The following is a 72,089-nucleotide window of genomic DNA, read 5'->3' as shown; positions in this document are numbered from 1 at the left end:
TACATTGACAAATTTCTGTGTGTTGAACCAACCCTGCATCTCTGGTCATGGTAGATGATTTTTTTGATCTGTTCTTGGATTTGGTTTGCCAGTATTGCATTGAGTATTTTTGCATCATTGTTCATGAGGGAGATTGGTCTGTAGTTCTCTTTCTTTGTTGCATCTTCATGTGGTTTGGGTATCAGGGTAAATGTAGTTTCCTAAAAGGATTTTAGCAATGTTCCTTCTGTTTCTATTGTGTGGAACAACTTGAGGAGTATTAGAATTAGCTCACTTTGAAATTTAAGTAGAATTTTGTGCTGAAGTCATTCAATCCTGGTCTTTTTTGGTTAGGAGACTTTTAATGACTGCTTCTATTTCCTTGAGGATTATAGTTCTATTTAAATTGTTTATCTGGTCTTATCTAATTTTGTTATGCGGAACCTATCAGGAGAATTGTCCATTTCTTTTAAATTTTTTGATTTTGTGGAGTACAGGTTTTTGAAGTATGATCTGATGATTCTCCGCATTTTTTCAATGTCTGTTCTTGTGTCTCTTCTTCTGATCTTGTTAATTTGGATATTTTCTCTCTGCCTTTGCTTTAAGGGTTTGTCTATCTTGTTGATTTCCCAAAGAACCAACTCTTTGTTTTATTGATTCTTTGTATTGTTCTCTTTGTTTTTGCTTTAATGATTTTAGCCCTCAATTTGATTGTTTCCTGGCATCTACTTCTTGGTGAATTTGCTCCTTTTTGTTCTAGAGCTTTTAAGTGTTCTATTAATTCGCTAGTGTGGAATTTCTCCAACTTGTTTATGTAGGCATTTAGTGCTATGAATTTTCCTCTTAGTACTGCTTTCATAGTGTCCCATAAGTTTGAATATGTTGTTCCTCCATTTTCATTGAATTCTAGGAAGTCTTTGATTTCCTTCTTTATTTCTTCCTTGACTCAGGGGTGATTCAGTTTTCATGAGTTTGTAAGCTTTCTGGATTTTGTGTTGAAATCTAACTTTAAGCCATGGTGGTCTGATAAGACACAGGGTTTTTTGTTTGTTTGTTTGTTTGTTTGTTTGTTTTTTGTTTTGTTTTTGTTTTTGTATCTCTTGAGATTTGCTTTGTGACTTGAGTATGTGGTCAGTTTTAGAGAAGGTTCCATGAGGTGCTGAGAAAAAGGTATATGCTTATGTGTTTGGGTGGAATGTTCTATAGATGTCTGTTAAGCCTGCTTGAGTCATAACTTCTGTTAGTTCCGTTATTTCTTTGGTAATGGTTTGTCTGGCAAACCCGTCCATTGGTGAGTGGGGTGTTGAGGTCTTCCACTATGAGTGTGTGGGGTTTGATAATAATAAGTTTTAATTATGTTTCTTTTATAAATGTAGGTGCCCTTGTATTTGGGACATAGATGTTCAGGATTGATACTTTATCGTGATAATTTTTTTTTCTGTGATGAACTGTCCTTTTTTTTTTTTTTTTAAATCTCTTTTGATTACCTTTAGTTTGAAGTCTATTTTGTTAGATGTTAGGATAGCTTCAGCTTACCTCTAAGATCCATTTGATTGAAAAGTCTTTTCCCAACCTTTTAGCCTAAGGAAATGTCTGTCTTTGAAATTGAGGTATGTTTCTTATATGCAGCAGAAGGATGGATCCTGTTTTCATATCCATTCTGTTAGCTTGTGTCTTTTTATAGGTGAGTTGAGTCCATTGATATTAAGAGATATTAATGACCAAGGATTGTTAATTCCTGTGATTTTTTTTTGCTGGTAGTCTATGTGTATTCTTTTTTTATCCTTACAGGTTTTGCATATATTTTATGGTATGCTTTAGTATGCAAACAAGTATTTATCTGCTTTTGTATTTGTTTCTTGTGCCTTTTTGGGGGGAGGGGCCCCTTTTCTTATCTTTGTTCTGTATTTTTCCTATTTGTTTTATTTTAGTATATTTTATGTTATCATATTATTATCTGTTAAATGCCTGCTTGTTTTATAAAGAGAGACAGAAAAGGGGTGGATACAGATGGGAGGGGTGTGGTAAAGAACTGAGAGGAGTAGACGGAAGGGAAACCATAGTCAGAATATATTGTATGAAAAAATCTATTCTCAATAATAAAAAAAGATCTATAGGCAATAAATGACTGCCGAGAGAGAAAGACTAGCCTATTAAGGTCTCCCTTAGTATTAGAAACTCCTAATTGGTTATCTAAATACAAAGAGGTCAGCCCTGAAATCATATGCACCCAAGCCACACTAAACAGACACAGTCGATTGATTTTCTACATTTGTGTGTGTGCACACACATATATAACAGTAATAATCAAAGAAAAAGAGGCCATCAATTTGAGAGGGAGTGACGAACACAGAAGAGGTTAGAAGCAGGGGACATGGGAAGGTTTAGAGAAAGGAAAGGGAGCGGTTGGAATGATGTAATTATGTTTTATTAAAACATTTAGATAAATAATTAAAGATAAACGACTCTGGCAGTGAGAGGTAGTGATCCTAGCAGCTCTCATTGTTTTCCTTCTGCACAGAGGAGGGGTGGGTCTTTATTTCCTTCATGTAAATCTTAGTGTTTAAACAGAGTACATTTCTCTTCAGGAAATTAATTATCCATCACTGAAAGGCAAGCCTTCAATGCTGCTCTGTTAGGAGAGCTGTTCAGAAGCCAGTTTCCCTACTTTACAGTCCCCCACCCCCACCCTATCTTCATCTTCATCTTCATAGGAAATCCTTCCGTTTTGCTTCTCTATTCAAATACCAACCTCATCAGCAAGAACACTCTTGAATCTCTGAGCATGAGACGGGATTGGTGATGACCCTCTTTTCTAACGTAGATTTATTTTTCAGCATTTTCATGTCTCCAAATGAACTATTTTTGTCCCCTTGCCAACTTTCTGGTAATGATCACAAGATACGAGATTTTTTTCTGTTTTCTTGACCAGTTCTATGCTACAATTTCTGGCACATATTGGTATTCAATAAGTAATTTCTTCGCTAAATAATAAACACACCCGCAGACAGAGTTGAATATCTAAAAAAGTCTGGACTTGAAATTAAGGTACAATTTTGACTTCTGGCTCTGGTTGCCCAGAGCTGTGTCTATGGGTGAATCAAATAAATTTTTGAGCCTTTCTTTGCTCAGTTATAAATGAGAACAAAATAGATTGTTCAGGGTGTTAAAGCCTTGATGTTCGTGAGATGGGATATATGAGAATGTTTATATACTGTCTTTGTAGACTGTATTAACTTGAAGGTATTAATATGAAGGTATCAGTCAATGTTGTTAAGAGATTGATAATTATAAATGTTTCAGTGTTCTGTTATATATTGAGAAAACATGACACCGTGTTATACTTGGTAGTCAATTTTAGTATGCCTTGGTTTTTGACCTTTCAAAGGAAAACGCACATGTACTGTGCTGAGGATATAACTGATCTCTCGGTGAAGATTTTGATTGTTAACCCAAGTTAACAATCTTTAAGCTAGTTCTTCATGGAAGAAGCAGTGTTCTTGGAATACTGTGTTCTGTCTTTAATAGGGTGTTGGTGTTCTGTCTTTAATAGGGTGTTGGTGTTCTGTCAGCAATGGGGTGCTGGTGTTCTGTCTCTAATGGGGTGGTATGCTCTGTCTGTAGTTGGTGATGGGGTTCTGTCTGTAATGGGGTGCTGGTGTCCTGTCTGTAATGGGGTGCTGGTGTTCTGTCTCTAATGGGGTGGTGTGCTCTGTCTGTAGTGGGTGATGGGGTTCTATGTATAATTGAGTGCTGTGTTCTGTTTGTGATGGGGTGCTGGTGCTCCTTGTCTGTAAAGGGGTGCTGGTGTTTTATTTGTGTTTGTGGATTAACATTCTGGAGGATTTCTGAGCTTTTTTTCCTGGGACTGACAAAGAATTGAAGATTTGGGAAAGACAATGGAAAGCAACAACTTTTTCCCTCATAAATAGTATGGGGCCCTAAGGCTGAAGTCTTCTAAAGGGACACTGACTTGGATATTTTATTGGGCCCCTGAATCTTCACCTTTTACCAAGACTACCTTAAGATACAGGTACCTATCCTAGTACATTATTTTTTGACCTAACTGCTATTTTTACCTAACTTGTTTTCTTTTTAGTTTATGCATATATATTATATTTATATAAATATATATAAATTATACATATAATAATATATATATTATATATATTCCAGAGTAGCTGTATTGTTTTGCATATACTTGCAATTTTTTTCCTGCTTGCTTGTTTCATTTTGGTTATCAGTATTTTATCTTACCTTATATCTTACTTGATCTTGAAATATCTTGAAGCAGTCTTTTGTAGGCTGTCTTTGACCAACATAACCTAGAACTATATTTTTATTTTATCATTCATCTTTAAGCAACTTTGATTTATATGTGAATCTTAATTGGTGTATCATAGGATGAGAAATGGGAGACTAGGTCTAGGCAGCGTATGAAATATTTCTTGACAACCTTGGAATCAGAACAGGAACAGTCATGTTGAGGATTTAAATATGAATGACATCAGATGAATTAATTGTTAGGCTATCAAAAGGAATTTTTTGTTCCGGGAACCCAAAAGGGCAGTCTTCTGGACAGAGCTCCCTTCTAGGGTATAGTACTTACAGGGTTCTGCAGGCAACAGCTTCAGTTTCCATGTTGGCTCTATATGGTTCTGCAGCTGAGCAGTCCTGTAAATCATGAGAATCATCTAGAAGTTTGCTCCCCTGTGCCTGCTTTCCTGGGCCTAGGGATTTTGATATATCCTGCCCTTCCATCCACACCTACAGATTTTAAATGCATTATTGCTCTTTTAGAGAACCAGAGGTCAGCTCCGACACCCAGGTTGGGCATTTTACAACCACCTGCAACTCCAGCTCCAGCAGATCCAATGCCTTTGGCTTCTGTGGGCATCTGCACTCATACATACATACCCACATACAAAGATACACAGAATTAAAAGCAAAACTAAACTTTTCCAGAGGAGAAAACATTGAACAGGATGAGGGAAGCATGTAATATTTGCTAAAGTATGTGGCATCATCGTGGCAAGCTTTTGATATCTTTACTGGTAATTTTATAATATTTTATATAGATTGAAAGGGACCACCATACACATCAGGGGCTCCCTCCCAGGCTCTGATTTAGGCACAAACCACACGCAAATATCTGTTCTCACAGCGAGATCCTTAATTAAGAGGAGAAGAAAAGTTAAAGTGGCTGCTTTCTGACTCAGGCAGAAACACAGGAGCAAATGACCTAGCCAGTATGACTTCTTATTTTATTTTATTTTATTTTATTTTATTTTATTTTATTTTATTTTATTGTGCTATACATTTTTCTCTGTTCCCCTCCCTTCCTCTCCCCTCCCTTTCAACCCTCTCCAGGGGTCCTCATGATCCAGTTTACTCAGAAGATCTTGTCTTTTTCTACTCCCCATGTAGATTAGATTATGTATGTCTCTCTTAAGGTCCTCATTTTTGTCTGTGTTCTCTGGGATTGTGAATTGTAGGCTGGTTTTCTTTGCTTTATGTTTAGAAACCACCTATGAGTGAGTACATATGATGATTGTCTTTCTGGGTCTGGGTTGCCTCACTCAATATGATGTTTTCTAGATCCATCCATTTGCCTGCAAATTTCAAGATGTCATTATTTTTTTCTGCTGTGTATGATGGAGGAGTTATTTTCATTTAATAAAGAAACTGCCTTGGCCCATTTATAGGCCAGCCCTTAGGTGGGTGGAGTAAACAGACAGAATGCTGGGAGAAAGAAGCCGAGTCAGGAGTCACCATGATTCTCCCACTCCAGACAGATGCAGGTTAAGATCTCCCTGGTAAGCCAGCTCGTGGTACTACACAGAATATTAGAAATGGGTTAGATCAATATGTAAGAGCTAGCCAATAAGAGGCTGGAACTAATGGGCCAGGCAGTGATTAAAAGAATACAGTTTCCGTGTAATTATTTTGGTTCATAAGCTAGCCATGTGGGCGGCTGGGTGCCGGGGACGCAGCCCCGCCGCCATTATTACAACATGTGTAGTACTCCATTGTCTAAATGTACCACATTTTCTTTATCCATTCTTTGGTTGAGGAGCATTTAGGTTGTTTCCTGGTTCTGGCTATGACAAACAATGCTGCTATGAACATAGTTGAGCACATGTTCTTGTGGTATGATATATCCTTTAAATATATACATAGGGAGGCTGAGGTTTAAATATTATAGTATCAACTGAGATAAGAGTCAAATGTGGTTTATAAAGGTAAAGGGGAAAGCCTGTGTTAGAATGAAGTGTTTAATTTTAATTGGGCATGTTAATTAGGTGAGCCAAAGGTGGCTTCTGATTTCTGGATTTTGGTGGTCAGTCTCAGGAGGAAAAAGTGGCCAAATAAGGGAATAGACTTCAGTGGCTAGCTTTGGGAATGTACTTTAATGGTTTTTAGCAAGTCAGAGGGAGTGGGGGAGAAGGGCAAAGTCTGCCAGATCCACATGCTCTAGTGGAGTAGTGTCCCTTTCTAGATGTTTAAAAATGAAGTTTGGAATGAGAAGCTCATGTACATGGATGTGGAGGCTGATTTAGGCTTTAAAGACTCTTATCTCAACGGGTACCATAATATTTAAACCTCAGCCTCTCTAATGGCTTAAAGTTGTATCTCCTGTTAACTTTATTTTAGAGCCTATTGTCTTCTGTATATTCTTGATGTTAGCTTTTAATACTTTCATTGTAGTACAGTTTATCTTGGAATTTCAGGTTATATGTAATTTTATAATTATACTACAATCAGTAAGTTGCTTATAAGTAATTATAAATTTTTTTGAAAACACCCCTCTTTTATGCATATATACATAGCTATTGATATTAAATATCTATTCTTTTCTTACTGATTATAAGGATACTTCTAGGAGTGACATTAGAAAATTTATACTAAGAATGCCATTTACATTAATAGTGGTCTCTGCTTAAGACAAAAATAATGTTCACATAGTGCCAGGGAGTCACTGAATTTAAGTTACATTTTTACAAATTTTAGTCTTTTTTTTTTTCCTATTTCGGTGTTAAAATTGTGACTCTTACACTTTTTTTGCAAATGATTTGAATGAATCATTAAATACGCTGACAAGCCTTCTGACTTCAGAGTCCCAGTCAGGGGACTTTATTACAGCTAACACCATAGCCATCCTTTATCACTTTTACTTCGGCGGTTGGATTAGTGGAGGAGCGCATAACCGGCACTACATTTTAGGTGCTTCAAGGTTTTGAAAGTTGTTTTCTGATTCCCACAACTCCTTTTATCTGATTTGAACAACAATTTAGTTTTTGAGAATTGTGTTTAATAGAACTGGATTTTAAAACTCATATTTAATATAGGCTTGTTAAATAATATGTATATTTATATTTTTATATGTGTATATACATATTTATTCATTATGGCAGCATTTCTTTTTTACAGTTTAATGTCTTCAGGGTATATCTTAAATTAAAATACCATTTCTTTCATTCCCTCTACTAAAATTAGCATCTTATCATTACAAAGATTTAAATGTCTTTGAAATGTTCAGGTTTTCTCCAATTTATTCCTTTAGCTTTCAATTTAGACTTTTATTGAATTCTCATGCTGAAAAAATATGGTTTTAGTTACTTACACATGGGGACCAAGTATAAAGAGAAGTTTGTATAAAGCATCGTATCCTTCGGTTTACTCCACATAGTTTCTAGACGTGTGGTAGAATAGGTGCAGAACTCGGTAAGTGTCTGTTATTTAGGGATGTAGGGCCAGTCAGGGGTTAAGGAATTAAGAGCATATTCCAGAGCCATAGAGTCATAGATTTGAAAAGTGGCTTTGGAATTTTCTAGTTGCAATTTTCGGCAAATCATCTAATTCTAATATGCTTCAATTTCCTCACAGTAAAGTAGGGACAATAGCAATCACTGCCTCAGTTGATTTAGGAGAATTAAATGAGTTAACAAATTCATATGGTATATATGCTTATTACACATTATATACAAATGCACAATTCATGCAGTATGCCTATCTATAAAGAACACTAACAGAACTTCATTTAAAATTCTCCTGATTATTTTCACAACCATATATGTAGAAACAGTCCACTCTACTTTCCTTCCTGTTTGATACTGGAGGAAGGTCAATTTTCATGAACCAAGAAAGTTTTTATTTTTGTTTCATATTTTCCTTTTTTTAATTCCATAAATTGTTCTTCATATGAAACTGGTAGTAAGTCTTTACTATTTTTTTCTCTCAAATCATTGTTTGCCAAGATCTATTGGCAGTTATACATATTTCTAGTGGGAAAATCAATTCACAATTAGCCAAAATAAAGATGTATTTTTTCCTTTTATTTATTTATTTATTTAAGATTTCTGTCTCCTCCCCGCCACTGCCTCCCATTTCCCTTCCCCTCCCCCAATCAACTCCCCCTCCCTCAGCAGCCCTAAGAGTAGTCAGGGTCCAAGGACCTCTCACCTTCTTCCAGGTCTAGTAAGGTGAGCATCCAAACAGCCTAGGCTCCCACAAAGCCAGTACGTGCAGTAGGATCAAAACCCAGTGCCATTTTTTTTTTTTCACTAAGGCTACCAACCCAGAGCAGTGAGTCCCTGACCAGAGGGCAGGCCTCAAGGTCCCCGCCAGGGAAAGCGGGCCCTTGCTGCTGGGGCTGCAGTCTCTGCTGTGATCTGCTGGACCTGCTCTGCCTGCGCCCTACTTCCCTTAGTCCCTGGCTCATTGGGGCATCCAGGAGTTCCTGTGTAGGTGCCGAGAAGTTTCATCGGGATGGGTGAGTGTGTGCTATCCTGGGGCGGACTGTCCAGGTAGAGAGCACAAACACCCCTCCCCCAGCTCCTGCTGCAGGGCTTGCTCTCCTACACACCCGCCCCCACCCCCACCCCCAAACCTGCCTTGTTTGCAAGGTCCTTAGCTGTGGAACAGTTTCCTGCCATTTCACTAAGGCTACCAACCCAGAGCACTGAGTTCTTGACTAGAGGGCAGGCCTCAAGGTCCCCGCCAGGGAAAGCGGGCCCCTGCTGCTGGGGCTGCAGTCTCTGCTGTGATCTGCTGGACCTGCTCTGCCTGTGCCCTACTTCCATTAGTCCCTGGCTCATTGGGGCATCCAGGAGTTCCTGTGTAGGTGCCGAGAAGTTTCATCTGGAAGGGTGAGTGTGTGCTATCCTGGGGCGGACTGTCCAGGTAGAGAGCACAAACACCCCTCCCCCAGCTCCTGCTGCAGGGCTTGCTCTCCTACACACCCGCCCCCACCCCCACCCCCAAACCTGCCTTGTCTGCAAGGTCCTTAGCTGTGGAACAGTTTCCTGCCATTTCACTAAGGCTACCAACCCAGAGCAGTGAGTCCCTGACCAGAGGGCAGGCCTCAAGGTCCCCGCCAGGGAAAGCGGGCCCCTGCTGCTGGGGCTGCAGTCTCTGCTGTGATCTGCTGGACCTGCTCTGCCTGCGCCCTACTTCCCTTAATCCCTGGCTCATTGGGGCATCCAGGAGTTCCTGTGTAGGTGCCGAGAAGTTTCATCGGGACGGGTGAGTGTGTGCTATCCTGGGGCGGACTGTCCAGGTAGAGAGCACAAACACCCCTCCCCCAGCTCCTGCTGCAGGGCTTGCTCTCCTACACACCCGCCCCCACCCCCACCCCCAAACCTGCCTTGTTTGCAAGGTCCTTAGCTGTGGAACAGTTTCCTGCCATTTCACTAAGGCTACCAACCCAGAGCAGTGAGTCCCTGACCAGAGGGCAGGCCTCAAGGTCCCCGCCAGGGAAAGCGGGCCCTTGCTGCTGGGGCTGCAGTCTCTGCTGTGATCTGCTGGACCTGCTCTGCCTGCGCCCTACTTCCCTTAGTCCCTGGCTCATTGGGGCATCCAGGAGTTCCTGTGTAGGTGCCGAGAAGTTTCATCGGGACGGGTGAGTGTGTGCTATCCTGGGGCGGACTGTCCAGGTAGAGAGCACAAACACCCCTCCCCCAGCTCCTGCTGCAGGGCTTGCTCTCCTACACACCCGCCCCCACCCCCACCCCCAAACCTGCCTTGTCTGCAAGGTCCTTAGCTGTGGAACAGTTTCCTGCCATTTCACTAAGGCTACCAACCCAGAGCAGTGAGTCCCTGACTAGAGGGCAGGCCTCAAGGTCCCCGCCAGGGAAAGCGGGCCCCTGCTGCTGGGGCTGCAGTCTCTGCTGTGATCTGCTGGACCTGCTCTGCCTGCGCCCTACTTCCCTTAGTCCCTGGCTCATTGGGGCATCCAGGAGTCCCTGTGTAGGTGCCAAGAAGTTTCATCGGGACGGGTGAGTGTGTACTATCCTGGGGCGGACGGTCCCGGTAGAGAGCACAAACGCCCCTACACTAAGGCTACCCAACCAGAGCAGCGGGCAGGCCTCAGCAACCCCCGAAAGGGAGTGCAGGCACCTCCAGCTTGTACTGCAGTGTCGCCTGTGTTCTACTCGACCCCGCCCGACCCCTTGCATTCGGCCTTCTTTACGCGGGTCATTGGAATACCACGCATCCATGTTTTGGTGTTGAGGAGTTCACCTGGAAGGGAACGGTTCCTGCCCCTACACTGAGGAGATACACCTAGAGAGTTAGTCACAGCAAAGACTGGTCCACGACATCAGGCCACTCCTGGCTCCATTTGAAGGAAAAGATGGGCAGGCGCCAATGCAAGAATTCCCCCAACAACTTGAAAGGCAACGTGACATCACCAGGATCCAGGAATCCCGAAATGAGAAGTCTAAACCCTAATACAGAAGAATTAGAAGAATTCGACTCAAAAGTGAATTTTATGAAAATTATAGAGGACCTTAAACAGGAGGTGAAAAACTGCCACAACCAATTAGAGATTACAAACAAAAAGGTAGAGGAAATGAATAAATATCTCAAAGATACCCAAGAAAACCAAGAGAAACAAGAAAAAGTAATCAAACAGGTAAGGGAAACGGTTCAAGACTTGAAGAACGAAGTGGAAGTAATAAAGAAAACACAAACCGAGGGAAGGATGGAGATGGAAAATTTGAATAAACGAACAGGAACTACAGAGACAAGTACCACCAACAGATTACAAGAGATAGAAGAAAGAATCTCAGACACTGAAGATACCATAGAGAAAATAAACACTCTCATCAAAGAAAACAGCATAACCAACAAATTCTCATCACAAAACATTCAGGAAATCTGGGACACAATAAAAAGACCAAACCTAAGAATAATAGGGATAGAAGAAGGAGAAGAAGTACAGCTCAATGGTCCAGAAAATATATTTAATAAAATTATAGAAGAAAACTTTCCCAACCTTAAGAAAGATATTCCTTTGAAGGTCCAAGAAGCATACAGAACACCAAATCGACTGGATCAAAAAAAAACATCTCCTCGTCATATAATAATCAAAACACAAAACATACAGAATAAAGAAAGAATATTAAGAGCTGCAAAGGAAAAAGGTCAAGTTACCTATAAAGGTAAACCTATCAGACTTACACCTGATTTCTCTATGGAAACCATGAAAGCCAGAAGGTCCTGGATAGATATACTGCAGAAACTACGAGACCATGGATGCAAGCCCAGACTACTATACCCAGCCAAGCTTTCGTTCACTATAAATGGAGAAAACAAAGTTTTCCAGGATAAAAACAAATTTAAACAATACGTAGCCACAAATCCAGCCCTTCAGAAAGTAATTGAAGGAAAATCACAAGCCAAGGAGTCCAACAATGCCCACAATAACTCAGACATCTAAAGACCCTTCACCAGCACAACTTGAAGAAGGGAAACACACAAACTCTACTACCAAAGGAAAGAAAGAAAGAAAGGAAAAATGACCGGAGTTAACAACCACTGGTCATTAATATCACTTAATATCAATGGACTCAACTCACCTATAAAGAGGCACAGGCTAAGAGATTGGATACGAAAACAGGATCCAACATTCTGCTGCTTACAAGAAACACACCTCAACCACAAAGACAGACATCTACTCAGAGTAAAGGGCTGGGAAAAGGTTTATCAAGCAAACGGACCTAAGAAACAAGCAGGTGTGGCCATACTAATTTCTAAGAAAGTTGACTTCAAACTAAAATCAATCAAAAGAGATGGAGATGGACATTTTTTACTCATAACAGGAACAATTCACCAGGATGAAATCTCAATCCTGAATATATATGCCCCTAATATAAAAGCACCCACTTATGTAAAAGAAACGTTACTAAAACTCAAGGCAGTCATCAAACCACACACACTAATAGTAGGAGATTTCAACACTCCTCTCTCACCAATGGACAGGTCAATCAAACAGAAACCTAACAGAGAAATAAGAGGATTAAGGGAGGTAATGAATCAAATGGACTTAACAGACATCTATAGAACATTCCACCCAAATAGGAAAGAATATACCTTCTTCTCTGCAGCTCATGGAACCTTCTCGAAAATAGACCACATACTCGGTAACAAAGCAAACTTACACAGTTACAAAGAAATATCGGTAACCACCTGTGTCTTATCAGATCACCATGGATTAAAGTTAGAATTCAACAACAATGCTATCCCCAGAAAGCCTATGAACTCATGGAAACTGGACAGTCAACTACTGAACCTCACCTGGATCAAGGAAGAAATAAAGAAAGAAATTAAAGTCTTTCTTGAATTCAATGAAAACGAAGACTCAACATACTCAAACCTATGGGACACTATGAAAGCAGTGCTAAGAGGAAAATTCATAGCATTAAGTGCCCACTTAAAGAAAACGGAGAAAGCACACATTGGAGACTTAATAGCCCACCTGAAAGCTTTAGAAAAAAAAGAAGCAGACTCACCTAGGAGAAGTAGAAGACTGGAAATAATCAAATTGAGGGCTGAAATCAACAAAATAGAAACACAGAAAACAATCCAAAGAATCAATGAAACAAAAAGCTGGTTCATGGAGAAAATCAATAAGATTGATAAACCCCTATCCAAACTAATCAAACGGCGGAGAGAGAATACGCAAATTAACAAAATCAGAAACGAAAAGGGAGACATAACCACAGACTCAGAGGAAATTCAGAGAATCATTAGATCTTACTACAAAAATCTGTATGCCACAAAATTGGAAAATGTTATAGAAATGGACACATTTTTAGATAAGTACCATATACCAAAGTTAAACCAGGACCAGGTGAACAATCTAAATAGACCTGTTAGTCGCGAAGAATTAGAAGTTGTTATAAAAAACCTCCCCACCAAAAAAAGCCCAGGTCCAGATGGCTTCAATGCAGAATTCTACCAGAACTTCCAAGAAGACCTAATACCTATACTCCTTAATGTATTTCACAATATTGAAACAGAGAAGTCATTGCCAAATTCCTTTTATGAAGCTGAAGTTACTCTGATACCAAAACCACACAAAGACACAACCAAGAAAGAGAACTACAGGCCAATCTCACTCATGAACATCGACGCAAAAATACTCAATAAAATACTGGCAAACCGAATCCAAGAACACATCAGAAAAATTATCCATTATGATCAAGTAGGCTTCATCCCAGAGATGCAGGGCTGGTTCAACATACGAAAATCTATCAATGTAATCCATCATATAAATAAACTGAAAGAAAAAAACCATATGATCATTTCATTAGATGCTGAAAAAGCATTTGACAAAATTCAACATCCCTTTATGATAAAGGTCTTAGAGAGATTAGGAATACAAGGGTCGTTCCTAACTATAATAAAAGCTATTTATAGCAAGCCGTCAGCTAACATCAAATTAAATGGAGAGAAACTCAAAGCGATTCCACTAAAATCAGGAACACGACAAGGTTGTCCACTCTCTCCATACCTCTTTAATATAGTGCTTGAAATTCTAGCAATAGCAATAAGACAACATAAGGGGATCAAAGGGATTCAAATCGGAAAGGAAGAAGTTAAACTTTCATTATTTGCAGACGATATGATAGTGTACATAAGCGACCCCAAAAACTCCAGCAAAGAACTCCTTCAGCTGATAAACACCTTTAGTAGCGTTGCAGGATACAAGATCAATTCCAAAAAATCAGTTGCCCTCCTATACACAAAGGATAAGGAAGCAGAGATGGAAATCAGAGAAGCATCACCCTTCACGATAGCCACAAATAGCATAAAATATCTTGGGGTAACCCTAACCAAGGAAGTAAAGGATCTATTTGACAAGAACTTTAAGTCAATGAAGAAAGAAATTGAGGAGGATACCAGAAAATGGAAGGATCTCCCTTGCTCTTGGATAGGGAGGATCAACATAGTAAAAATGGCAATTCTACCAAGGGCAATTTATAGATTCAATGCAATCCCCATTAAAATCCCATCAAAATTCTTCACAGATCTTGAGAGGACAATAATCAACTTTATATGGAGAAACAAAAAACCCAGGATAGCCAAAACAATCTTATATAATAAAGGATCGTCTGGAGGCATTACCATCCCTGACCTCAAACTCTATTACAGAGCCTCAGTATTGAAAACAGTTTGGTATTGGCATAAAAACAGAGAAGTCGACCAATGGAACCGAGTAGAAGACCCTGATTTTAACCCACAAACTTATGAACACCTAATTTTTGATAAAGGAGCTAAAAGTATTCAATGGAAAAAAAGAGAGCATCTTCAACAAATGGTGCTGGCAGAACTGGTTGTCAACGTGTAGAAGAATGAAAATAGATCCATATCTATCACCATGCACAAAACTCAAGTCCAAATGGATTAAAGACCTCAATATTAGTCTGAACACACTGAACCTGATAGAAGAAAAAGTTGGAAGTACTCTACAACATATGTGTACAGGAGATCACTTCCTACGTTTATCCCCAGCAGCACAGACATTAAGGGCAACATTGAATAAATGGGACCTCCTGAAACTGAGTAGCTTCTGTAAAGCAAAGGACACTGTCACTAAGACAAAAAGGCAACCCACTGACTGGGAGAAGATCTTCACCAACCCTGCAACAGACAAAGGTCTGATCACCAAAATATATAAAGAACTCAAGAAACTAAACTTTAAAATGCTAATGAACCCAATAAAAAAATGGGGCACTGATCTGAACAGAGAATTCTCAACAGAAGAAATTCAAATGGCCAAAAGACACCTAAGGTCATGCTCAACCTCCTTAGCGATAAGGGAAATGCAAATTAAAACAACTTTGAGATACCATCTTACACCTGTCAGAATGGCTAAAATCAAGAACACCAATGATAGCCTTTGCTGGAGAGGTTGTGGAGAAAGAGGCACACTCATTCATTGCTGGTGGGAATGCAAACTTGTGCAACCACTTTGGAAATCAGTGTGGCGATTTCTCAGGAAATTTGGGATCAACCTACCCCAAGATCCAGTAATACCACTATTGGGAATATACCCAAGAGATGCCACATCAAATGACAAAAGTATCTGTTCAACTATGTTCATAGCAGCATTGTTTGTAATAGCCAAAACCTGGAAACAACCTAGATGCCCTTCAATGGAGGAATGGATGAAGAAAGTGTGGAATATATACATATTAGAGTACTACTCAGCAGTAAAAAACAATGACTTCTCGAATTTTGCGTGCAAATGGATGGAAATAGAAAACACTATCCTGAGTGAGGTATCCCAGACTCAAAAAGAGGAACATGGGATGTACTCACTCATAATCGGTTTCTAGCCATAAAATAAAAGACATTAAGCATATAATGTGTGATCCTATAGAAGCTAAATAAGAAAGTGAACCCAAAGAAAATCATATAGTCATCCGCATGGAGAGGGGGAAGTAGACAAGATTCCAGGGCAAAAACTGGGAACTTGCGGGTGAGGTGGCATGGGGCAAAGGGGAAATGGGATGAGAAATATGAGAAGGGGAGGATGGGAGGAGCTCGGAGGATTGGGATGGTTGGGATATAGGAAGGATGGATACGGGAGCAGCGAAGTATATATCCTATCTAAGGGAGCCATCTTAGGGTTGGCAAGAGACTTGACTCTTGAGGGGTTCGCAGGTGTCCAGGAATATGTCCCCAGCTGGTACCTTGGGCAACTAAGGAGAGGGAACCTGAAATGACCCTATCCTATACTGATGAATATCTTGCATATCACCTTAGAACCTTCATCTGGCGATGGATCGAGGTAGAGTCTCAATTTGGAGCAACGGTCTGAGCTCTTAAGGACCAAATGAGGAGCAGAAGGAGGGAGAACATGAGCAAAAAATCAGGACCACGAGGGATGCACCCACCCACTGTGACAGTGGAACTGATTTATTGGGAGCCCACCAAGGCCAGCTGGTCTGGGACTGAATAAGCATGGGTTGATTCCGGACTCTCTGAGCATGGCGGTCAATGAAGACTGATGAGAAGCCAAGGACAATGGCACTAGGTTTCGATCCTAATACATGAACTGGCTTTGTGGGAGCTTAGCCTGTTTGGACGCTCACCTTTCTGGACGTAGATAGAAGGACCTTGGTCTTCCCGCAGGGCAGGGAATTTGGACTGCTCTTCAGTATCGAGAGGGAGGGGGAATGGAGTGGGGGGAGGAGAAGAGGAGTGGGGATAGGGGGAGGGAAGTGGGGGGAGGGCAATATTTGGGAGGAGGGGAGGGAAATGGGAAATGGGGAGCAGGTGGAAATTTTAATTAAAAAAGAATAAAAATAAATAAGTAAAAAAAAAAAAAAAAAAAAAAACCCAGTGCCATTGTTCTTGACTTCTCAGCAGCCCTCATTGTCCCCTATGTTCAGCGAGTCCGGTTTTATCCCATGCATTTTCAGACCCAGGCCAGTTGGCCTTGGTGAGTTCCCAGTAGAACATCCCCATTGCATCAGTGTGTGGGTGCACCCCTCGCGGTCCTGAGTTCCTTGCTCGTGCTCTCTCTCCTTCTGCTCCTGATTTGGACCTTGGGATGTCAGTCCGGTGCTCCAATGTGGGTCTCTGCCTCTGTCTCCTTTCATCGCCTGATGAAGGTTAATATCCAGGAGGATAACTATATGTTTTTCTTTGGGTTCACCTTCTTATTTAGCTTCTCTAGGATCACGAATTATAGGCTCAATGTCCTTTATTTATGGCTAGAAACCAATTATGAGTGAGTACATCCCATGTTCCTCTTTTGGGGTCTGGCTTACCTCACTCAGGATAGTGTTTTCTATTTCCGTCCATTTGCATGCAAAATTCAAGAAGTCATTGTTTTTTACTGCTGAGTAGTACTCTAATATGTATATATTCCATACTTTCTTCACCCATTCTTCCATTGAAGGGCATCTAGGTTGTTTCCAGGTTCAATAACAATGCTGCTATGAACATAGTTGAGCATATTCTTTTGTTGTATGGTAGGGCATCTCTTGGGTATATTCCCAAGAGTGGTATTGCTGGGTCCAGGGGTAGGTTGATCCTGAATTTCCTGAGAAACCGCCACACTGTTTTCCAAAGTGGTTGCACAAGTTTGCATTCCCACCAGCAATGGATGATGAGTGTACTCCTTACTCCACAACCTCTCCAGCAAAGGCTATCATTGGTGTTTTTAATTTTAGCCATTCTGACAGGTGTAAGATGGTATCTTAAAGTTGTCTAAAAACTCTACCAAAGAACTCCTACAGCTGATAAACACCTTTAGTAATGGGGCAGGATACAAGATCAATTTCAAAAAATCAGTTGCCTTCCTATACACTAAGGATAAGGAAGCAGAGAGGGAAATCAGAGAAGCATCACCTTTTACAATAGCCACAAATAGCATAAAATATCTTGGGGTAACTCTGACCAAGGAAGTGAAAGATCTATTTGACAAGAACTTTATTCTTTGAAGAAAGAAATTGAAGAGGACACCAGAAAATGGAAGGATCTCCCTTGCTCTTGGATTGGGAGGATCAACATAGTAAAAATGGCAATTCTACCAAAAGCAATCTATAGATTCAATGCAATCCCCATCAAAATCCCATTAAAAATTTTCACAGACCTGGAGAAGACAATAATCAACTTTATATGGAAAAACAAAAAAGCCAGGATAGCCAAAAAAATCTTATACAATAAAGGATCGTCTGGAGGCATTACCATCCCTGACTTCAAACTCTATTACAGAGCTACAGTATTGAAAACAGCTTAGTATTAGCATAAAAACAGAGAAGTCGACCAATGGAATCGAATAGAAGACCCTGATTTTAACCCACAAACCTATGAACACCTGATTTTCGATAAAGGAGCTAAAAGTATACAATGGAAGAAAGAGAGCATCTTCAACAAATTGTGCTGGCATAACTGGATGTCAATCTGTAGAAGTATGAAAATAGATCCGTATCTATCACCATGCACAAAACTCAAGTCCAAAAGGATTAAACACCTCAATATCAGTCTGAACACACTGAACCTGATAGAAGAGAAAGTGGGAAGTACTCTACAACACATAAGCACAGGAGACCACTTCCTATGTATAACCCCAGCAGCACAGACATTAATGGCAACATTGAATAAATGGGACCTCCTGAAACTGAGAAGCTTCTGTAGAGCAAAGGACACTGTCACTAAGACAAAAAGGCAACCCACTGACTGGGAGAAGATCTTCACCAACCCTGCAACTGACAAAGGTCTGATCTCCAAAATATATAAAGAACTCAAGAAACTAGACTGTAAAATGCTAATCAACCCAATTATAAAATGGGGCACTGAGCTGAACAGAGAATTCTCAACAGAAGAAGTTCAAATGACCAAAAGACACTTAAGGTCATGCTCAACTTCCTTAGCGATCAGGGAAATGCAAATCAAGACAACTTTAAAGATGTATTTTTAAGGACATGGTTCTTACCTCACGCTGTCTCTCTGTCTCTGTCTCTCTCTCTTGACAGGGTCTCTTTACATAGTCCTGGCTGACCTAGAGCTTGAGCTCAGAGAGACCCACATGCCTCTGCCTTTTCAGTGCTGGGATTAAAGGCATGTGCTCTCAGGTCCAGCCTCTCATTTCTTAGTTTATATACAGCTCCAGTTTGTGGCCACATGCCTGTAACCTCAGCACTTAGAGGCTATGATGTGCCTCCTTGATGAATGTGGTTCACGTCACAACTACAAGAATGGCCTAGGAATGGCTCATGGACTAGACAATATAGTCGAGACCTTCTAGTGGTATGTGCGGCACAGAATTAGTTTTGGCTGTGGGTAGCTGACAGAATGAACATGAAAGAAAATACAAATTATATCTGGGGACTGGAGAGATGTCTCAGCAATTAAGAGCGCTGGCTGTTCTTTCAAAGGTCCTAAGTTGGATTGCCAGCAACCACATGGTGACTCATAAATTATATCTGTGCCAAGGTGCCATTTCTGTGGTTCAAAACTTGGATCCCATGTGAGGAACTGGAAAATAAAAATGGAGAGTCAGTCAGAAGTGACAGGGGGTACCCTTCATGTCTGACCTTTAATAGAGAGGAAGAAAAAAATCTATAATTAGCATGTATATAGAGGTCTTAAATTATGATAGCCAGGGGTACACTGTCTTTGAACTGCTTGAATAAGGGAAGGCTTGCCCTAGCGTATGAGTGTATGGACATGAGGATGGGCAGGACCAGTCTGAGTGCCATGGTAACAGGAGAACTGAGTAACATAGCACGTGCTCATCTCTGCTCGAGATGAAGGGTGCCCATGAAGCAGTGCAAGGAACATTAGTCTTCTGATGAACTAGGTAGTAAGAGTCACCCAAATCATGTGCTTAATGCACTCTGAGGTCTCAATGAATACCAGAGACTGAGGACAATAGAGGAAGGGCAGACATTACTGAGAATGTGTGTAGTCTAGTGCCTTGTGCTCCAACCTGTGTTAGACTGTTCACAGAAGAATAGAGAAAGATATCAGAGACCTAGGACCTACAGTGAGACTACATGAGCTGAAGCTCATGGTGGCATGTGGTGTTTGGGAGGTAGAAGAGGCTCTGGAAGAGTTGAAAGACTTGGATTAGATTATGAATCAGATTCATAAATGACTAAAGCAATCAAGAGGCAACTCAAAGGCAATGCAGACAATGGGGTCTGTCTAGGTCACTCAATGGCAGATATGTCCAGATTGGTTTTGAGCTGGAATTCCTAGGGAAAATTCATTAAGAAAGTTCAACACTGGACTAGTGAGCTTTTGGAAGGCTTTGGTACCAGAGCAACAGTTCTCATAAAAATAAAAATAATAAAATAGTGTGTGTAAAAACAATTGTGCTTATTGTAGGGGTGGGCAGTTATCCCCCTAGATAAGCAATGGTTCTCAACTTTCCTAATGCTGTGACCCTTTAATACAGTTTCTCATGGTGTGGTGACCACTACCATAAAATTATTTTGTTGCTACTTCATAATTGTGATTTTGCTACTGTTATGAATTGTAATATAAATATCTGACATGTGACCCTCCAAATGGGTCACGACCCACAGGTTGAGAACCACTGCTCTAGAATAAGCTGTACACTTCTTCCCTGCAAATATACCGGCAATGGAGATTACTTGCCCAGCCTGAGGTCCTTTTCGTAGCCAGTGTATCTGAAAGAAAGTGAAGAGGCACAGAGCTAAACAATAACCTGTCAGAGCTTGAATGCCGACTCCAGTGGCAGGCACAACAAACTAAACTATTGACGTTATTTCTGCTGGGCTTGAGATGAGCCAAGCATCACAAATAGCATCAAGAGTGAGGACATAAATATAAAACAACCCAAGTCAGTAGCCACAGCCCATGGTGAGCTGCTGGCTGTGTGACTCATGGAAAATGACCATGGATTATGGAGATCTCAATAGGGTGGTGTCTACCCTCACCATGACACTACAGCCAACATTGATACAGCTGATGAAATATACTCCTTCTGGGCTGGCACTTGCTAATGTTTTTGTTTTAATATCCCAAGATTATTGGCACTTGCCTGTAGCATGCAGAAATAGGCCCTCAGGGATCCTGCCTACCTTTTCTGTAACAAAGGTTAAGTTATATAATGCTTACCTTTGAATATCTTAAAGATTTTGAAAAAGCATCTCAAACATCAATAAAAAATAGCAGTTAAGGAGCCTTAATGAAGGTGCTCTCTGTGTAGGAAAAGGCACCCCCAGAAGCCACAGAGTATAAATGTTTTCATTTCTATTTATTTATGACTGCCCCAGTTCCAGAGGCAGGTTACCCCGAGGCCCCACAAGGCTTAAAAGCTACTATACAGCTATTGGTTGAATGTCAGAGCTTGATGATAATCCTATATTGGTAGAGACACCACATACTTTGGCTGTAGGACATGAGGGAACCAGGTTTGGATTGAGATGAGCACTCCTCAGCCAGCTGGCCCTTATAGCGCCAGCACTGTCAGAGCAATCCCTTCCATCCATGGACCGGCATGCTACATACAAACATGTCAGGTAAGATGTGCCCCATGGTGAAATGATGATGTGACAGTTATGTATGTCATCAACTGCTCTCTGATTGGATTTAAGACTCTCTCCATAGAAGGGAACTCATATTTTATTCGGTGGCTGAGGATTTTATAGGCACAAGAGGGAAAGCCTTTGCTATTGTTTCATTAAACATATGTGATGTGCCTATCAGTTTACCTTCTAAATATGTATATTTACTCTCTTAAAAATACAAGTTCACAGCACTAAATGCCTACATAAAGAAGTTATGAATACTAGTGAATTAACAGGAAATGAGAAAGCTCTAGAACAAAAAAAAAAAAGCAAACTCACTCAGAAGGAGTAGTCAACAGGAAATAGTCAAATTGAGGACTGAAATCAATAAAATAGAAACAGAGAACAGTATAAGGAATCAATGAAACAAAGAGTTGGTTCTTAGAGAAAATCAACAAGGTAGACAAAACCTTATTGAAACTAACCAAAAGGCAGAGAGACAATAACCAAATTAACAAAATAAGAAACAAAAACGGGGACATAGCAATAGACACTGAGGAAATACAAAGAATCGTCAGATCATACTTCAAAAACCTGTATTCCACAAAATTGGAAAATTTAAAAGAAATGGACAGTTTTCATGATAGGTTCCATGTACCAAAATTAAGTCAAGACCAGCTAAACAATATAAATAGACCTATAGCACCTAAGGAAATGGAAGCAGTCTTCCAACCACAAAAGTCTTCCAACCACAAAAAGCCCAGGGCCAGATGGTTTCAGTGCAGAATTCTACCAAAATTTCAAAGAGGTAATTCCAATACTCCTCAAACTGTTCTACCCAACAGAAACAGAAGAAACATGCCAAACTCCTTTTCCAAGGCTGCAGTTACCCTGATAACCAAACCATACAAAGATGCAACAAAGAAAGAGAACTACAGATCAATCTTCCTCATGAACACTCATGCAAAAATACTCAGTAAAATACTAGCAAGCCAATACAAGAACACATCAGAATGAACTTCTTGAATTTTTTATGATTGCCAGTGACTACATTGAAAGCTATTAAAGAAAATTCCTTCAGTTTGAGAGAGACTCCTCTAATTTCTAATATTTAATTTGCTCTTTTTTATGGATTTTGTTGTAAATCTATTATGTGACAATTTACAACTAAAATCTTTTTATAAAATTTTTAAAATTGCTATTTCTGCATATGGTCTGGATTCAAAAATAAAGCATTTGTCTTGAGTTTAGATTTATGCTGTATAATAAAAATCAAAATAACATGCAAAAAAAAAAAAACACATCAGAAAATCATCCACTATGACCAAGTAAACTTCATCCCAGAGGTGCAAAAATGGTTTAACATACAAAAAATCTGTCAATGTAATCGACCATAGAAACAAAGAGAGAACCACATGATTATCTCATTAGATGCTGAAAAAGCCTTCAACAAAATCCAATACCCCTTCATGATAAAGGTCTTGGAGAGATCAGGGATACAAGAAATATATCTGAACATAATAAAAGCAGTATACAGCAAGCCGACAGACAACATCAAATTAAATGGAGAGAAACTCAAAGTGATTCTACTAAAATCAGAAACAAGACAAGGCTGTCAACTCTCTCCATTTCTATTCAATATAGTACTTAAAGTTCTAGTTAGAACAATAAGAAACAAAAGGAGATCAAGGGGATAGAAATTGGAAAGGGAAAAGTCAAACTGTCGTTATTCGCAGGTTATATGATAGTTTGCAGAAATGACCCCAAAACCTCTACCCAGGCTCTCCTACAGCTGATAAACACCTCCAGTAAGACTGGATACAAGATTAACTAAATAGTTACTCAGTAGGCGGTACAGTGAGGGAAGTCAGCATGGCCTTTGCTTCACAGGCTGAGAGAAACAGGGGGAGGTGAACGCTACTCACACAGCAGTGTATCAGAAGCGAATAAGACCCCAGCTGTGACCTAGTTCCCCCTAGAACCAAGACCATGAATAATTGACAAGCAAATATTGGGATAAGTCCTATATCGGACACAGAGGACACTACAGTTATAAGTTATGCTTTAGGGAGAAGGGGAAGAGGACAACCAGTAAATGCTTGAAAGTTGCGTCTGCCTCATTAAAGCTGCTGGACAACTCTGGAAAGAATTTTATTTATTTATTTATTTATTTATTTATTTATTTATTTATTTATTTATTAAAGATTTCTGCCTTCTCCCAGCCACCGCCTCCCATTTCCCTCCCCCTCCCCCATCAAGTCCCCCTTCCTTGTCATCCCTAAGAGTAATCTGGGTTCCCTGCCCTGTGGGAAGTCCAAGGACCACCACCTCCATCCAGGTCTAGTAAGGTGAGCATCCAAACTGCCTAGGCTCCTACAAAGCCAGTACGTGCAGTAGGATCAAAAACCAAGTGCTGTTGTTCTTGAGTTCTCAGTAGTCCTCATTGTCCGTTATGTTCAGCGAGTCCGGTTTTATCCCTTGCTTTTTCAGTTTTTATACCACATGTTAAATTTTTACAAGGGACCCAAACTTTTAATTTTTAAAATAGAGAAAATAAATATTTTGGGAGACCGAGGGGCCAATTCCTCGTGTGTTCCTCCCTTGACAACAGTGGAAAACACTCCTGAGTCAATATTAACTATAAAAGAGGAAGGAAAAGCTGGAGTGTTAAGATATTTAAAAGCTGAAGAAGTAAACAGCTTTAGAAAAACACATAGCCCTCTCTTTAAAAGCAGCCAACCCCGGCAGTCAGCGACTCCACACCCCCGGTGGACACAGCTGGAGGTAAGACTGAATTGCAAGTACACTCAGAACTTTTTCATTTTTAGTGTGAATGCCTAGGCAGTGAAAGCTGTTATGTTAACCCATACAAACACACCGCAAACCTACAAAACCACTATCATTTCAAACTACCAGGAATAGGACAGTAAGATCATTTTCATACTAGTACTTTAAGTGCATTATACTGAAACAAAGAAATTAGATAACATTTTTCTTTTACATTCCCAGATATATAACACATTACATATCTAGGTTTTGGAATTACTGGGGTTAGACTAATGCAGGTGATGGGTAATCGTACTCAGTACACAAGTTTAAGGTTCTTCAGGACAGAAATTACCTTCTGTGTCTTCATTAGGCTAATATTATTAACATTTTGATTTTGCTTTTGGGATGGAGCTTCTATGACCCTAAAACCAAATATCTCCCTTCCCTACTAATGAGATTAAAAATATGGGTGAAAAAAGGTCTTTCATTTGCAACCCCACCCCTCGCGTTAAGAAGTAACAGGCATCTGGCCAACGCCATGGTTCTCAAACTTCCTAATGCTGCGACCCTTTAATACAGTTCCTCATGTTGTGGTGACCCCCAACCATAAAATTATTTTCATTGCTACTTCCTAAGTAATTTTGCTACTGTTATGAATCATAAGATAAATATCTGTGTTTCACAATGGTCTTAGGTGACCTCTGTGAAAGGGTCATTCAATCCCCAAACAGGTCATGACATACAGGTTGAGAACTACTATGCTAACACAAATGTTATGAAGTACTGCATAGTGGTACTGTAGGAGGAAATGAAATTACAACCAAGAGAAACACTTGATAATCATCCTGCATGTTTCCTCAGAAACAGGACAACCACCTCTGAGCAGTTATAGGAAAAGAAAAAGGAAAGGGGGGTCAGAAGGGCCCCTCTAGCACTGTGGACCCGGCCCCAAAGATGAAAGCACCCAGCAAAGCAGTCAGTCCGGTGCAGCTTCAGCCTCCCTGGTCTGTGGAGTTAAGGACCATCTGCAGCAGCTCCTGGCGGCCAGCCCCTGTGCTAGACTCTGGTGATGATGCTGGTTATGGCTGTCCTGGGGTTTGGCTTTTGTGTTGGAAAATCTGATGCACCAGTTTCTTTCATGCATACTTACAAGCTGGCAAGGGCCAAAGCTACTGAGCATGCCCCTGAACAAAACCCTCAAAGTAGAAAACAGCCTTGCCCTCTTGAGAGGATCAGAGGTGCCCCCACCTACCCTTTGTGGCCTTATGCCACTAAGCGCCAGGACACCCCAGAATGGGCAAGGTGTTTTCTTACTGGCCCCTCTCTCTTCTTCCACCTTAGCTAAAGCTTTCCTTGTCTGATTGCAACTCCAGAGTCAATTATTTGAAAATTTAACTTAATATCCATAAATGCTTTACCTCGTTGTAAGATGAAATAACAATAGTGTTTGGTTTTATTTGCTTAATTATTGATTCAACTGATAATTTTTTTACCTCTACAACATTAAAGTCTAATATTGTGATATCCTGTTACTTTTACATTTAAAAGAGAGAGTATGATTTGATTGGGTATGATCGCTTCACCACACTTATTTGAAAAACCTGGCTCCAAGGTCACAGTCCTTTAAAGAAAACTCCTGCATTATGGTTATGTTTATAGATATATAATTTCCATGAAGCCCACAGAGTTGTCTTTGTCCCTATTTCTTTATAACTTCACAGAGTCCTTGGCATGGGAAAGGACATTCATTTTAGTTGTGCTTGGTGCAAAAAAAAAAAAAAAGAAAAGAAAAAAGATCCAGGCCCATTATTTACAGGAATTCCAGGGAGGCCTCACCTTCTGATAAAGCATGGGCTAGTGTAGGGTCACTTAAGACCAACATTTGTTCTCTTCTTTTGAAGATGAGATATGTATTCATAAGGGGAAACGGGGTGAATTAATTTTTCTTCTCACAGAAAAAGAACAAAAAGGCCAGCGAAGATGAGGCGTGTGCTATTAAATACACATTATCTTGTCCAAGGGCATAACCCCTTTTCAGAATCCTCCTGTGGTCGTAGATTTAAAGCATGTCCCCTCTGCCCATTATGTGAAGATAATAAAACTGGAATACTTAGAAATATTGTGAGGTAGCGGCCTGGATTTTAGAGCTAACACACTGGGAGCTTGGAATAAATGACTTCCTGTATATTTGATCAAGGAGTGCGGGGGAAGGTTTTTTGGGGAGGATCATTTTCCACTTTGTTTTTTGCTGTCTGTCCAAGGCAGCATTCTTCTTCCATGGCCCATAACCATTGACTTGGATTTCTTCTTCAGGCTCACAGACGTCTGGTCAGTAGCCCTCCCCATTTTCAGTTCTATGGTGCCCTTATACACTCCAAGCACTGTGAGAACTGAGTACAGAGCTGGGCCAAGAACATGCTTTGGCATCTTAGGGCCTGATTTGTATCTTGCCAAACAAGTGAAAATGGCCAAGTCAATTTTTGTCTCGTTGCTGCAGATTCCTAATTTTATCCAAAGTGAGAATAAGCTGCCCCCAGTATCCGGAGAACACCAACAGACTTAACACTAAAGCAATTTACCGAGTTCAGGATTTAAACTAATGTCAGCTGTTATAGCTACCTTTTTGGAGTTGCTTTTTTATATTTGCCTAAAATGTTCTGGAGATAGAGGTTCTGTGTTTTCCCCAGGGTCTACTCTAACTCTTGGCATAATCGTTTCTTAGTATTTTGGCTAAGTTCATGTGTCATAATACTTGACCCAGAGTAGGTAATTAAAGAGTCACTTCCTAGACAGTAAGAGCTACAAAGAGAAACTCTATCTTAAAAAACAAAATAAAAAACAAAAATAAGTTTTAAGGGAATACTTGAAAAATACATAGGCAATGATCATAATTTGAAGGCTCATATATAATTCATTTGTCTGATACTTCAGAGAACTGTAAATTAAACTTGGGTCTCTTTTGTAATCATTTTGGAAAAATTTTTTATTAGCATATATGATTAATCTGGTAGTCAATTCTGTAATTCTAGTTTCTTGTACCAGTCTTTAGGACTGTGTACCATAGTTGCTTATAGATTATCTTATCTTGGTTTTTACCAATTTTGAAATGAAGATTTAAAGATCCAGTCAGCCATAATTTTCTACGAATTAGGAGGAGGTGCAGATATCTGGCTCATTGTTCACTTTTGTCTTGATGTTAATGTTAGGCAGGGTCCACACTTGCCTTAGAGTGTTATATTTCTTAGTGTTGTCCCTGGTATGCCAGCTTACAGAAATTCATCAGAAATGCAGGTTCTCAGGCTCTACTCTTAGAGTTGAGAACCACTCTATCAGAACCTTAGGTTGAGCAATTTAAGTTTTAATAAACAATCAAGGTGATTCTGAGCTACATTGGAATTTAAGAACTCAAGTTATAAGAGTTCTGTAGAGAGAATTGGGTCTGCCTTGTGTTCCTTCTAGTGCTTCTCTTAATTTGTCCATTAAGATGTGTTGAACTCAAACATCTCTCTCCTGTAAGCTCAGACACCCATCCCCTGTAAGCCCAGACAACCTCACCTCATGTCTGTAAATGTAATGGTTTCCTTTGTTCTGTGGTTTGTTGTTAAACCTCTTATCCCAGCTTCCCTTTCTGCAAGCAGTCAGCTTTACAAAAGGATATCTCTCATGAAATTCACCTTAGCACGTCTATCTAATTAACCTGAAGCAATCTGTATTATTTAGAATAAAAATATGTTGATTAAGAAGAGAAAACCATGACAACAATAATTACAGAAGAAGAGGTTATGAATTTGAGAGGAGCTGGGCGGGGAGAGGGAGGATCAAAATGATGCAAATGCGGTGGACTCAATGTATGAAATTCTCAAATAAATTTTTAAAAAGAGGAGAAAACCAGAACAGAGAAGAAAAATGGAAAGATTGATTTTGTTTATGGTTCTTCAAAGTAAATTTTAAAACATTTGAAATGCTTCCAAATCCGTTATTCAAAAGGAAGTCCTTTGTTGTGAAATACTTGCTTATACTGTGTAAATAAGTGTCACTTTAATTGGTTTAATAAAGAGCTGAGTGGCTAATAACTAAGCAGGAATTTTAGGCACAGATTTAAGCTATAAGAGCTAGGTAGAGGCAAGTCTAAGCTGTAAGCTGGGCTTTCGTAATTACTAAGAAGCTGTGGTTTGGGAGCTGGCAGGCAGGACAGATGAAGACTCACAACAGTCTTTCTGACTTTGCCCAAAGACTATCAGCCTGGGATATCTGTGCTGTATCAGTAAATAAGTGTACGTCGCCTGCCTCAGTCAGTGTGCTGGAGGCAAACACAGAGTAACTGAAAAGGGTCACTCCCACAGTGAAGCAGAGGTAGTGGGAATCCTTGAGGGGTAGGTTGATCAAGAGATCAGGCAGAGTAGGACAGGAAAAATTCAGGGAACATGGGGATCAGAAGGAACCCCTCACTCTGAAGTATGGTTGATTTCAGCATGATTACACATTCCTTTTCTGTAAAGATTGCCTGCATAGAAAAAAGATTCTTTTTATATATAGCTCTTTTGAACACAAATATTAAAACTAGCCACCCCAAGACCTTAATAGACATGGGCTTCCCTCCTTTCCCACCTGTAAAACTGCCAGTTTCTGGGAACCTCATAAAGACTGCTACAAACTTTGCTTACAATAAAAACGGAAGTCTTCAATCCCCTGTGGCCGAAGATTCCTTTGATTCTTGTAACCTATGGGTTACAAGATCACATTTACCAAAAAAGAAGAAACAAGTTTAACAAAAGAAAACAAATCGCTTTAAATCACCTTAGCAATCCCCTGACATGTGACCTCAGAAGCCACCAAACCGTATACAATGCTTTGTCAGCATGCTTATCATGACTGTCGAAAAGCCTGGGATCATATTCGGATATGTACAATCCTTTGCCCTGAGTGACTTTCTATTAATGCTCTTCTTTATTATGCATTAAAAGGATCTCCTAATAAACTCCATTTTTGCATTATCGTGGCTCACCCTGAAATTCTTTCCTGTAACACAGGCAAGCATCTTGGCCTCAGCTGGACAGAGGTCTCTGCAAGAACTTCTCAGGTTGTTGTAAGCCGCACCGCAGAGCTGTACCTCTGGCTCTGGCTGTGCTGATACTGGTCTGGGGACACAGGCATCTGTTTGTTCTGTACATAAGGACGTCCTGATCGTCTCCTCAGTGAGGATAGCCCATTGAACCAGTTATGAAATCTGCTTTGTATCTCTGCAAAGGGAAACCAGATGACCCTAAGGCCAAAAGACAGGAAGGCTCCACCAGATATCTGAGATAGTGTTAATTGGCCAAGGTTACTTACTGTAAGCAGAAGGCTGTGGTGAGAATATGCTTTATTCTCTGCCAGGACAGGGAAGATGAAAGGTAGAAGTGGTAGAAATGAGAGATTTGTGGCTATCTCTGCTACACATATCTCAAGAAGGACTGTGGGCGAGGAATCGTGCGTACCAGAGTGGAATGAAATGTCGCAGTATCATTGCAGTGTTGCAACTTTTTCCTGGTCTTTTCCTTTCCATGCCTGAGTTCACAGTTCCCCAGTTGACCACCAGAACATTTACAGTGCTGTCTGCCTGCCTTAAACAAATGCACTGCTCTATTTTCCCTGTAATTGTTTCATTGTCCGGCTTGCTTCTCCCTACTAGGAATATGCTGTTGTTTGTGTTAGGAAAGGAAAGCACAAGATAAAATCACTTAAAAATACTTGATTTTTTCTAGGCACCTTAGAGCATGATCCCGCCCATGGTCTAACTGCATTATTTCTTAGAGCTCGAGGCAGTACGTTTGGCCTTTATTACTTCTGTTGACTTCCCTCCAGTAGATTTTGTGTTTTAAATCTTTGTACGTTTGTCCTTACACATCCATCCTTTCACTGAAATGCGAACTTAATATTTGATTACTGCAAAAGCACTCCTTTTCCACCTTGGCAGAAGACACGGGTTTTCTTCCCATTATTTTTCTAATAGGAAACAACTAACTTTAAGTTCAATGTCATGTTTATAGCACTCCTAGGTCTTCCAACATATTGTATGGTGTCCGGCATTTAGAACAGATGTAATAGTCAAGTGATTTCCTACTGGTCTAACATAACATGTTCACTATCATCATATAGCAGAAATTGACATGGTGATTTACAGATGACCTTCATCCAGTAATCATGACAATAGAATAAGTGAAACCACACACTTGTACCTAGATGGATGGTAATGCTAACAGGTCTATTAATTTTCTCTCATAAGAGCAAACAGGGAAGAGTCACATGACCATAATCTGAGATTCTAGTCATCCAACTCCCTACTGCTCACAGCTGCATGTGGTATTGGGATATGTTAGAGATTATAGGAAATAGGTTGACAGATTTAAACTTTCATGAGGCCATTGCTAGGCTGCATGGGATTTTGCCTGCAGAAGACCCAAGGTTTCATATTGATCTGGAGATTTGTTGTTCTTTTGGTGATGTGCAGAGTGCTTGGGGATGGGTGGATTTGGGAAGCAGGTAATGTCTTAATTCATGACAATTCCCAAAGCACTTGAGACAGTGGGAAGCAGTAGGTGGATATGGAGATAAATTCTTTCAGTTAAAGAAAACTAGGCTTATGCTCTGGGTGAGCAATTATCCTCCCATAGAGGAGCCTCCTCTGCAGCCTGGTGTGGTGGGAGTAGAAAATTGCTGAGACAGATCCTGAATATGACATGGCTTAGTTTTGCCTGATGGCCAAGAGTATAAAGGTGTCTTGTGTAGTTGGAGGAAGTGGGAGCCTATAACAGTAGATATAATTTGCTTATCCCAAAGGACTTTCAGATACCAGTGGCTAATGGATAAATCATGGTTCATGGGGATGGTTGTATACAGGAGAAAGCTAGGTCTATATTGGACCTTGATAACATTTAAGAAAAATATCTCCTTAGAACTCTTACAACTGATAAACACCTTCAGTAATGTGAGTGGATACAAGATTAACACAAAAATCAGTAGTCCTCGTATATCCAAATGATAAATGGGCTGAGAAGGAAATGAGAACCATCACCTTTTACAATGGGCACAAATAATATAAAATATTTTGGGGTAATTCTAACTACAAAAGTGAAAGGCCTACATGACAAGAACTTTAAGAGTTTGAAGAAAGAAATTAAAGAAGATATCAGAAAAAGTAAAGATCTCCCATGGTCATGTATTGATAGAATTAACAGAGTAAAAATGGCAATCTTACCAAAATCAATATACAGATACAATGTCATCTCCATCAAAATTCCAATAAAATTCTTCACAGACCTTCAAAGGACAATATTCAATTTCATATAGAAAAACAAAAAACCCAAGGTAGTCAAATCAATCCTGTATAATAAAGGAACTGATGGAGATAACACAATCTTTGACTTCAAGCTCTACTATAGAACTATAGCAATATAAACAATATTGTACTGGCATAAAACAGACAGGTAAGAAGATCTTCACCAACCCCACAACTGACAAAGGTCTGATCTCCAAAATATATAAAGAACTCAAGAAACTAGACCGTAAAGGGCTAATCAACCCAATTAAAAATGGGGCACTGAGCTGAACAGAGAATTCTCAACAGAAGAAGTTCGAATGGCCAAAAGACATTTAAGGTCATGCTCAACTTCCTTAGCAATCAGGGAAATGCAAATCAAGACAACTTTAAGATACCATCTTACACCTGTCAGAATGGCTAAAATAAAAAACACCAATGATAGCCTTTACTGGAGAGGTTGTGGAGAAAGGGGTACACCCATCCATTGCTGGTGGGAATGCAAACTTGTGCAACCACTTTGGAAAACAGTGTGGCGGTTTCTCAGGAAATTCGGGATCAACCTACCCCAGGACCCAGCAATACCACTCTTGGGAATATACCCAAGAGATGCCCTATCATACAACAAAAGTATATGCTCAACAATGTTCATAGCAGCATTGTTTGTAATAGCCAGAACCTGGAAACAACCTAGATGCCCTTCAATGGAAGAATGGATGAAGAAAATATGGAATATATACATATTAGAGTACTACTCAGCAGTAAAAAACAATGACTTCCTGAATTTTGCATACAAATGATGGAAATAGAAAACACTATCCTGAGTGAGATAAGCCAGACCCAAAAAGAGGAACAGGGGATGTACTCACTCATATTTGATTTCTAGCCATAAATAAAGGACATTGAGCCTATAATTCGTGATCCTAGAGAAGCTAAATAAGAAGGTGGACCCAAAGAAAAACATATAGGCATCCTCCTGAATATTAACCTTCATCAGGTGATGAAAGGAGACAGAGACAAAGGCCCACATTGGAGCCCCGGACTGAAATCTCAAGGTCCAAATTAGGAGCAGAAGGAGAGAGAGCATGAGCAAGGAACTCAGGACCGCGAGGGGTGCACCCACACACTGAGACAATGGGGATGTTCTATCGGGAACTCACCAAGGCCAGCTGGCCTGGGTCTGAAAAAGCATGGGATAAAACCAGACTTGCTGAACATAGCGGACAATGAGGACTACTGAGAACTCAAGAACAATGGCACTGGGTTTTTGATCCTACTGCACGTACTGGCTTTGTGGGAGCCTAGGCAGTTTGGATGCTCACCTTACTAGACCTGGATGGAGGTGGGTGGTCCTTGGACTTCTCACAGGGCAGGGAACCCTGATTGCTCTTAGGGCTGAAGAGGGAGGGGGACTTGATCGGGGGAGGGGGAGGGAAATGGGAGGCAGTGGCGGGGAGGAGGCAGAAATCTTTAATAAATAAATAAATAAATAAATAAATAAATTAATTAAAAAAAAACCCAGACAGGTAGATGAGTAGAATTGAATCCAAGACCCTGACATAAACCCACATACTTATGAACACCTGATTTTTGACCAAGACGCCAAAATTAAACACTGGAAAAAAGAAAGCATCTTCAACAAATGGTGCTGGCGTAACTGCATAACTGTATGTTTACATGTAGAAGAATGCAACTAGATCCTTATCTATTTCCCTGAGCAACACTTTTTTTTTTGTAGCTGTGATATGCCTGTCAATACCTTCTACAAATTGTATTATTACCGCTGTTGTTTTCCTTTGTTCTAAGAAACTTTCATTTCTAGTGGATGGACATCTGTCACTGGTAAAAACCACTAAAAATAAGTGACTATTGTGGTCATATTTTATCTTAGCAACAAAACAACTAATGCAATGACCATCACCACCATGGAGCAGATTGCTGTCGTGACCACAGATGCCTTGATCTTGTAGTTATGGGAATAAAACAAGTAAACCGAGGATGTGGGCTTTTGGTGATGAAAGGGTTCAGATATAAAAAAGGACATGAAAAAGGGATTTCGGGTAAGAATGGCTAAATTTGCTATTTAAATTATGGAAGTGTCAAGCAATAATAAAAACATTTTACAAAAAAGTGAAAGTAAAATGTATGAATAACGAGAGTACAGCAACAGTTAAATCTATGGTAGTAACAGACTGTTAGCATCACCTATAACAAACCCTTTTCCATGGCTACAGGTGACCTTGAGGGGTACCATGGTACATTGGGATGGAAATGAACTGATACAGATTGTGAGAGTCATTCCCTGTGGTTACTGGACTGGTACTTTCCTTTTGTGATGCAAGTGACTTTGAATTACTCATGCTCCTATGTGTAACCCTTCACTCATGGTTCTGTAAGTAACTCCAATAAATTTATTGATTCATCAAGCTGGAATTGTGTCTTTGGTCTGACACTAGTGTCCCTCCTGGGGTGAACAGACATTCGTTCACATCTTCCTAAGAAAAGTCACGCCAGGCAAGCTCACACTGTGCCAAATGAACTACACTCTAGTCTCTTTTCAACAACTTGATAAGGAGATTAGAAAGATGTTAGCAATTATGAGACTGTGTTTCTTGTTGATGGTTAAGAGAGGAGCAATTGGTAGAGTGGGCCTAGAGAAGAGGAGGAGTGGGATTACTAGAAAAACAGAATAATGAACAAAAAGGTGAAACAGACATTCCAGGTGAAAGGCAGGGGTTCTGAATACCTGCGGTCCAGATGGATGTCATAGACAGCTCCTGCCATAAAGACAACATAAGTGAATAACTGTAGGTGACATTTAGTTCAACTAAATGGTCATGTGTGACAATACATTATATCTGTTAGTTCTTAGAGACTGGAGCTTTTGCTGGAACTCAAAGCTGACTTACAAACTCACCCTTGAGTCACTTAAGAGTCAAACTGCCATCCTTCTGTGTACTCAGCCTGTTTGTTAAATGCCTTCAAGAGAACAACAGAACAATCTTACTTGTCTTGGCTGTCCCAGATAATCAACTTTACAACCTAAACTCGTGCATAGCTGTAATCTTAAGTTATGTGCTGCACCATACACTTCACCCAGAGTAATCCATGTGTGTTCTGATAATCATTGCTGGAAACAACAAAAATCAATATTATAAGATGAATATTTGCCCTAAATGTCAAACACAACAGTTGGCTATGGCTTGATAAACAAACGGGTTTGAAGCACTGTTTGTTATTTGAGTCACTTGGGGTCAGTTTGAGTTGGCAACTTAAAATGCTATTCAAGATTTCCATAGAGTATTGCTCAATCCTTTCCCATGTGATGCTTTCTGTGCTGCTCAGTAACAGAGAGAGCATAGGTCTTTGCTAGGAACAGACATGCAGAGAAATGGACATAGACCCAGGGATAGGTTCATAACTTAGCCTACTTGGGCACAGACCAGACTCATATAGCTGACAGACAGAGGATAGAAGACACAGGGAGAGTGACGTAGCAAATTCAAATCTAGGTTTGTTCTTGGGTCAGTGACACTAAGGGGAAGTGATCTGATTTCTTTATTTAATGGAACACATATGAATTACTGATGACTTGAAGCTTACTGCTAATGTGTTACATCTCAACAAGGTTAGAATTAATTTTTGTTTGAGGTAAAGAGGAATGAGTTCAAAATAAGCATAATGAAAGCTATTCAAGAAATGGAAAAGCCCTGGGAAGTATGTATACCGGGAAGGTGGGGGAGGGGTTCTTACAAGTTATGTTAAATTGTTTGGTGTAGAATAGAATAGTGAATACGAAAGGTATTTTCCAGATAATGTGGGTAACTTGGATAGGTAGCCTGGACAGGTGTGTCATAAGAAACAAGCTTCCTAAGCTACTGATATGTGTGCCTTCTCTAAGTAAGAATAGATAGGAGACAAGGCTTGCCCATACTGCGCCAGGAGAACCACAGTATTCTAGGGTGGTAGATCCCAAAGAGAGGTACAGGGAAGACTGCACCAACAGTACCTTCTTTTTTTTTTAAAATATTTATTTATTATGTATACAATATTCTGTGTGTATGCCTGAAGGCCAGAAGAGGGCGCCAGACCTCTTTACAGATGGTTGTGAGCCACCATGTGGTTGCTGGGAATTGAACTCAGGACCTTTTGAAGAGCAGGCAATGCTCTTAACCACTGAGCCATCTCTCCAGCTCCAACAGTACCTTCTTAACTTCTTTTACCCGAGTCCTGTCCTCCAGAGGTGGCCTCTCTGGAGAAGGGCTGTGTGATGCTGGCTGTTGTAATATATATTTCAAGTTCATAGTCAGAGCCTCCCCTGGCTTCTCCCAAGGCTGGGTGAGCTGATCTTTAGGGACCTTGTCACTAGGTAGTGGTGGCTGGAGCCAGCTGTCTCTTAGCACATAAGAAGGGGGGCATAGGTACATCTAGAAAAATTGGAAATCTCACATTCTCATAAATGAAATAACTCTTTTACTAAAAGTGTGAAGAATGGAGCACTTCCTCTACAGAAGCCCAGAGCATAGTGGATGAGGGGCCCATTGTATTCTGGTGCAGATTTATCTTTGATTCAGACTGTAATTGCGTCGAAAGATTGCTTCTTTTCCAGGTCAGATGTTTATATAATACACTGCTCTATTCAGTTTTACTTATAGCTTTTGGGTCTTTTTTTTTCCTGGAATTTCTCCCAGTATACTTACTTTCTTTCTTTTAAAAAAATGTTTCTGAGAGTTTCATAATTTCAATTTTATTCTTGCTGATTACCCTCTAATGAAGTTGTTAAATAAGATTGCAGCGATAGCACGTTAAAAATCCAGCTTGTAACTCAGTGTGTTTTCATTTTAGAACCCTTTCCCTTAGTGCTTGAGGCAGTCTTTTCTATCTAAGATCCTGCTCACATCTGAACTAATTGCCATTCATCTGACCAGTTCTAATAAGCTTTGTGATATGGAAGCTTAATTCTTTCACCTCAGAAGTGAGACTGCTTTGAGGAGGTGTTGTCTAAGGGAACTGAAGCTGCCTTTGGAGTTGAGCAGCTGCAAATCTCGCCTCTTCAGCTGGGACAGCTGAGTCAGACGTCTAAAGAAAATAGAATCTATATATCAAAGAGACAGCTACAGTCCCGTGTTACAATGCAGCACTGTTTACAGTAGCCAAGAAATGAGAAGCATCCATTAAATGATGAATGGGATAAACAAAACATGGTAATTATACCATATTTTGGTAGTAAATGCAATGTTACTCAATCATACAAAAGAATTAAATGACAATTTGTGCCATTATGGATACTACACTAGAGATCTGTATGCTAAATAAATTAAACCAGACACAAGAAGGCAAAGTACTGCATTAATTCACTTTTGCATAGAATTTAGGAGTGTTAGTTCATGGAAGTTGAGAATAGAATGGTGGCCTTTTTAGAAGCTGGGGTAGTAGCTGGGAGAGAGTGATGGAGAAAAATGGGTCAGTTGTTCCTACATCAGGCAGAAGCAAGAGGTTCTGGTGTGCCATTGCCCTTAACTGAGATCAGGCAGGAGTAAGAGGTTCTGGTGTGTCGTTGCCCTGTGCTGAGACCAGGCAGGAGCAAGAGGTTCTGATGTGTCGTTGTCCTGCACTGAGATCAGGAGTAATGATAATGTACTGTGAGTTTCAAAAGACTGGAAGAAAGGGTTTTGAAATTTTTCATCATTTTTTACCATAAGATTTATTGGAGACAGATACGCATAACCTAACTTAAACATTATATAAAGTATTTATACACCAACATCATTTGGTATACGATTTTGTGTGTGTGTGTGATTTATATTGTTTTGTATACCAGCTAAATAGATATAATTGGTAATAATAACAAGTCCAAACAGGAAAGGATGGGCAGGTGAGAGGTCAGGTATTCTAGGTTGTTGATGACTATGGAGCAGACTGGATAGTATTGTGTCTTTCAGACACAATGTAATCTGAAAGACTGAATACAGTGCAGTCAGAGAAATTGATGAGGAGTGTGAGCCAGAGACCTCAGGCATCATTTCTTGGGAAAACTTGATTTTAATCAAAAATGACAAAACATGAAAAGCCTGAGGTACCAATTGCTTTGACTACCCAGAAGACTGGGTGATTTACATATGTAGATGAACCATATATAACTGCCTGTCTGCAACCAGGCTGGATGAATTTGCATTAAAACTTTGAGAGGTGGTCAAAATAACCCCTGGGAAAACTGAGTGTAGGTACTGAAACCTGCCGAGTTTTGTAATTGGGAAACAGGATGTGCTTTAGCACAAATGACAGAAACAGGTCTAACCACTTTTTCCCTCAAAAAGCAAGGCAGAGCAGTGGACTTATGCATCTAAATTCCGCTTATTAAATCTATCTCTGTACACCAAGAGAGCTCTCTAGCTCCTGCGGTTTCCTTCCAAACTTCAGCTCCTCTCACTTCTTAGTTTGATGTCTAATTGAAGGTGATACAGTATGTGAATGAGTTTGCTGTCTCTTCCTTCCTTCTTGCATACCTGTCTCAATATGGAGACTTTCTGAAGTCTCTAACTTACAGGTCCTTGATAATCTGAGTTCATGTATCCAACCAGGCAAAAAGGCTAGTTAACCTCCATTGTGAATTTAATGGGATTTAGAATTCCCTAGGGAAGAAGAACTCTGGGCATGTCTTATTAGGGCATTTCCAGAGAGCTTAAACTGAAGATGGAAGACCACCCTGAATATGGATGGCACTATTCCACCCGGCTAGGCTCGACCTGAAAAATGCGTGAAATGGGGGTGCATTAGTCTAGCTGCCCTACCCTCCTGACACTATACCTCCTCTGTCATAGTGGACTATACCCACAGACTGAGAAGCAGAATAAACTCATCTTCATTTAAGAAAGAAGCTTTCTGTCAAGTATTTCATCCCAGCAATAAGAAAAGGAACCAGGTACAGAAGCTTCTTCCTAGTTGCTATGCCAGCCTTTCTACCTTCTGCTGAGAACAGCAGGGTGGAGCTCCATCCTAAGAGTCAGAAATAAAGTAGGTACAGTGTTCAGTGTTGATATTGATGGGATATCTGAGCATGCTCATGACCATACAAAAACACTGAGAATAAGATGGGGTGGTAGATACTGGAGACGGCAGGAGAACCAAGTTTGTTCTGAAGACAAGAAGGCTAGCTGCTTGTAAGCACAGAATGCATGCATCCCTTCAAATAGAAAGATCAAAACTGGTTCCCATGCATGCTTTGAGATCCACTGACCTTTTTCTTCTTCCTGTGGATCCCTGTCTGTCCTTCTACCTAGACAAGTGGCTAGTACCATGAAGGGTTGCCTTGCCTTGCTACGTTATTCCCCACTGATTAATAAGTATTTTTTTCCTACTCCCAGACTCCTAAAACCTTGCTACACCACTGGACTCCTGACCTCATTCACCGACAGCTTCCATTGCCCTTCACCTGCCCAACTGATTGGTTATGAAATCAATACCCACCTGCTATGGAATGAAGACTAAATTTTAGTTTTGTCTTGAGACTCACTCTCCTGTCTGAGCTCTTTTGTCCAAGACCAAGTAGCCTATTTTGTATGGAGTGCAAATCACCCAGGGTATTTCATTTTAAGAAGAGTCACATGTCCGTAAGTTTTAGGGTCTTACCCCATCTGTTCTCAAACCTTGTGTGGTGGTCTGAATAGGAATAGCTCCCACTGACTCATGTGTTTGAATGTTTGACCCATAGGGAGAGGTACTGTTTGGATTTGTGGCCTTGTTGGAGGAAGTGTGTCACCATGGAGGTGGACTTTGAGATTTTATATGCTCAAGGCTAAGCCCAGTGTGGCACAGTCTCCTTCTACCGCCTGTGGATAACTATGTAGAACTCTCAGCTCCTTCTCCAGCACCATGTTAGCCTGCAGGCTACCATGTTTCGCACCATGACATTAATGGACTAAACTTTTGAAACAGTAAGCCAGTCCCAATTAAATGTTTCCCTTTATAAGAATTGCTGTGGTCATGGTGTCTCGTCACAGCAATAGAAACCCTAGCTAAGACACCCGACCACTTACCCTCTCCTGTGCCTTATTCCTGATTATATAATTCTAGTTGTCTTCTCTCAGTCTTGGTTGATGTTCCCTCATATCAAAGATGATACCAACTATTTAGCTTCCTAACCTACCTGCCTATATGCTCTTTGTAGCCAACCCTTTCTTGTTCCTTGCCATGTTCTTTACCTGCTGAATGGTTAGCACTATAGTGCTTTTGTGGATTTTGAACTTCTGGCCTGGGGCCAACCCTTATAAACTAATATTTCTTCTTATGGCAGATGTGTTTCTCCCTCACAGACTTAGTCATTTATATCCATGCTGAATTCTTCAACTCCAGTGTCTGCTTTACTTTTTACTCCTGCATTTAAACATCTCTTTCCTTATAGCAGTTGATGTGGTTGCCATCGCATCCAAATTTTTGAGACCAGCTTGATTCTACCACTACTCAGGCCTGTTAGCATGCTATCCTCAGTACAGAGGATGGCTGTTGAGGGAGCTGCGGGCTTCATTCTTGCCACCCAGCTCCCAGCTGCCTGGCTAGCTTATGCCCCAAAATAACAACACACAAACTGTATTCTTTTAAACACTGTCTGGCCCATTTCTATTAATGTGTGTAGCACCTTGAGGTGCGCTTACCAAGAAGATTCTAACCTATGTCCATCTTGGGTTGGAGCTTCATCGCTTCTGCCCCAGAGAGCAGAACTAAGGCGTATGAACTCACTTCCTCTTCCTCCCAGCATTTTGTTCTGTTTAATCCACCCACCTAAAGGCTGGCCAATCAAATGGGCCAAGGCAGTTTCTTTATTAGCCAATGACCTTCCTCCATCATTTCCCCTTTTTCTGTTTAATCAAAAAAAGGAATGCTTTAACTTTAACATAGCAAAATTACATATAACAAAACAATTTTCAAGCAAGAATTACAGTTACAATATTTACATCTATTTTAGATTTTATCATAACAAAGGAAAACAACTATAACTATCTATCTATTCTTCAACTCCATCAAAGACTCCAGAAGGATATAACATTACCTAAGTAAATGAGAAGTAAGCAACTTACAAAACTCTAGAAATCAGAGACATCTTGCTGCCTGGACAGTCACCCAAAGTTCCTCTGTACCGTTGGGGCATCCATCTTTGGCCTAAAGGTCAATAGTATCCAGAGACATTTCCATGAAGCAGGAAATTTCAAAGGCAGTTCAGTCACTATCTGCTGTGTCCTGCAGAATGTCTCACAGACTCTTTCATGAATCAGGAACCCCAAAGAATCATCTCACCTTTAGGCAAGTTCAGTAGTCCTCTGTCTGCGGGTTCTCTGTGTCCAGTTTATGCAATAGTCCAGGCAAGAGCAGTTTCTTGCCCAAATGGCTATCAAAGGTGTCTCTTCGATACCCATCTTCTTCTTGAAGTAGATTGGTGCTGCCAGGAGCAGATGTGTCTCATTGTTATGAAAAGTCCTAAGTTATTAAAACATTAAATGCCATATTCTCTAGTCTTTGAAAGATATGAATAATGCCTATCTAACGGAAATATATCTATGCACATCTAGAAAATCTAACTAACATGACTACAAGCTTGACTATTATTGATAATTATCCATTAATAACCTATATACATTACATTTTTAAATGAACTACACAATCACAATACCTTAATCAAGGTCAGAAATACATATACCTATAACAAAATTGACCTTAAAATCTATAGCAATGCAAATTATTCATACCTATATCATCTCCTCCTTTAAATGTAAAAGAACATTTATAAACAATATTTGGGAACATGGGTGCAGTTTTTTCTCTCCAAACTGCTTCCTGCTGAATGGGGGTGCTGTTATTCAGGTCTTTTATAGGATAACCTGTCTGCTAGGTTCATCTCAGTTGGCAGTTGAGCAAAGTAATTTTTTGAGGGTGTTCACAGCAACCTTTCGGGAGGGTGTGGTCTATCATACCATATTGGGATAGAAGCAATACACAGGGTCTCATCATCTGTGAAAGCAAAAGAAGAAACTCCTTTCCAAAGCATCATGTCCTTAGATCCAAATTTTAAAGTCAAGGTATTTTCAAAATATCTGTGTTGGATTAGTTCAGCAGCATTTATAAACAAATATCTTTTAGCATCTGTTGCTCTTTCCTCAGCATTCAAACAATTCAAAGAGAGCATAATAGCATACAGTATCAAAATTCTCTGTGTATTTTCCATCTTTGTGCGCTTTATTTTAACCTCTATTTCATTTTTTTTTTTTTACTTTTATTTTTGGGACAGGTTCTCTGTGTATCTCTTGTCCTGGAATAACTCTGTAGACCAGGCTGTCCTTGAACTCTCAGAGATCCTTCTGTCTCTGCCTCCCAGGCATTGGGATTAAAGGTGTATGCTACCACACCTTGAAGTCACAGAGTTCAACTCCGAGGTCAAACTACCTCTGCCTCCCAAATTTTAGGATTAAAGGTGTGTACTACCACACCCAACTACTTTCTTTCTTCCTTTTTTTTTTTACTTTTAAGAACTTTAACTTTTAGCCTGCATATATTTTTAACATACTGTAAATAATTTAAACGTTTTCTTCAACTTTGAATCTTTCTTTTACTGAATATCTCTCTTTTTGTGACCACATGAATCTTTAATTTACCAAGCAATATCGGGAGGATTAAAGCTGTGGCTCTGGCAGCTGGATCCAGCCCATTCCTTACCTTTCCAGCCTCTTGGCTGAGGTACCGACTGTAGCTACGTTTATCGCCACAACTCTAGGCATTTCAAGGTCCCTACCAGCAAGCAAACTGCAACAGTTATTAAGCAACACTCAAAAAGCTCCGTAGTCAGGACCGCCTGCTTGAAAGAGTCAGAGTTTGCCCTGGCAGGACGGCCCACAAAGCCGGCATTTCAAAACAACTCAGCTTTTTTCCTGTTACTGCTGAAAACAAACAAGCATTCAGTCGGCTCTTATCAACACCATCTTATCAACACCATTTAAGTGTTTCGTGGCAGGACCTCTTAAGAGCTGCAGGGTTTTGCAGCTAAAGCTGAGTCAGGAAGCCTCTCTTAGATGAGAGCACTTGCTTGCCTCTAGCAAGCAGAGCAGACCCAAGAAATTGCTGCTAGCACGTCGGGTGCCAGATGGCTGTTCTGCTGTCTGCAAGGACAGAGGAAACTCTTAAAACATCCAGCTGTTGAAAGTGGAGCCAAGCCTCTTGAAACCAGGAAAGTAGTGAGCCACCAACTTTCTACCATGGGAAGAAATACTGAAGTTCAAAATACACAAGAGCACCAAACAGTCACAAGATCTTGTGACTTTACTTCCGTCTTCACCATTCTTCACACTGTCTTCCTGTATGAGCCTGTTTTGGCCTTCGTTACTTGATCTGCCATGTATCAGCCCATGATTAATTCCTAGTGTATGAAGTGTCCACTTCTGTTCCCATGAGCAGACATGAGCAAGGAAAGGGTTCTTGTCGTGAAACAGTTGCCCCCACCCATTACACCAGCAGAGGCCACCAGTGAGGAGAACCTCCAAAGGAAATGCCAGGGAGTGAGCAGTCCCCAAATATGTCTAATCGACTAACTCCAGGAGTCTGACTAAAAATTGATCAGCTCAATGGCCATGCTTTGATAGGTCAATAAAACTACTAAAAGCCAACTGCCACAAAGTGACAGAGGTTGTGTTAAATATTTCAAGATAAGTGATTGAACCGAGACAGGTGCAGAAGTTTGGCTAAGAAATGTATGCTAAAAAGAGTTAATGTATTAATGAAATGTAAAAAGACCAGGAAATGTGGATACATTTGATTTGATGACTCAATTAATACTAAAAATCTCCTTCAGGGACAGATGAGGCCAATGAAGGCATTTTGAATTTATTTGGAAAAAAATATTTCTAACTATTGGAAAGTATGCCCAGGGTGTTATATAGTCCTATGAAAATATCATTAAACCAATTAGGAAATTATAATTAGCATCGATTAAGTCTCCTTTGTTGGAAGAGCAGAAAAGTGTATCAGATAGGATTATGTGGAGATGACGAATAGAAGCCGATGAGGGCAAGCAAACCTGGGAAAGGACAACCTTACCAAGACGTCAGTTCTCCCAGTGCTCTGTGTTCCCAAGGACAACATCTCAGCTGCTGGGGTGCTGAGCAGGATAACCTGAAGGGAAGAGCACCCAGGAAGGCAGGAGCAGGCAAAAATCTAAATATCCCTTCTGGAGGCTAAAAGTTCAATGCTTGAATCCCAGCCTAATGATGGCTAGGGTGGACTTAGGCACACTGTCTAATCTTGTATCCCTCAGTTTCCTCACTGTGAGATGGGAGACAGTAATTCCTACTACACTGGGAAGTCAGAGTTACCTTGAGGTACAGCCTATATAACTCAAGGTGAGTATGTAAGATAGTGAAGCCCCTTGCCAGACATGGTTTACAACAAGTGGTGTTATATTGGTAAAACATTCCACAAATGAAAGACGCAGGTAGAAAATACGATCTGGGGTGGAAAGCAACACACTTCTGTGTGTCTGGAGAGTAGTTACATCCCTCCTGGTATATGAGGATAAGACCTCAGGCAAAATGTTATATTTATGTATCAAAGAACAAGGGTTTGGGCCCAGAGTTCTTTGTAATAATAAAACCAGGGCAATTAATGAGATATCTCTGTCTGTCTTTCTGTCTCTCTGCAGCTGGCAAAAAAAAAAAAAAAAAGCGGTGGTGGCGCACGCCTTTAATCCCAGCACTTGGGAGGCAGAGGCAGGCGGATCTCTGTGAGTTCGAGACCAACCTGGTCTACAAGAGCTAGTTCCAGGACAGGCTCCAAAACCACAGAGAAACCCTGTCTCGAAAAACCCAAAAAAAAAAAAAAAAAAAAAAAAAAAAAAAAAAAAAAAAAGCTTTACTTTCCAAAAAATGCTGTATTTTCCAAACCTTCTCTCCAGACACACGTTCTTGTCACAGTCTACAGGTTCTCAAGGACTCTGTAAGGGCTCCTTATTTTGGCGTGGAAGTAAGGATCACTGAACTGTGCCCCTTCTTCCCCAGCTGTATCATTTAGATTGTCTGCAATCGAAGGTCACGGGCAGAGTTTAAGCATCTCACAGACTCTGCTACAACTCTCTCTCTCTCTTAATCTGCATTCCTCTCCCTTCCTTCTCTTGTCAGAAAGCCCAAAATATCAGTGCAGAGGTGCCACTCTTTATTGGCCCCAGATTCCAATTTCTCTTAAAGGATCAAGATGAGCTTTGAGGAATATTTTTTATTAATAAAATTTATTTATCCTATGTGTTTTGCACATCGTGCGTCTTAATCCCATTCATTCCCTGTCCCTATGCATCTGCTCTCCACCCCACATTCCCCTCCCTGAATAAAACAAAATTCAAGAGAAAAAAATTAAGAAAATATAAAATGAGAAAATTTTTTTTAAAAGGGGGTCAGGGGATTATTTAAAAATCTTGTCATGGAATCTGCAGTGTAACCCAACAAGTCACACTGTAATTCTTTGGTCCATAAATCTCTACTTGCAGGTAAGTGGTCATTGTAAGGAGTCATTGGTCTGGTTTGAGGTCCCTGTTCTCCACTACACGTTGTTCTATACTAGGCCCCCACTAAAACTCTTCCTGGACATCGCGCTGGCGCCGTGTGTTATGGAGATCCTGCAGCTTTGAGACTGTGGATCGGGTCACTTCCCTTGCTCCAGAAGATCATAGATGGGGTGGATGTTGAAGCAGGCTGAGTCATAACCTTGAAGTTGGGCCTGGGCAGCCATAGGGTTGGTTGGTCTGCCAGATGGGAAATGGTGACAGCTGCCCCATGCTCATGAATTGGAAGGTGGCTCACCCACACATCTGCTGATGGGGCTGAATCTGTTGTGCTGCCCTGGCAGGGTGTAGGGCCTGCTTAAGCTTTGAGGAATATTTACACTTTAAATATCATAAGCAAAATTGACTGACACTGTAAATGACATTACAGTTTAATGAACCCTCAATAACTGAAGGCATATTTTATGAGAATATTTCCCTATATTTCTATCATAACATTTTCATACTCTAGGAATTTATTATGTGTAGTTGTGTAGTCATTTCTAACACATAATCTATATACTTATTTTCTTAAACACCCATAAGATATTCTCTATAGTATGTTAAATATCCCATACTCAATCTAGGATCACTGATTGCATTTGGTTGCTTTGGCAAAGGTATATTTATTATGTTGTTAATACCTTTTTACTTTCGGTTTTTTATTTACCCCTTTTCCCCTCTTACTCCCTCTGCACCAGACTCTCTCCAGCCTTCCCAGTCAAATCTGCCTGCTCCTATCTTTCCCACACCTGTGACCTTCTCTCACCTCCTCTCTAGAGCTCCTGCCCCACCCTTCCTGCCTCATTCCCTTTTAAGTCTCCTGATTTCTGTGGTTGCTACAAGCTTTATGCTCACATTTAAAAACTAGTAACTAAAAACCACAAATAAGAGAAAAGATGTGGTATTTGTCTTTCTGGGTCTGGGTTTCTTCTCTCAATAAAGTAATTTCTGGTTCCAACCATTTACATCAAAATTTCATGATTTTGTTTTTCCTTACAGAAGAATAGAATTCCATCTTGTGTATGTGCCCCATTTTCATTATCCTTTCGTCAGCGGGGGACACTTAGATTCTTTCCATTTCCCAGCTATTGTGAGGACAGCAGCAGTAAACGTGCTTAGTCACTGTCTGTGGAGATGACTACTGAGCATGCGCCATGGAGTAGCTGAGCCACTGTCTGTGGAGGCGGCTACCGAGACCTTTGAGCATGCACTAAGGTGTGACATTGCTGGGTCTGACCCTTTTTTCTTATTTTAGATTTTTGTAAATTCTTTACATTGATTTACAGAGTAGCCAGTTTACAGTCTTACCAAGAGCAAGCGAGGGTTGCCCTCTCTCCACAGTCTCCAGGATTTGACCTTCAGATGTTTTCTTCAGTGTGGGAAGAGGAAATCTCAAAGTCATTTTAATTTGCATTTCCCTACCTTCTAAGGATGCTGAGCATTTCTTAGATAATTTTATTTCTTCTTTTGAGTACTCTGTCTCAGGTTCATAAACTCCTCTTTTTTAAAAATTGGGTCTCTTTTTATTCTTAACTCTTTGATTTTTGAGCTCTTTATATATTCTGAGTATGGTCCTTTGTCAGATGTACTGCTTGGCAAAGATTCTCCCACACTCTGTGAACATCATCTTCACTCAATTGATTGTTTCCTTTATGTCCAGAAGCTTTTTTATTTTTATGAGGTCTGCAAGGGTACCTTTAAAACCCCATGAACGATTGGATGGGCCTTTCTTTCTCATGAGACTCCACTGAAAACAGTGTGGTAGAAGCCTGCTCTCCTCATGTGCAAGTGTGATCCTTAGATCTGTAGTTATAAAGTCTGTAAGTATGTAGTAAGAAATAGCATACAATTTTATTTTTTATTTAATGATGTTCCAGAAGTTATCTGAGACTGTAAGACCAAAATTACTTTGGGGTGAAGGATTTTAAATTAGTAGATCCTTCAGAAACATTCCAACTAGGCCAGGAAATGACAAATGTAGCTCTGACTTCAAAAGGCTTGATCATCTCCTAAGAGTCCTTTATTTCTGTGGGTGACAGAGTCGTTTGTAATACATCCAGCCAAATGTTATATGACTGTCAAGTAATCTATACAAAGAACAAATATTTTCTGTCAAACATGATAGCTTGATCAATGAAAATAACCAATAGTATTCTCACAAAGTATAACACAATATATGCTAGTTCATACTGTGAAAAAAGTCAATTAACTCTGATTTATAATGTCCCAGTGGGTGTTGACTTTATTCTTCTCCTTGATCATTCAAAGAGTTCAATGATCATTTCTACTCTTTTAACACTGTAAGAATGTGATATTTGTTCTCCCAGTCTGGCTGAAGGTCTGTGAGGGAAATGCTGGCATCCCAGTATACTCAGTGCATCACAGAAGCGACCAACACTACACAGTCAAACTGCTACTTAAAATATTGTTCAATTATCGTAACAAATAGATTTTTGAGACTACTTCTAAAGTGCTACAGTTCTCAGAACAGTTCTGGGGATTATCAGTTTCTGTCAGTATCCTCTGATAGAAAACGTAGAAAGCAGAAGAGTTATTTTCTGTTTTCTCAACATGACCCTCCCAGGTCTTGTCTGAGTTGCTTTTCATCCCAGAGTCTCCTCAGAATGAATAGTAGAATGAGGTCACTTTGATTTGGATTGACACAGACAGTGAGCTTTTTGATTGTTAATGTAAGATTTCACCAAAATAAATAATACCTCGTTCTTTTTCTTCTGCCTGTGGCTAACAGAGACTGTGTCAAACAAAGCACAAGGTGACATTCTTTCTCTCTTGGACTCTGGGTTAATAGCTTACCCGCAGAACACAGCAGGCAATGGTAGCTCTGTGGCTAATCTTCTAAGACGGGGCTATAATACACTGTCTCCCTGGCTCACAATCCTCTCTTCGTTTTCACTTTCTCCCCACCTCTCACTCACCGATGGGTCCCTGACATTTCAAGTAACTTGTCTGGGTAGCACCTGTGGCCAGATGGAAAATAAAAAGCACAGGACAAATGGATGAGATTGCTTTCTCCTTACTTGACGATCTTGGACTGAAGTTAGAAAGTTTAAGTTAGTTATGTTAAAATAATCATGTAACTTTATAGAAAATAAGGATATATTTGTATAACAAAAGTTTACATGATTTTGAACGATAACAAGTTTTAATAAGCACATTTTCTTTAAAATTAATCTATTCTTTGCTATCTAGTAGTTCAATCATAGGAAAAGACAGCATAGATGTAGAATTATTGGTCCAAACCTAGATAAAATTCAACTTTTGAATGCCATGATTTGTTTTGTGTAGGTTTTTTTGTTAGCGTATGTATGTATGTATATCATCAGTTACAATCAGTTAAAATAAGACTTCCCACATCTGATACCACAGTCTAAATTCCTCAGTAAACAAACTGTGAAACGAAGTATATATATGTCCTTTTTATTTAATTCTCAACAGACTTTTGCATTTAAGAACTTCAGGGCCAGTGACCTATGCAAGATCACACAGCAAACCGGGCTACACTTTCCCAGGCTGAAGATGACACAGGTTTTCAGAGAAGGCTTGTGAATGGAGAAGAGATGATTGACAATCTAGCGAGGACTGGGGATTAGCGCAGCCTGTCTCAAAGTTACTGCTTTGGAGAAGATAAATCATTTAAATACAAAAATTCTTACATGAATTTTTTAAAATTCAACTTTACAAATTAAAGTTCTTCCCATGTCCCCAAACAGAAAGTGGAGTTAAGTACTCTAGTTTTTGAAAGGAAGAAGAAATCTCTTTCCAGTTTGAACTTCCAGGTAGCTTGCTACTGACTCTAGACTGGTAGGGGCATGCTTTCAGTGTGTTAGGATGGTTTTCTTGTTTGGCGTGTTTGAAAGGCATCGAGTTGTGCTTCATTATGCATTGTGGGTTTGAATTTTTTTTCCATCCTGAATAATCAAATAGCATCCAAAGAGACTTCCAAGTTAAGATAAACCATGCAGCCTAAATTTCAGTCTGTGATTATAGAGTAAAATGTTTCTTTCTCCTCACCATTACAGAACAATGGAACAGAAAAGTCTCAGATGCTCCTGGATGCATAAGTAGGCCATGTTTAGCTGAATTTGAGACTGTCTTGGCCTAGCCTCATCTCATCTGCCTATGGTGAGCCCTGAGCTAGCTGTGCAGCCCACTCTCGTGTTTTTAGAATGAGGAACAAGGCACCTTTGTGTCCTGTGGGGTTTTTTTCCTTCCTGCTCCCACACTCCTTTCACAGTTCTCTGGGCAGTCCTCCCGTATGTCCTTGGATTGATGCTGGTCCAGGCACACATCACATTGCTGGCTCCGGTTTTCTAGTTCACTGCTGAGCTCTCTCCAGCAGCTTGAGGCTTGCTTGCCAGGTCCATTGCATTTGTTTCATACCCTAAGCATCGGGCTAGTTCCTGTTCTCTTTTTACTACCAGATAAATTCCCTTGGACAGTTCCACCCTCACAGGATGCATCCTTTGTTCCCGTTGCCAAAGAAAGGTCACCATGAGTCATGCCTCCCATTTTGGACTGTTTCATTTCATTCTCTGTCTCCTTGGAAAGGGGACTTGATCTGGCACAACTTCCTTTTGAATTCCTCCCTATTTGGAAGCCACTACTGAGGTCAAGATTCTGCCCACTCCTCTCCTCCAACACACATGCTTAGGATTGCCTCCCTTTCACTCCTAAGATGCTAAAAGCACCGGCTGTGATGTTATGTTTACTTCACTGTGGCGCCAGCACTGCCATTAAGAGGAAAGTGAAGTTGTTCCCTAACTTCACTTAGCAGACATTGGGATCCGGAGTACGGTGTACTCATAAGGACAAACAGCACTGTGTTTCTTACTTCAGGTTATTCTCTACGTCGGGATCCTGAGTAAAAAGATCAAAGTTCCTTCTCACTGTCTTTCATTCTATCTACAATAAATATAGAATATGGGTTAGGAAGTTTCTAGTTTTAGATAGTTAAAATAAGAACCTGGAAACTAAAAGTAAGTTAACTTGATAACAATTTTAGAGAATTTATGAAAGACTGGCTCTCAGCTATTTTTTATTTTCTTTTTCTCCCTACTAAAGTAACGCCAGGAAAGAAATCAAATGGAAAACATCAGAACAGCTTTCTAGTCTATGAAGGAAGTAATGGGATTCTCATAATGAATTCAAAATGATTATCAGTATTAACACATTTATTAATAGTATGCTAAGTGTTGATATCTATTATCTATCTATCTATCTATCTATCTATCTATCTATCTATCTATCTATCATCTATCTGTGTGTGAATGTGGACACATGCACACATGTGTATGTGCGTACAATGTGTATGTAAGGCAGAGTTCAACCTGTAGTGTTTTTCCACAGAGAGATTGCCCACCATATTTCTCATCGGGACTTAGGGCTCCCTGACTCAACAAGGCTATCTGACCAGTGAGCTTCAGCTACCCTCTGGTCTCTGTATTCTCAGCACTTAGACTGCTATAGTGTGCCATCAGGTCTTGCTTTTTATAAGCGAGTACTAGAGACTGAACCTATGCTTGCTCAGCCAATGTTTTACACACAGAACCATTTACCTATCTGAAGACTAACCTTCTATTTAACTTTACATGCTTAGAATAGTATTATTGTTTCTCTTTACATAGGAAGGAAATTCTAATTTGCCTAAGATCACACAATTAAGTGACTCAGCCAAAATTAGAAGCTAAATATATTTGATTTGTCTTGAATCTGTTTTATCTACTCTATCAGGATGAATCTTCTTAGCTACAAATTTGTTGAGACTGCATCAGCCAGACTTTATACACTTGTATAAAATGATATCGAGAACATTTTCTGACAAATTGGTATATCATTTTGCATGTAAGTCCTGATGTCCTGATGTCTCTTATTATTAGGTTATTTATTTATTTATTTATTTATTTATTTATTTATTTATTTGCTACTTGTGTGTAGGTGTTGGGTGTTGGCCGTGTCTTTGCACATAGCTGGTCAAAGTGACCAGCAAATGACTGCAGTACATGGTAAGCATCACTTAGGCTTCTGTGATTGATGTGCTGGTTCTCTGTGGTCCAGTAACTCTGAGGGTTGTGAATAGTCTTGATGAATGGTCATTGCAAGCTGAGAGCTCTGCTCAGTTTTGCTGCTAGACTCGCTCCTTCTCTTGATGTAACTTTAAGTGTCAAGTTCTAAATATGAAGAACAGTCATACTTAATTCATGCTTTCCAAACAATAATTGCTGATTCACCATGCTCTAAAAGGAAGCAAGGATGCTAATAGCAACCCGGGCAGTGGGTTAGCACCACCTGTTTCTTTACATGAAGAATGATGTCATCTTTGTTTCCTTTTAATTTTCTTTCCTTTTCTTGCTTTCCTTCTATTTTTCTTTCTTTTTTAGATGAAATTGAGATTTATTAAGAAAAATGTGGCTTTGAAGATTCTTTAGTTTTATTTGTATGAGTATTTTATCTAGATGTTTGTAAATGCACATTTGAGCTTGGTGCTCATGGAGGCAAAAAGAGGGTATCAGATCACCGGAACTGGACTTATAGATGTTTATGAACTTTTGAGCTATCTCTCTGGCCCCAAGAAAAAGGCACTGATGTAGGTTTAAGACAAAAGGCTGAGAGAAACAAAGGGAAGTTTAGGGATAATAGTATCCATTCAAGAGGAAGTATGGGCTCCTAGAAGAGCTTTTGACATTCATTTATTCTTATCTATAGTTCCTAAATTCTGGGGTTTATTTCTCCCTCCCTCCCTCCTTCCCTCCCTTCCTTCCTATCCCCATCATTTTCTCTTCCTCCTACTGTGTCAGACTGGGAAAATCCAACAATATTGAAGGACATGGAGTACAGGAATATTGGCAGTTGTGAAGACAAAAGGAGCAGATCTGAACTAACCAAGATATAGTAAGTTCCAAGGTTCCCAAGAGACTGAAATCACCAGGCCAGTCATGTCCTGGAGATGTATTCTCATGCACAATACAACTAAAAGTAGGAATTTTAGTCCATGTTTACCCTACCTTGAAATTCTGTGTGATTAAGACCCTCTAGTGATCTGCACTATATCCTCAGCCCTCTCCAAATACAAAGGCAATAGAACTGTTTGATTTATTTTCATGTGACTTTTTAGTTTCTAATCCATGACTATAGATGATGAAGGTTCAATTACTAGGAAATCGTGAGTGGAACAAATGTGATGATGTTTAATTCCAGATGTTAACTTTTTTCGTCGGATTTCCTTCATGATGTTGGCTCTTCTGACTCGTGTAGTTAACTGCTAAACATTACACTGTATCCCCTTTTCTACTCCTTTTTACTTCTCCTCTTCCTCTAAATCTGAGGTGCTTATTTGCTAAATTAAAAAATAATTGATTTTCTTTATTTTAGCTTGCTTTGATGTATTTGCCTTAATTCTATGTAAGATTCTTTCTTGGATAAATGACATAACCAAGAGAAATTTGTTTCAAAATTGAGTTTCTCAGTTTGTATCAGAAAGAAGTTTGATATATATATATATATATATATATATATATATATATATATATATCCCTACTGTGTGACACCTTATATGTAATGTGGGATGTTTCAGCATGTGCACTTAGATTGATCCATGCATCTATTTCTTGTAATCAAAGAATAGCAAGATGTTTCTGGGTGGAAAGAGTACCTAACATCTCTGCTTAATAATAAGGAGAGCTCTTTCAGTAAAAAGCCAGGTATGTATGGATGAATCTGAACTAATTCTGAATACACAAATAGGGTTAGAGAAGAAACTTCCAAGAAAACTCTATGAAGAAAATATATGCTGTGTTGTAGATCCAATAGACTTACTTTGCAGCCATAGAATCAAGCAGACTTACAGTGGTGAGCTGCTTGGAGAGCAGCTATTTCAACTTCTCATTTTACTGATTGGGGAAACTGAACTCAGAGAGAAGAAATGGCTTTTTAAAGACTAAGCATTACACATCAGTGTTCAGATGGGTATTCTTGAGTATCTTATTCGTGATCTTCATGTCTCACCAGGGCCTAGAGATTTACCTCAGTTCCATTAACCAGGATCATTTAAACACTATCCTTATGGCTTTAAAGTTTTTGTCAGTTAAGTCTTTAGAGCTAAATTACCTGACATATAGTCTAGATTGAGCTCCTTTTTATAAAACCTTATAGTCCAGAAGGTAAAATGAAGATTGTAGAGTAAAACCTTTTATGGATTCATGGAAGTGAGTTTTAGGATTGGGTTCCCTGAAAGCAGATTCTGAGACAAAATTTTGAGGGGGAATAATTTCTTTTAGAGGTAATCCAAGAAAGCACTGGCTAAAGAATTGGCCTATGAGCTGATGAAAATTATTGTATTACCACAGGTACCCAGAGCACACCACAGGATACGGACCTCTCTCAGAAGTGGTGTGGGTTAGCTTCAGGGTTCTGCTCAAAAGTTACCAATGTCTCTTTGCAATCAAGTGTCTTCTAGGTATAAGCCTTTTGGGTCTGCCCTGAGAAAAGCATCTCTCTGATTCCTATGACCAGGAAAACACTCATTCAGAAATAGGAGGATGATTCAGGAAGAAACCATTGGCTCTAATTGATATGGTAAATGTTGAGGAAATGTGTGATGTATTAACATGTTTTTCTGTGTGTGTGTTGCTTTAAGTCAGTGACTTAGAAGAGTAAAGCCAGGAGGAAATCTTAACAGAGATATATAGAGAGAGTAGGAGGAGGAAAAAAGATGCTATGTAGTGACCAAAGGAAAAAAATTCTGTAACATTATCAGTAAGCCACAGCCTTATGACGATGCATGGTCTAATAGAAATAGGTTAATTTAAGATGTAAGAGCTAGCTAGGAATATGCCTGAGCCATTGGCCAAACAGTTTATAATTAATATAAGCCTCAGTGTGTTTTGTTGGTATTGAACAGCTGAGGGAATGGGCAGGACAGAAACTTCTGTCTACAAGGTATGTGATACTGTCTTTTACAGAGGGAACTAGACAGTGATAGGAACAGGAATAAAGCATACAAAGACAGGTGGAGTTGATGCAATTTAGTGAATGGTAGTGGTTCTCAATCTTCCTAATGCTGAGACCCTTTAATACAGTTCCTCATGTTGTGGCAACTGAAACCATAAAATTATTTTTGCTGCTACTTCGTAATTGTAATTTTGCTACTGTAATGAATCATAGTATAATTATCTGTATTTTTAATGATCTTAGGTGACTCCTATGGAAGGGTCATTTGATACCCAAAGGGGTTGTGACCCACAGATTGAGAACCATTGGTCTATGGAACTGGCTTATCTTAAAGGTAGAGATTGTGTAGATTTCCTTTGATATATTGCCTAACATGGAAGCATCTGTTACCTTCCCCAGAACTTTTTTGGGGCCTACCCAAATATCCATAGCAAAGTTCAGGCAAGAATTTTGTGAAAAGCTTCTTGATTTAGAACCCCATTAGGTCTGAGAAGTGAAAGGATCAGGAGAGACACGATTGAGAACTGTGTTATTTAGATTTTCACCACTGTGACAAAATGGCTCAACAAAACAGTTGAAGGAGGAAATACATGTTTTGGCTCATTATTGGGATGGATGTTTTAGTCCATCATGGTAAGGAGTGTATGAAAGAGCAGAGTAGCTTACTTCCTGTGTCCAGGAAATGGGTGGTTGTGGTGGTGATGATGGTGAGAAGCAGAAAAAAAACCTGTCTTTGCAGCCTTTTTCTTTTCTTCTCTTGTTTCATCTTGAGCCTCTTCTGGGGGATAGTGCTGCCCAATTCACATTCAGAGATGGTTTCCCTCTCAGTTATTTTTCTTCTACCATCCCCCACAGGCATCCCTAGAAGTATTCTTTATTGATATTATGAGGACTCTGTAGTTCATCAAGTTGTCAGTCAAGATCAGTTACCACAGAAGCACACTGGGAATGTCTACAGAGAGTGAGGACCAATCATTGTGTATCTCAATGATACCCTCATAGTTGTTCTACTCAAAAGATGCTGGGGTATTTATTACTGACTTGGGCTTTGTGGACCTGAGTTAGAGTTAACAATAATTTAAAATTCTACAAGATATTATAGAAATAAATATGTAAAGAAGCATTTTGTCAAGATTGTATTTTTAATATTGTATTTATGTTCTGCTGGAGATTTAAAGATTTAAAAAGGTGACTGATGAATAGGACCCATTTAAGGCTTAAAGCCCTAATGTATCCTCTAACTGCCACATAACTCAACAAAAACTCTAATTCAAGCCATACAAATCCTATACTTTGCATGACTGTAGGCTAGAATACAGCACATAACTCAATTTTCTTGTAAGCAGAAAAATTAATGTAAATTTTCAGTGGAATTATTTTTGAACTTCTCATCCCAAGATTTCTGGAGGAACAAAGTACAAAAAAGATGGAAAACAAAGAAAAGAGAAGAGAGAAAATTTAAGGAATACATTTATGGAGAGACAAGAGTAAAATGAAGGCAAATTTTTGAATATTGTAAGGTATAAAAAATAACAGCAATAAAGATAAGACAAGAACCTTTTTCTATTTGTCCCAACATTAAAAAGCCACTCCTCTTTGACAGAAAAGGAATAATTATCTAGGACACTATGTCATTTCTGGCTACTAAATGCCAATGTGGAAACAGACATCAATTGTACTAAGAAGAAAACAGAATTTTATAGAAACATACCTGATGAAAATTATTTCCAACCAACTGAAAACTAGAACACTGTTATATAAGCTCACACAGTAAATTAGAGATACTCAAATAAATATTTGACAAGATGGAAAAGATAATATGAGTAACTTTGGTAGGAGTAGAACATATCAATAAAGGGGAAAACATGGTGTTCTAATCTCTTTGGTACAGAAAGGTACCTTTCAGCCTACAAAAACAGAAAAGTAAACATGAACCCAGCCACAAAAACTTTGGCCTTCAATCTATCCTGCTTGAAAAATATACTAGGGCAATGGAAGCACAGAACTTTGGGTGCAACCAACCAATGTCTGATTTAACTTAAGGCTCATTCCAGGAGCGGGAACCCATACCTGGCATGCTTGGGTAACCAAGAACCAGAGACTAGATATCCAGGAGACCTAGGGCAAAACCAAACATGACTGGTCTAAACAAAACAAAACAATAAAATGATTCCTAGTCATATTCTGCTGATCTAATAGATCAGATCAATAGATCAATGCTTCATCCAGTCATCAGAGAAGCTTCCTCTGGCAGCAGATGGGAATGAATGCAGAGACCTACAGCTAAACATTATGCAGAGAGTCTAAATCACTGATCTCTGTCAAGCCCTCCCTTCAGAGCTCAGGGAACCCTACAGAATATATGGTGAAAAGATGTAAGAGCCAGAGGGATTAAAGGACACCAGGAGAACAAGGTCCTCTGAGTCAACTAAGCAAGGTACCTATGACTTCCAGATAATGAAGTGCCCGTAGGCTACACCAGGTCCTCTGCATATCATACTTATTAGCTTAGTATTTTTATCGGACTCATGACTGCGAGACTGATACGGTCTCTGACTATTGCCCACTTTGGGACTCTTTTCCTTCTGTTGGGTTGTCCAATTTTGGTTTGAAAGTTGTTGTTTCATCTTGCTTTATTTTATTTGTCCTGTGTTGTTATATCTTAGATAAGATACAGAAAGGGAGAGAAAGTAGGGGAGTGGATCCTGAAGGGAGGGGAGGGGAGAGGAAGAGGAACTGGGAGTAATGGAGGGAAGGGAAACTATAATCAAGAAATGGCTTTGTGGGAGCCCAGGTAGTTTGGATGCTCACCTTAATAGACCTGGATGGAGGTGGGTGGTCCTTGGACCTCCCACAGGGCAGAGAAACCTGCTTGCTCTTTGGGCTGAGGAGGAAGACTTGATTGGGGGAGGGGGAGGGAATGGGAGGTGGTGGTGGGAAGAGGCAGAAATCTTTAATAATTAAATAAATTAATTAATAAAAAAAAGATATACTGTATGAGGAAGGAACGTACTTTAAATTTTTAAAAGTAAGACATGAAATGGGTATTTGTTTATTTCATTCAGGAAAGAAATATAAGAGATTAAATTATTATTGACTCAATGAAGATTAAAACTAAAAGCTTAAATGGGTCAAAGAAGAGCAGAGAAACAGCCAAAAGAATAGAAATATGATAGAGAAAGAAATTTTAAAAAGCACCAGAGAAATTGTTTGTAATGGAAAAGAGGCAAGCAGCAAGCATTTGAATAGCTGGTCTCCAAAGGAGAAGCACAAAACAAAGGAAGAGAGCAAATATTTGAATTAAGTTGTGGCAGTCTTACAGAACCGAAAGACAACTTGCCTCTGTATATTGGAGGCCCATGGGAGAAGTGGTAATGTTGACACAGAACGAGTAAGTCTGAGGTTTATCTCAGTGAAACATTTTCAGTTTAAAGTCTGAAAACTTCCAAGCATCCTCCAACAGAATGGTAACTTCCAGAAGCCACAGCGAGGCAGCAGTTTCAGAACTCAAGGGAAGAATGTAAAATCCATGAATTTTATATGTAACCAAGACATCCTTGAAGTACCAAAACTAAAAGAAAACAAAAAAAGAAAACAATGGGTACAAAAATGAGGAAGACTGAGCAAGTTCTGAGAAAGCATCCTCATAATAACAGAAAATGCCAGCTGATATTCCACACAGAAGCCAAATCAGTATGTGTGACTGTTTAGTAATTTATTTTAAAAAAATACATTCAATTGTGCAGAAAGAGCAAGATCTAAGTATATATTTTATAAAATAGACATATTCAAAGCAAAGTGTCCTTAATTCTGGGAAAGAGGAACACACACACACACACACACACACACACACACACACACCTACACCAGAAGAAAGAATCAATTAGAATATGGGGAGAAGATAGTGACATTCCTACCAGAGATCCAGAGATACACAATATCAGTGTATCACAAGGAAATGGACGATACTCTCAACATTTTACCAAATAATTCAGCTGTATTCTGCTCAAAGTTTACAATGCTATTAAGGAAATAAACAAATTTAGAAATATTCTAGGTTAGAGACTAATGTAATCTGACAAATAAATAAAACATAAGATCCATGATTTGACTGTGTGTCAGATATTAAAGTAGCATCATTAGCAAGATAAATTAGTAATGTTCCTAGGTTTTATAATAATATTTTAATAGTGCTGATTTTCTGATAGTAATAACATGTTTGCTTACCATGACTACATAAATTAATGTCCTTGTTCTTAAGAAATGCACATTGAAATATGTAGTATCAAAAAGCCATTGTATCTACTCTCTACTGCCTAATGGTGATGAAAAGTTTTAGGTGCATGTTCATGTAGCTAAAATGTTTAGGAGTTCTTTGCACTGTTCTTTCAATTTCATATATTTTCAAATCATTTTAGAATCAGCTACAAAGATAATATTCTCGGTGAAATGTAGAATAATTTGTCATTTGTAGTCATTGAAAAGATCTGAGGATATTTTCTCAGGCTCTTTTTAGATGATAAACTTCCTTGTCCCTGAGGTGTCCTACTTCAATGGCTTGTTCTGCCTTTGCTTTTAGACTATAATAAGCTTTTGCTTTTATTAAAAAAGAGATTTACACAACGTTGTTTGTTTTTTAATATATGTATGCATGCATGTGTGTGTACATGCAATTGCCATGACCAGTGTGTAGAGATCGGAGAAGAATTTGTGGAAGTGGTTTTTTTCTCCTTTCACTACATGAGGAGGCCCAGGGGTCTGATGCAGGCTGTTGGGCTTGGCCGCGGGCACCTTTACTTAGTGAGTCATCTTGCTGGACCCACATGAGAAAATGTATCTTCAAATTTCATTAGACTCACTTTGACTTTTCTAGAAAGAATCTTGTATAGAGTGAAATCCAGAAGAAAATAATAAGCGAGTAAGGCCCCCACCAGAGATAGTTGCTGTCACAGGTTTTCAGAGAGGCTAAAATTTTCATGCTCGTGAGCTAAATGCGAGCTTTAAAAATATGAAATGCCCCAGGACTTCTAAAATTAGCAAGTACATTTGCACTGCACTGTAAGAGTCTTAGTGATAAAGTAGAGTTAGCAATGGGCCTTGGAGGTAATTGTTTTTGAGGGAGCAGTTCACAGGTGGCTTGCTCACATTGCAAGCTGTGCATCTGCCTTTGCCATCCAGTCGGGAAAGAATGAGGAGGTCATAAAGTACATACAAATATGTTTGTAGGCCCTCAGATGCAGCATGGTAACGGCTTCAGGCTGTACTAACAGAATTATTGTACTTAGTCATGGAGGAAAGAAACATAAAACGTACAGACATTTAATTGTGTAGCCTTTTAGCTTTTGTATATAATTAACCATTATTCAGAACAGCGGAATATTTCAGAATTTGTCAAAAGCTTTAAAGATGTCAAAAAAGTTCAGAACCTAGTTTAATAAGTCATTATACCACCCAAACTAGTAAATATCAACTTTTCCTTTTTTTTGTCTCAAATATATTCTTTTATTGCTACATTAAATTTAATTAAATTTATTTTTGGGACAGTATTTTACTACTTGCTCCAGCATGACCTTGAACTGCTGACCCTCATGCCTCAATATCCTGAGTACTAAGAATACTAATAAAAAATGTCTACTGCATTTTTTCCTCTATGGTCCCAATTTTCCCCTTCTTTTTGAGTATGTTAAGTATTCTGCAAGTCTGTGTTTATTACATATGTTTTCCCATAAGTAATTTATGCATACACAACTAGATATGTATTTCCCTCTAATTACTGTACTGAATTTGGTAATATTCTAGTCTATGATCATTACCTATTTACTTATTTCATACATGTACATATGTATAATATATATAAGGGTGTGCAAATTTTATTAATTATCACACTAGCTTTTGTTCACCAAATATTGTTTTGAGCATTCATTGATACTTTATTTTATTATAGTTGTTCCATTTTAATTGCTACATAGTACTATAGTTTTTAAACTATAGCCCATTACTATACTTATAGAGGTTAATCATCCTGTTTAAACATTTCCTATTATAATCAATATTATAATTAACAATTTTTTACATGTTTTTAAGACTAGATATATAACTTTTTTTCTTTTCCAGTCTGTCCAATAGTATAATTAATGACTTACTAGATTTCATAGTTCTATATGGTGCTGTGCACACTACTGGGGTTGGAAAGTAATCAATAATCTTAACAAGCTGTGACCTCTGTGAGCTAGAAGACTAGCAATATATCTCTACTGCTGCTGCTATAGTAGACAGTATGTTATAGGAGTAACCAGCTATTTCTTTATTGGACTTAAGGACTACTGTACAATTTAGAAATCATGCCTAGTATTGTGAGATGGGCCAATAACCCTATGTTGGATAGGTCATAAGTGCCAGGAAAGAACTTAACACCTATTATTTTGCAAACTGTTGTAATATTAGACCTTTCCCTAAGTACTTACCTTTATACTCATAGATTAATGCATCTCTCAGTCCTAATCATAACAGCTTATTTTTACAATAGATGACAAATAACAGGGAGACCAACAATTTATCAACATAAAGAAACTGTGGAATGCTCTGTCCTAAATGGATATCTGTATTACACTTGCTCATCCAATGGCTCAAGGGATCATTGCAGAAGAAAGGGCAGAAAGATTCTAAGAGCCAGAGTACATGGAGATCTAAAAGAAAACAGTGTTTGTTGGACACATATGAAGTCACAGAAGTTATGACAACATGTACGTACACAACTTGCTCAAGGTAGTCACAAAAAGAAGAGGAGGAGGAGGACAAGGAGGAAGACAAGGAGGAGGAGGAAGTGAGGGAGGAAGAGGAGGAAGTGGGGGGGAGGTAGAGGAAGAGGAGGAGGAAGAGGAAGGAGGAGGAGGAGGAGGAGATCATCATCATTATTATCATCATCATCATCATTCCAACATGGAGAAGGGAGGTAGTCCCGAAGTCTCAAACCTGAGGATCTCTTGGAAATTGACAGCTGCTGGTAGGGAAACGTCAATTTTCTTTAAGTGTGCATGGGCCTGCTTTAGTGAATGGCGCTATACTTATGCCCGTACTGGCAGCACTGAGTGTATCCAACAGCTTTGAAAGATAGAAAACACATGAAGTTGACAGGAAAAAGTGAAAAGAGGAGTTGAAGGGGAGGAAATGGGAGTTGGATTTAATTAAAACATATTATATGGAAGTATGAAATTCTCCAACAATAGAAAGTGCAAAGGAAGTTTTGAAGATACCCTTGCTTTTTAAGGTTGTCATTGATTTTTGGTAGTGCTAAATATTAAACCCTGGTCTTGTTATTGCTAGGCAAGTAAACCTCCTGCCACATAGCTACACATAGAGTCTTCTAAATGCAGTATGTATTTGCTATTATTAGGATATTTTTCATTAATTTTTTTTTAGTTATTGTTGATGTGTATGGATGCCCTTACCATTGATTATCAGGACACATTCATAACACTAAAAATCTTTACTAGCTCTGTTGATTGACAGTTAATTTTAATTTTCTATGTTGATGTTTTCTGCTAATAAAGTCTCCTTCACGTTTAGTTTTTACTTTTATTCCTCCATTTCCTTTTTTCTTATTACTCTCCTTAATTTTTTAAATATTTTATTTATTTTATTATGTATACAATATTCTGTCTGTGTGTCTGCCTGCAGGCCAGAAGAGGGCATCAGATCTCATTTCAGATGGTTGTGAGCCACCATGTGGTTGCTGGGAATTGAACTCAGGACCTTTGGAAGAGCAGGCAATGCTCTTAACCACTGAGCCATCTCTCCAGCCCCTTTGCTTAATTTTTTTAGTACAGTATTGACCCGTTATGAGTCCTCCCAAAGTTTTCATGAAAGGAATTGATCTATTTATAAATGGACTATTGCTATTGATTTCAGTCACAGTTATTTTATTAGCCAAAGAGCATGCTTTCTGTATCCACAATATGAAGATTTTGTTTGATCACTAATAAATGTTGGGTTTGATTGTGAGCTTGTTTGAAGATATGGACTGAGGAGATTGTATAGGTGTCCTTCCAAAGGTACATATGTCACATAGGTTGGCTTACTATTCCACAGAAAAGACTTAAGTCTGTATTTAAGAAAGTGTTGTTTAATTTCTATTTTTGTTTCAACTGATTATTCTTATTTCCAGTGAAAAAGTATTTCCCTGGTATCTGCAAGAAGTAGTTCTGAAAAATAAATGAGTGCAAGGGAACTCAAAACTAACTAAAAATGGGAAGAATGATTCTTCATCCTGAGTCTGAAGCCAGCCCACATGCTATCCTTTCATGAGAATCGATGAATGTTCTTCAGTTTCAGTTGTTGGTTAAATTGCGACTGCAAAACTTAAAAGGACTATGGCTGGTATGCCTTACCACCACTGCTTGGAACATTCAGAGAGTAGATGTACCAACATTCAGCAGGAATATCAATAAAATAAGAGGACATGGTTCCAATGATGGAGGCTCACGTACCTGTAAATACCAAGCAAAACAAAACAAAAAACTACTTGCCTTTATTTCTCAATAAACAATGATTTTTTTTCCATCTGAGACTCCATACCATTGAAGTCATTTAATTATTAGATAGTGAAAGGTGATTCTTTTCTCTTGTCCTGACTGGCGAATGTAACACTCCAGAATAGCTACTTGTGATGGAGAACAAGGATCTTGACGTCCTTACGCCTCAGTCTTCTCTCTTAGCCAACAAAATAATGCACAAAAATGCTTTGGCAGTGCCTGCCATGTGACATTGGTTCAATAGGCTTTAGTCGCTGTGGTTATTATCAAAAAAGAAGCAAATATCTTTGTTAGCTCTTCAGATGGAGAAGTTTTAAATATAATGTACTCCTGTCATAGTTACTGACCAATTTTCATTTAAAAGGAGTTCAATTCTATTAGGTACTGAGACTTTTCTAAAGCTTGAAAAATCCTTAATATCTCCTTTATGTAAGTACAATACAAAAATGTCAACTTGAGGTAAAGAAGTCAAGGGTGTAGAAAGTCTCTACTTAAAAATAACGGAACAAATTTGAGAGCAATCTGACACTGCCCCTATCTGTGACAAGCAAGCTGCAACAACCAAATGATGGTAAAAAGCAATGCAGTGATGCCTAACACCAGATTATTTCAGTTCAGGGTAAGGAACATGACCTGGTAGTTGTCTGCTGACCGACACATCAGTGAACTCTTCTCTTGGAGAGTGCACCTTGGAAAGCTGAAAGCACCAAGCACCGCTGAGAAGAGGAGGCACATGGTGAGGCTACTAAGAACAAGGTGTACTCACAGGGTAGGTGCAAAGGGGTTGCTATAGGAACTGCTAAAACTCCAGTTGTGATTTGTTTCTGGAAAATAAGTATAATTTCCAGGCAGGTGGATCTTTTTTTTTCATGAAAAAAATATCAAAGGATAGAGACAGCAATCCAGATCATAGCCTCTGACTTGTTGGGCCACAAGTCCTTGACAGTTTGCTCATTAGGAAATGTGATCTTGGCAAGAACTGTGAATTAGTGTCCCGGTTTCCTCCTCTTTACAGCAGGAACTAAAATATTCCCTATAAAGTTGCTGAAAGTAGAAAAAGAATTAACGTATGCATGTTAATTAGGGCTTCTCTCTCTGTGACCAAATCCAACTTGAGGATAAAAGCATTTATTCCACTTTACAGCTCTCGGGTCACTGTCTGTCACTGGGACTGGAGGATGGCAGGAAGCTGAAGGCCAGGACCTGGAGGCAGGAACTGAAAACAGAGGCCTTGGGAGGAATGCAGTCTTGATCCTCACAGCTTGCTTTGCCTGCTTTCTTATCTCATCCAGGATTCTCTACCTAGGGTTGGCACCAACCATAATAAGCTGGGCCCTCCCATATCAATCACTATTTTTTTTTTAAATGCACTACAGATTTGCCTACAGGCAAATCTCATGGAGGGATTTTCTCAGTAGAGACTTCCTCTTCTCAAATGACTTTGGATTTTTAACAAGTTGACATAAAACTATCCAGAACAGTTGATCCCTTGTGAATTTGACACACAGATACAAAACTATAAAACAATTACATTTCCCTTTTTTATTTATCCCCAGGATCTTATATCAATAATAATATTGCAATATAAAACTATATGCAAAACATTTAGAATTGTGCCAGGTACACAGGATTTACTATTTGATATCACTATCATTATCAGAAGGAAATAGTAATGGAAACCTTGGCTGTTTGGGGCAGTTATCAGTGAGCACTAGATTGGATGCTTCAAGTCTTTCAGAAAAGACTGACCTAATGGAAGCAGTTCATGGGTACAGTAGCTGTTCAGGGGAGCCCGAGTGTGAAGTCTAGCTTCTCATACTCAGTAGGGTTGAACTAGCTGAACTGGACCCCAATCCTTTGACAGAGACTTTTATTTGAGAAGCAGTGCCAAAAGGAAGACACTGGACACTTAAAATGATTCTTTTGACTTAAAACTATTTTGGAAATCTAATAGAAAGTCAAGGAGAGAATCTTGGGTAAACTAAGTAGACAAATAGATTATATTATTTTATTTTGTTTTCCTCTTTTAGTTTTCAATTCATTGTGACAGCGGCAGAATACTCTTTACTTACTTACTAGTAAGTACATGAGGATACAATTTGGTTCTTATTACAATCAGAAGAAAGTTGGAATCATCAAATTTTATTGGCTTGAATACACTGTTTCCTTTTACAGCAATTATGGAAATATTAAATTTTGTGATATCATTTAGACCTTTTAAATTTGAGGAGTCAGGGAAAGCTCCAGGGTTTAGCAATACTACCTGAAGGCTGAAGAAAGTGGTGGTTCAGGTATGAGGCAGAAGTTCTCAGGAACAGAGGAGAGGAAAGAATTCATAGTCACAAATACTCAGCTTGAGTTTGCCCCTATCCCCGATACCACCATTTATTTCATACTTCATTTGAATCGTACACTGCCACCTTAGAAGAGAAACTCCTTTGGAATGCTTCAAGCTGGCATTTCAACCTTCCAACTTCTAAAGTAAGAACACTTCCAAGTACCCAGTGTAAATCCCAGCCTGGGCCTTCATCCTTGGAAGCCCCTCCCCTGTGGCCCTCTAACCTTGACTCCTCCCTGAGGAGAATCAAGGTGGCCCGCCAAACCTTGACCCCTCCCCAGGAAAGGTCAAGACCCCTCCCACGGGCTATTTAAACTCCCCCCCACAAAAAAAATAAACACGTGGTTTTCCCTTTTCCTCGTGTCGGTGACTTTCCATTCCCCTGGGTGCCAATTAATTAAACCTGGATATCTTTTAATCTGGTCTGATTTTGCTTGATTCGGATTATTTTGTGTCAGCAGAGAGCTCATGTTAGAAAATATTCTAACATCCAGGAAGTCTTCCAGGAGCCCAGAAGGATGGATAAGGGGCCTCACCGCACACCTGTGCGTAGAGGAAGAGAAGCACCACTGTTCTATCGTACCAAGGCTGTCTCTCCTACTGAATACTTACCTGCTCAGTGACATGGACCAGCTCACCAGTGGGTGCTCAGCACCTGGCATAGCCTTTGTAAATATTTGTTAACAGAACAGACCTCTGGGAATCAGTTTTGTGATCTTGACTGAAGGTATGCCAAGAGTAGAGATAACTCTGTTGGATTACTTCCCTGGTCAAACCTCACTGGTTCAACTTCTGCTTGCAGAGTGAAACTATGCAGCTTCATTGCCTCGACCTCTTTCCCATCAATACCAGGTTAACAAAGTTTTCTCAATACCACTTGGAGAATGTGCCTCCCTTCTGTAGTTTTTTCCCTTGCCAGTGTCGGAGACTTCTTGCAAAGACCACTGAAGAGAAGCTGGTTCAACTTCCTTTCTTCGGGATCCCTTCCTTTTCTCCAAATCATTTTTCCCACTAAAGATTCGCCCCTCTTCTTCTAATATTTGTTGTTTCTGTAAAGATTTCATACTGATGCTATTTCTGAGGTTCCCTACTCTAAAAACAAAGCTTGTAAAGCGCTGAAGAACATGATTTATTCATTTTTATAACTCTGCAGGAGCTGAATGTATTATTGTAGACATATATGTGCAACATTTTTTTTGCCCCACCCCCAAAATTAGCTTCCATAGGGTACAGGCTTAAATTTACTTCAGCTTACTTCCCCTCATCTTGCTTTTTTTGCCCTGAGTTCCTCTGTAGTTTCCAGACTCCTGTGTAGGAGGCAGGGTTTGGGGAGGAGTGGAGCTAATTTCCTTAACCTGAATGCATGTCAGAGAGTTAGGGGTGGTGGTTAGAAACACAGAGAGTGAACAAGCAAAGACTTTCTGGAGTTCTCAGATCATGCCCCTTACCCCACCCTTTTAGAGAGCTGATTTCAGGGTTGGTGCCTCTATAAGTGGTCCATGAGGATGTCCTCTCTAACATGCATTTATATTATCTGGATTTCCCCTCTTTTCTTTCTCCACACCCTTGTTTCTGTTCTTTGGGATGGCTTTCCATTGACATTAGTTGTACCAAAACATCTGACTTAGATTCTGTTTTTATAGTATACAAATGAAAGTGTACTAAATCAAACACTTCGGGAGTGAAAGAATAAGGGTAAATAAGAAGGCACTGTACAATGACTTAAACCATTCATTCTGCTAACTTGTGTTGATACAAATAGGGAAAATGCCCAGTAGAAAGCAACACTACTAGTCAGAGTGCTAGCCCCCACCCTGCTACCTCCCAGCTTGGCAGAGGGGTGAGTGTAAGGTTCTGAGTGAGCATCCAACATCATGCATTTCCTAAACTTGAAGCATTGCATTTCAGATAAAGATGTGAGTACTGAAATCCTAAGCTTATGAGCAAGCTGACCCTTGACCAATAAGAGCTGAGCAAGGTTAGTGTATTGCCCCTAGCTTGATTTAGAAGAACTTGCATCTGAGAGCATTATCTCACCTGACTTCCAGGAGAGCAGCTGGACGGAGCATGCTTCTCCAGCATGTTCACAACAGGGTTTTTGCTAAGGTTTACAGCAACTCCTTTCTTGTACTCCAAGCTCAGATTTGGACTTCTTGCCTGGATGCTTTTTCATCACAGGACTCCCAGCTCCCCAGCTGTTTCCATTTGGCCTTCTTTCTTGCCTGGATGCTTTTCTATCTCAGGACCCCCAGCTCACCAGCTGTTTCTAGTGCCACCTGAACTCTTGTCTCCCAATTACTTCTCCCTTCATCAAACTGACTCTGCTGTGAATTTAAAATTTCTCTTCAAATAGATTTTCTTTAATGTTTGTTTGTTTTTTTTTTCACTTCAGAAATGGCTAAAGGGCCTTTGAACTTGTTTAAAATTGAAGAAAGAGCATTTATTTATGTATCATAGAAAATAGGTGGGTCTGCAGGTCCCATCTCCACTGGTAGGTGGAGCTACTCCTACAGAGTCACTGGCAATTGGGGTTTGGAGCTTGCATTTTAAACATGCCCTTTTCATGATTTTTTGCATACTCTAATGTATGAAATACTTTAGTTTTCCCTCTCATGTAATCTTTTTTTTTTTTTTTTTTTTAGATCTTCTCTTTTCTCAACAAGGGGGAAAGAACTTAACAGAATGTCTATTTCTGTCCAGCTTCTGAGCAAAGCCAGAACCAAAGCAGATTTGCCATGCGGTCTTTCTCATTAAATCCAATGTCAAGGAGGTAATTACTCATTTTTTGTCATGTTAGTGATGATGTGAACTTTCTTATTGGGGGAATATTCTGGTATATTCCAATGATTTTTTTTTCTCTCTTGGGAGAAAAACCTCTGATCCAGGTAGCAGAAGGGGTGTTGTGCCTTTGGTTAAGAGCCAACCATTTGGCAGTAGTTCTGTCTGGCTCAGCTTCTCCTAAACCTTTCTCATTAAAATTACAGAAGAGACTTAAAACTAGAGACAAAGATCTGGTTCTGGTAGTATGGTAGGTGTATAAAATATCCTGGAAAAATGACTGAGTGTAAAGAATTGACATGTGAATTATTGGACACAGACATCAACTTAAAAGTATTTCAGTTTCTTTGGGGAGTTTGCACTAGGGTTGGACTATTTGCTTTGGATCCAAAATAATGACATCATATGCTTTTTGATTCATTAACTTAACATGGAGCCCCATTTTATGGTTTAGGGCAAGAGTCTTTAGTTTAATTTTCTGTTATTTGAACATTGAGATTATAAAAGCTCCATTGTTTTTACTACAGAAGGCTAGATGAGCAATGTTGAGGAGCTCTCGAGCAGTTACCCAAAGGATTAATCAGGATCCTGGAGTATGAGTGGCTACTAAGAATGAGCTAGGTAGTCCTAATGGGATCTTTTCAAGGATTTGGGATTTGTAATAGAACGAGGTGGGATTTCCCTCTGTATGCTGTGAATAACATTGGTTAATAAAGGAACTGCTTTAGGACTATAACAGAGCTATAAGGGAACAGAACTACATGGGAAAAACTAAATTGGATGTTGGGAGGAAGAAGGCAGAGTCAGAGAGAAGCCATGTAGCCCCAGCGGAGCCAGATGGAACGTTACCCGGTAAGCCACAGCCATGTGGTGATACACAGATTACTAGAAATGGATTAAATTAATATGTAACAACAACATTGGCAAACAAGAAGCTAGAGCTAATAGGCCAAGCAGTGATTTAATTAATACAATTTAGTTTCTGTGTGATTATTTTGGGGCTGAGCAGCCAGGAACCAGCAAGTGGCCTCCTCACAACAATAGAATTCTGATATTCCTTTCCTCTCTGCTCAATCCTACCTGATTAGCTTCTGCTAATTAATTGATGATCTCGAATGAATCCACAGCATAGGTTGTTAAAGTGAAGCTTCAGCATATAGGAAGTAGTTTTCCAGGCTGTGAATTTAGTTTTTCTAATGTATGCAAACATTTAAGAAGCAAGCAACACTGCCAGGACAATGCCAATTAGAGTGACCTTCTCTGTCACCTGGGTCCACAGTGTTGTCTTGGCCCAGGTTCCAGCTGAGGACCATGTCTGGGTCCATGGTCCTATTATAGTCAAGGTCTGTGTTGATGCCCGTGGCCCATGGTAACACCACAGGTCACATAGATGCCTGGGGTCTAGGCTGAAACCTGTGGCCATTTTAGTGTCTGAGGGCCATGCCACCACAGAGGCCATGACAATTTGGGTGGCATGTGATGCCACTTGGGACCCTGGCTGCCATGTCTGAATCTGTGGTCCAACAGCAACCAGGGGCTGAGCTGATATCTGCGGCTCCTGTTACTACTCTGCACATGTCCAGGGTCTAAACAGCCAACAGAGACCATGTTGGTGTCTGAACACCTTGCTGCCACTGGGGCCATACTCATCTAGGTGCCCTGTGCTTCTACCAGGGCCATGGTGATGTGTGGGCCCAAGCTGCTGCCAAGAGCCATGTCTGGGTCCATGATCATACTGCAGCTGATATCCATGGCTGTGGTCCCACATGGTGTCGTAGGAACCGTGTATGTTGAAATCTGAGCTCCTTGCTGAGCTGACATCATCCCTCACTAGCCCTGGGATAGCTGGCCCTGATCCTCGCTGAACACTACAGCTGGAAAGCTGTCCCTGCCCCCCTTGGGAAAGCTGGTTCCCTCATTAAGGCTAGATGGACCTTATCATAGGCATGGGAGAGCTGGTCCCAGTGGCATAGACCTAGGACAGCTGGCTTGCTCCTTGCCTAAAGGGGGTGGTTCCAATGACCAGGACCCCACCAGCTCAGCTACTACCCAGACCCACATCCTGGGCCTTGGGTTGACACCCTAACACCTACCCCATCTACGACCTGTTGGAGTGCTTGAAGGAATTGGTTCTGTGGAATGACAACTGCAGGATTCCCGTGATGAGCAGGATTCCCGCGATGAGCAGGATTCCCGTGATGAGCAGGATTCCCGTGATGAGCAGGATTCCCGTGATGAGCAGGATTCAACAGCGGGATACTGCAGAGGAGTTTTTGTGAGGGTCCAGTGATGATGATGTGCCAGATGCCTTGAACCAGACAATGACTCATTGCAGTGAACGTTTTGTGGACGTGGCTGACTGGTCAAAAGGGTTTACTGTGTGACAAACTACAACACCCTATGCCATGAGGATGAATTAAGAGGTGTTGGAAAGACAGAGGTACAAAAAGGGTGTTTTTTTTTTGTAGTTTTGTTTCATTTTTAATTCATTTGGGGATTAAAGGGAGAATATGATGAGGGGTAAGGGGAGAATGTGGAAGGAATGGGAAGTGCGTGGAATTGGAGTGCATGATGTGAAATTCCCAAATAATCAATAAAGATATATATATATGAAACAAGCACCAGTTCTTTTTTCCCCTATTCAATTTATTTATTTGAAAATTAAAGAGGCCCAACCTGTTGTTAGGTTTGAATATCATAGTGCATAGGAAGGACCTAACATGGTGCCAAGAATATAACCTACTCCACTCTGCTATCTGTCACGGGTATCATTATGCAAATCATGAATCAAAAGACAAATTATTTAATGCCACTTGGCTCCATTTCTCTCTACTGAAGATAGAAAAGTGGCTCTAAAATCCAAAGGACAAGGCCCAGAGCTACACACAGTGACAGTCATCCTGCTCTCTTGGAGTATTGACAAGTGCAATAATGTTTCTCAAACAATGAGAAAAAGCTTTAAATTTGAACAAATAAAAAACAACAAAAGCAGAGATATAATATGTCTATAAGCAAACTTTAACTTTGACATTTCTTAAAGAAAAGAGTTTATATAATTTTATTTGACAGTAAAATGTTATTAATACTGCATTTAGTAACAATCGAGTACTCTGCTAGAATCATCTTACCTGCTAAACAAATGCAACAGAAAAGAATGTAACTCATCTTCCTGTCATTAAACAAATATTCCACTATCAAACCTTTCTAAGGTACTGCTTTAAAAGTCTTCACTTAGGTTTAAAAAAGAGACGCTACAATGAGTATAGGAACTAAAGTTTAAGGGCTATAAAGAAGAGTCTTCTCATGACATTCCTTCTATTCATGTGCTTTTTACCGTTCTGTTTCTACTCTAATAATCCTGTCCTACTTCTAATTCCTCCTACTAATTTTCCCATCTTCCTCTTCGTTTTCCTACATTCTTATTTTTCTTACATTCTTATCCTTTTACATTTCTGCTGATATCTGCCAGCTTTTCCCTCCAACTACTGCTACTCTTTCAAAATCTCTCTCCTCTCAGAGGCTTGATGCAAAAGGTAAGAGCTACAGAGTTAGCTTTTCATTGTTCAGAAGCTCATTCCTAGGCTAAGCAATAGGGGCAGAGCCATCGCCATTGCAGCATAAGGGTCTAAGGTTACAAAAGCGAGACTGTGACCAGGGTGCGGGAATCATATTGAGATAAGATTTGAGATATAAGTCTCTAGTTAACAGATTGGCAAGCAAAGAATAGGCATGCTTTAAGGTTAATACGAGGTTAGCTTGGGGCAGCAATTTCCTATCTGTCAGCCATCACAGTGCTGAATTTGTTTCACCGGATAAGCCTACACTGACACCTCAGTATTAGGCAAATACTTTAGTTTGGGGTTCATATGAAGCTGCATCCTATGAATCCTAATTCTTGCATCTTTCATGCCTCCAGAGCCAGTACCACATGAGTGATACCATTGAGTTCTGCCAGCTTGGGTTGGAGCCTGCTCCACTTGCATCAGTGGAATCCGATTCTAGGTGCTGATGGAGGAAAACACTAGCCCAGGCGGTTGCTTTGGAGGGAAGACAACCTCTGACGTCGTTCAGGCTTTCTCCTTTCACATAAATTTGCCTTTTAACAAGCGGGAGCCTTTGATAGGTGGAGCCTTCCACTTAAGGCACCATTTTTGTTTTCCCAGTGCAGGACACCAGGTTTCTCTTCAAAGGCATTGATCTCCTTAGCAGTTACAATTGCGTTATTGTTTACACCCCCCTCCCGTCCAAATGTTAACCTTGCTTGCACACCTTTCTTCTCCAAACAAATTATCCCATTGGCTTTAAATCCAGTTTCACTCAGGTTCTCAGGAGACTGAAGAATGAAGCCAGGTTCTTGGTCAAAACATTACAGGAATGGTTCCTCCTAGTTCCTGATTAAATATTTCTTCTCTGATACCTGATGAGCAGGAGCCTCCATTCTCCACATTTCTCTTAGCGTTATTATCGTCCAAGCATATACGGGCATTATCTCTTGAGCTCTGTTATCAAGATGCCATTACTTTTGTAGCTCAAAGTCTCAAACACTGCAGCCACAATGCATTTCCAAAACCCAAAG

Source organism: Chionomys nivalis, chromosome 15, assembly GCF_950005125.1.
Source record: "Chionomys nivalis chromosome 15, mChiNiv1.1, whole genome shotgun sequence".
NCBI classification, from domain to species: domain Eukaryota; kingdom Metazoa; phylum Chordata; class Mammalia; order Rodentia; family Cricetidae; genus Chionomys; species Chionomys nivalis.
This window is presented reverse-complemented; position numbering follows the sequence as displayed.